We start from the raw sequence: 60,948 nt of genomic DNA, 5'->3' as shown, positions 1-60,948 counted from the left end.
CGTATCGTTATGCGTCTCCTACGGTGACAGGCCGCTCATAAGGCAGGGGGTGGGGGGAAGACGGACTCGCAGTGGGACCTATGTTCCTCTCCAGTGCTGTGCACTCTCCGCACCTCAACCTTCTTATCTGTCAAATGGGAGAGTAATTCCACCCACCTCGGCTGTGGAAAGAATCAATCAAGATCATAACTGTGGCCCAACGCCTGGCCTGGAGGCAGTGCTCCATAATGCTGGTTTAAAAGCCCTCTGGCCCTGGCCTGTGTGGCTCAGTTGGTTGGGCACCATCCCATGCACCAGAAGGTTGCCGGTTCAATTCCCAGTCAGGGCATGTGCCCAGGTTGCAGGCTCGATCCCTGCTCTCATATCGATGTTTCTCTCCGCCCTCCCCCCCCTCCCTTCCTCTCTCTCTAAAAGTCAATAAAAGTATTTTTTTAAAAAAACATTCTGGCAGATAAATGGAAGTGTATCATGGAGCATCCCTACTGTCATCTGCCTGTCCCCCTGCCTCTTGGGTCAGCGACCAAGCATTCATTAGGAAAGTCAAGCTGTTTAAGGAACTGAAAACTGAGCTTCCAAAAAATGATGGTCAGAAGCCTAGTTCTTACCAAGCTGTTTAGGTGTCACTTTGGTTGTTTTTATTGTTCGTTTCAAGGGAACCATTTGGTCCTCTTTCCTTTGTAAGGCAGATTCTGTTTCTTCAGGTCAACCAGCCTCTGTACCCAGATTTCCTTCCTGCAATCTCTTAAAGAAAAAAGTTTCTTTTCCCTTTTGCCCTTTCTAAGAGGTAGGGTGCCTACCCTATACTATCTTAATAGAATCGCATTTGCTCTGAAGTAAAACCGTTCGTTTTACTTGATTCAAGTTGATACCTTTGGGCTTTTTAAAAAGCAAACTTCTAGACGAGGACACAATTCTTATGCAGTGACCCACTGTTTTCTCTTGCCTCCGGCCTTTACAGTGAAAGCGTTCTTTTTTAAAATATTGCTTTGTAGTAGATGGTGAGGGAACCTACACGGCTCACATCCTACCCATCGTCTGGCACCTCTGCAAGATAATCGAGAGGCTGAGAACTAAGAGGAAAGGCAAGTTCGTCCATGGAAGCAAATGGATGGCGTGACAGGAGGCGAAACTTTGTTCTTCGTGAAACGGACTTGGACGTAGCCCAGGGCGATGCAGCCGGCCCCGGACCGGGAGGGCGGGTGTGCGTTGCTGATGCTCGCCACCCACAGGTGCCCGTCCCTCTCGCGAGTCTCTGTCACCTCTGGGCTTTGGGCGCGCCACGAGGGACGTGCCAGACAGTGTCTGCGGCCCGTTTCTGTTCAAACACCCCGTGGTTCTAATTCTTCCTTCGGAACCAGCATGAGGTTCCGAAGGCCCCGCTCTTCCTGGAAACCCTGCGGGCGCCCCCCTCAGATGTGCCGTCCCGTCAGAAAGAAGAGCGGCCGGTCCTCCTTGGCGTTGGCCGTCTGGAACTCGTCGCGCAGGCGGAACTGCCACTCGTCCTCCAGCTCCAGGCGGACCACGGTCTGGCGCAGGGAGTTCCGGTCCTGACAGATCACGCACAAGGTCGCCCCTGCACGGACAACGGCAGAGCGTGTGAAGACAAGGGGGCGAGCGCATCCCGTGGAAACCCACCGCCGGGACCCTGCGGCTTCGCAGAAAGAAAGAGGCTGCGCTTGGAAGGGGAGGGCCAGGTGTCCCCGGGCCTCGCTTCTTTGGGAATGCCTCCCAGTGTTAGCGAGGCAGACACGGCGATGCGATCGGGCGGCGAGATAACATGGAGGCAGAGAAAATGGTGGCCAAGAGAGCAAGAGAGAAGGAGAACCGGAAAGAGACTGGTCGGACGCAAACCAAGCTCTCTCAGCTGCAGCCCGACCAGGCCCAACACCACCTCCTTCTCCCACTCGAGGCGATCCCCTCCCACCTGTCCCCACCTGCCCACCAGGTGAGTTTTCCCTCCTCTCCAATCCCAGCACAATCAAGACATTCATGTCCATTCATTCCGTTGCTCTGGCTGCCTCTCTACCACCTATCTTCCTACCTTCCTACCTTCCTCCTACATGGCCTGCCCTCCCTTAGACAAGCTGCTCCCCCAGGGCAGAGACTGCCAAGGGCAGAGATGGCTGTAAGCCTCTCGCTACTCTGGCCTTCGCCTGTGCGGGGCTCAGCGAACACCTGCTGGACAAGGTCAGCGTGAAGGGCAACTCAGGAAAAGCACATCAGTCAGGGCCCGCTGCTAGGCTGGACGTCGTTTTAAAGTCAGACAGAATGAACGGTTGCCGCTCTGAATACTCTCGCAAGAAACCAACTCCAGCAGGAGGAAGATTTACGTCAAAGTCCAGAAGCATCCGAATCCCAAGACGAGGAGGACCTCGCCTTCCCAGAGGAAGAGACATCTGTGGGGACCTGGGGCGGGTGTTAGGAATCTGCACTGAGCCCGGCCATGTGGCTCAGTGGTTGAGCGTCGCCCTACAAACCAGGAGGTCACAGTTTGATTCCCAATCAGGGCACATGCCTGGGTTGCGGGCTTCATCCCCAGTAGGGGGCGTGCAAGAGGCAGCCGATCAATGATTCTCTCTCATCATTGATGTTTCCATCTCCCTCTCCCTCTCCCTTCCTCTCGAAAATCAATAAAAAAACATTTTTTAAAAAAAGAATATACACTGAAAAGGAACACATTTCTGCCTTTTGCCGAAAAGAAAGGGGATGTGTCTCATCTCCACCCAAACCAGCAGGGGGGGGTGGGATGTGCACCCCGGAACCCCGCCCCCACCTTCCTGGACTTTCCTGGCGGTTTCGGTCCCTCTCTGAGCCTCCGTGCACCCACTGGGGAAGGAGGACTACGACCAGGAGCCACCTCCTCAGCGGCAGCAGGGGGCAAGCATTCACGTCAGGGCCCGGGGTAAGCAGAGGACGGGAACTTACCTTTCAGGAAGTGGAACTTTTTCAGAAAGCTGGCCCCCACGAAGGAGTCGCAGAGGTAGAGCAGGAGCCCGCTGAAGGTGGAGTCGGAGCAGCTGACGTTCAGGGAGTGGGGCCTGGAGCTCACGTAGCACACGGAGATCTGGAAAACCGCGAGGGGACACCGCTCTCGTGACCTGCTCGGCCACGCCACGGCTTCGCCGCTAACATGCCAACCGCTCGGCCACGCTCAAGGTTTTGGGGGACCAGAAACAAGATTTTTTGTATTATTTCCAAATTTACAGCCTAAAACTCAATTCCAAGAGATTTATCCGGATTTATCTATGCCAGTGGTTCCCAAACTAATTTGGCCTACCGCCCCCTTTCCAGAAAAATATTACTCAGCGCCCCCTGGAAATTAATTTTTTTTAAATTTTAATAGCAATTAAACAGAAAGATATATGTATTAATGTTTCTACCTTTTTCGTAAAATATAGTAAAGAAAGGTATAAATTAGAAACATTGAAGTTTGAAATTATGAAACTATTTATTGAACTCAGAATAGAAAGGTAATACAAAAAAAGTTAAAACAAATGCGCCTGTGGCCATCACCGCCCCCCTGGATCGCTGCAGCGCCCACCAGGGGGCGGTAGCGCCCACTTTGGGAATCACTGATCTATGCATTAACTAATCGGAGAATCGGAAATGTTTTGGCACCCAGCCAGTACGGCTTGGTGGCTGAGCATCGACCAGGAGGTCACGGTTCGATTCCCAGTCAGGGCACAGGCCCGGGTTGTGGGTCTGATACCCAGTAGGGGGCGTGCAGGAGGCAGCTGATCAATGATTCTCTCTTATCACTAATGGTTCTATCTCTCCCTCTCCTTTCCTCTCTGAAATCAATTTTAAAAAAACATATATATATATATATACACTTTTTTAAAGAAATGTTTTGGCATCAGTGTTGGGTTTGATTCCTAGCGTATTATATTGGGACAGACCATTCACATGCTCTCCTGTGAACACATGAACACATGTGAATACGTGAACACACGTATACCAGGTCTGAGACTGCCTGACTTGATTTGAAGCGGCGGCACCTGCAGTGTAAAACGCGGGTCAGCACTGCAGGACCTGACACTTTAGTACAAGAGAGACAAGGACTTGGTGGGACCACTTCCTTCAGCTGCAAATCCTGGGTGTCGAGCACCTGGAAGTTGGGGGGGCGGGGGGGCGGGGGGCTGGCAAGACACTCCGCTCCAGAAACTGGTGAAAGGCTCCTGACGCGGGAACCTGGTGCGAGGCCCCTGTGCTGTGCAAACATGTTCTTAGACCAGTGATGGCGAACCTTTGAGCTCGGCATGTCGGCATTTTGAAAAACCCTAACTTAACTCTGGTGCCGTGTCACATATAGAAATTTTTTGATCTTTGCAACCATAGTAAAACAAAGACTTATATTTTTGATATTTATTTTATATGTTTAAATGCCATTTAACAAAGAAAAATCAACCAAAAAAATGAGTTCGTGTGTCACCTCCGACACGCGTGTCACAGGTTCACCATCACTGTCTTAGACGGTCACTGCGATGGGATGTGCAGGCTGCCGAGAGGGACAGGACACACCTGACTCTAATAAGATAACCTCTTACTTGGTTATGAAAAAAGGAAAACCCTCGCAGCCTGTTTCACCAGCTGTGAAGGGGGCGGGGGCACCGAGACACGGGTGCTGAGTGCATCCCGAGCCCTCGGTCCTGGCGCCTCCCTCGCAGGCAGCTCCCGGCTGGACAGGCAGCAGGCGTCGAGTTACCTGGGACCCCAGGTTCAGGTAGCAGTCGACCAGCAGCACGGGGTGGCCGTGGTTCCGCAGGGACAGCGGGAAGAAGCGGTGGCTGTGGTGCTGCAAGAACCGCTCCAGCAGCAGCTGCGCGGGGGCCGCCAGGGACGGGTGCTTGCTGTCGGGCGCACAGATGTACTGGGCGGGCACCACGGCCGCGGGGCTGTCGGACACCTGCGTGGGGAGGAGGGGCGTCAGCACTCCCCAGGCTGCCAGGCTGGGGGGACCCAGGCCGGCGGCCCCGCACGGGGAGGGGGGCCCCACGGCAGGGCTGCGAGCTGAGAACACACCGACTTGGACGATAAAGTTCTCTGTTAAGAAACATCAGGTTTTCCCCAAGCGGGGCAGGTGACAACGACCTTTCCACGTAGGACATTGGCTGTCTGGTCGAGGAAAAAATACAGAGAATCCACGGGACTTGGGGACGTTCTTCCAAATCCAGGGATGCAAACCTCGGGGCACGGCCAGCCTCCCCGGACCCCCAGGTCCCAGACACCCCCACTGCCCTCCTCCCGACTGCCCCGTCGAGCCCACCATCTCTTCCTCCCTCGCCAGCATGTCCTCCCTGCCCGAGAGGCCGGGGACAGGAAGAAAACCATCGGGCCCGCTGCTGGACACCGTCAATGAGCTGTCACTGCCCCTACAGAGGCGTCTAGGGCAGCAGTTCTCAACCTGTGGGTCGAGACCCCTTTGGCGGTCGAACGACCCTTTCACAGGGGTCGCCTAAGACCATCCTGCATATCAGATACTTACATTACAATTCATAACAGTAGCAACATGACAGTTATGAAGTAGCAACGAAAATAATGTTATGGTTGGGTCACAACATGAGGAACTGTATTTAAAGGGCCAGAAGGTTGAGAACCACTGGTCTAGAGGTTCCCATGGCCAGTAAGGCCCTGCCTGTGTCTCTAGCTCATCTCTGCCACCCTCCCCTCTGGCCTTTGCGCTTCCTCCGCGCCGACCTCCTTGCTCCTCCCTCTCGGCCTCGTCACCCGGGCTCTCCCGGAGCCGGGACACACCGCTCTCTCATCCCCCAGGTCCCCGCCTTAACGTCCCGCCCCAGGGACACGCACACAGATGCCACCCCCACCGCCGGCGAGGAGAGGTCTCCCCGTGCGTGACCCAGGCATCGCCCCGGGGCGCTCATCACCTCGGCACTTCATTCCACATTGACTGAACACCCCTCTCGGCTCGAGGCGACCTGCTCCCGAGGGAGGGACTGGGCGCCCCGCCAACACTGAATGAATAAACCAGTGATGGCGAACCTGTGACACGCGTGTCGGAGGTGACATGCGAACTCATCTTTTGGGTTGATTTTTCTTTGTTAAATGGCATTTAAATATATAAAATAAATATCAAAAATATGTCCTTGTTTTACTATGGTTACAAATATCAAAACATTTCTATATGTGACACGGCACCAGAGTTATGTTAGGGTTTTTCAAAATGCTGACACGCCGAGCTCAAAAGGTTCGCCATCACTGGAATAAACCATGAGAACAAGTATTTCATTCCAGTGACATGTTACAAAGCACGACTAGCTGTCCCCTCCATAATCAAGGCCCCATTAAACCTCAAGGGAAAAAGTAAGACTGTGCTCAAAAGAGGAATAAAGATAAAACACCTCATAGTTAAAGAACGCTCCTGAGGGAATGAAAGGAAAAACTGGTTTTCAAAGCACAGGGCCCGCCCGGCCCACGCCCCCGGCCACGGCCACGTCCACGCCCACGCCCACGGCCACGGCCCCGGCCCCAGCACGCACCTTGGCGGTGATGTGGAAGGACCGGTGCCCGCCCACCGCGATCTGCTTCTTCATGACGCTGAAGCGGTTGAAGCGGCACAGCAGGAGGCCGGCGCTGTGCACTCGCAGGTTGAAGTCCACGTCGTCACACAGGAACCTGCTCGGAGCCAGAGGAGGGGACAGGTCGCACTGGGGGGCCCTCGCGTCCCCAGGCTGTGGCATGTGTGCCTGGCACCGGGGCGACAGGGAGGGGCAGGCTCAGCCCTCCCTACGGACCCTCCTCCCGGAGGGCAGAGGGCAGCGAACAGGGAGCCGGCCCGGCTGCGATGAGCCGGCACAGGAACGGCGGGCGTCCCGCGGGCAAACACTACAGAACGACCGCCACCTGCGACGCACAGGCCCGCTGTGAGGACGTGCAAAACCCTTCCATCGGTTTGTTGAAAAGAACCTCCCCCAACAAAAAAAAACAAAACAACAACAACAACAAAATCAGCCACTTTTTCAGCTGAGGAAAACAAGGCTCATGCCAAGTCGGCAAGTGGCAGAACCCAGACCCCTCGCAGGGCGGGCTGGCCCCAAACTCCCTCCTACATGGGCACCTCAGGTGTGTGCCCACTGCCTGGCCCAGGGACACTCCACGCGGTGACTGGGCCAGGGCGTCGGCGACTGGGCTCCGCTGAGCGTCCCTGTGGCTGGACACATGGAAGCCACGTCAGGGAAAGACGTCACCGCTTCCTTTGGTGCTAAGGCTCCTGAGAGCTGTGACCGAGAGGAAGCCAAACAGCCAGAGGAAGGACACACACAGCACACGGCGAGTCACTAAGTAAAGCGCGTGTGAATCCACGGAGGAAGCTGAATGGTCGTATGCAAATCTCCTCGCCACAGAATTATACAACGGAAGGGAGGGAGGGAGGGAGGGAGGGAGGTAGGAAGGGAGGCAGGGAAAGGAAAGAAAAAGAAAAAAAAACAGGAAAGGAAAGAATGAAAGAAAGAAGGAACAAAAGAAAGAAGGAATGAGCATCAACCTAGGAACCAGGTGGTCCCGGTTTGATTCCTGGTCAGGGCACATGCCCGGGTTGCAGGCTGGATCCTCAGTGTGGGGCTCATTGATGTTTCTATCTCTCTCTCCCTCTCCCTTCCTCTCTGAAATCAATAAAAATACATTTAAGAAAAAAAAAGACAATGTTAAAGCTGACAGCAGGGGCCAGGCTGGTGCTATGGGTGGGAGGCCTCTGGCTCCATGGCCTACAGGGCAGCAGAGAAGCGGCTATCGGCCAGGCCTAGGCTGCCCGTCCAGGAGGGAGGACGGAGGAGGGAGAAGGGAGGAGGGAAGGAGGGAAGGAGGAGGACGGAGGAGAGAGGAGGGAAGAAGGAGGAAGGAGGGAGGAGGACGGAGGGCTGAGGGCTGGGGCCTGGGGCCTGTGGGTGGAGCTGGGCGGCAGCGGGGCAGGCGCTCACCGGTTCTGGTTGTACTGCACGTTCTGGGTCAGGTCCACGTTCAGGACGATGAAGTCGTGGACGTGGCAGCGGGAGAAGGGCTCGCGCACCGCGCGGCCGCCGGCCTTGCTGGACCACTTGCGCATGCCGATGAGGGCGTAGTGGGTGATGTTGGGGGCCGCCTCGATGTGCTGCATGATGTGCTTCAGAGAGACGTTCCTCTCCGACCAGGAGAACTCTCTGCTGGGGAGGGAGGGGGCATCCCGGGCTGACGTGCAAACACGGGCAAGGCCCCCTGGACGGGCCAGCCGGGCCGCTGCTCTCTCCCGCTGCGGAACCCGCCACGGCCGCGCCGAGGGCCAGCGCCAGGCTGGGCACCACCTTCCTCATCGCCCATCCTCGCAGCAGCCCTCCGGCCCGGGCACCCCTCCCGCCCATTTCACAGATGAGGGGTGGAGGGGGGTCCCCGCCAGAGAGAGCGCATCTGTCTCCCTTGTAGGCGTGGGAGGCGCTCACCTGCTTCTCTCCCCGCCGCCGTCCACGTCCACCACGTTCCACATGACGCAGGAGTCGTCGGAAATCACGATGAACGGCCAGATGTCCTGCGGCTTGATCCCCAGCTCCTCCTGCCGGTTCCGCTCCAGCTCCAGGTTGTGGTAGGACAGCTCCTTGATCAGGAAGTGGGCGGCGCCTGCAACGGCAAAGCCTCCGCTGACCCCGGTCCCGCCGGACACCCACACGGACACCCACACGGACACCCACACGGACACCCACACGGCACGGGCCCTGGCAGAGGGAGCACTGCTCTCCGCGGCCCCACCCCCGACCAGCCAGTCCCGACGGTCCTCGCCCGCTTCCCTCGTCCACTCACTCTTAGCTGTTGATTTGGGAGAGAAAATTCTAGGGGAGAAAACACACCTCTCCCATTTGCACATACGTCTGCCTGTTTATCCTTGCTTTTCTTTTCTTTTCTTTTTAACTTAATTTTATTTTTTAAACATATTTTTATTTATTTCAGAGAGGAAAGGAAAGAGAGAGATAGAAACATCAATGATGAGAGAGAATCGTTGATGAGCCCAAAACCTGGTCATGTGCCCTTGACCGGAATCGAACCTGGGACCCTTCAGTCCGCAGGGTGACGCTCTATCCACTGAGCCAAACCGGCTAGGGCTCTTTCTCTCTTTTTCTTAATCTTTATTGTTGAAAGTATTAACTATGTCCCTTTTTATCCCCCATGGACCCCATCCAGCCCACCCCACCCCCGCCCCAGGCCCTCAGCACCCCACTGTCGGCATCCATGGGGTATGTATATATACATACAGTATCCTTGCTTCTCTAACATGAATTAAGAACCTAAATTGAACCAATAACCAAACATCAAAGAAGAAAAAGAATATTCAAATAAATCAAAATAGCTTTAAAAGTCAAAAGGCTTGCCCTAGCTGGTTTGGCTCAGTGGATAGAGCGTCGGCCTGTGGACTGAAGGGTCCCAGGTCCGATTCCAGTCAGGGCACATGCCTGGGTTGTGGGCCCCGATCCCAGTGTGGGGTGTGCAGGAGGCACCCAATCAATGACTCTCTCTCAACATTGATGTTTCTCTCTCCCTCTTCCCTCCTCTCTGAAATCAATGTGTGTGTGTGTGTGTGTGTTTATATATATATATATATATATATTTTAAAGCCAACAGGCTTGGTGAAAAATGCTGAACTCCGTCAGTTCTAGAACATTCTCTCGGGTCTCGGTTCCCGGGAGGCCACCGAGGCGGCGCGAGAGGAGCCTACCCACGCCAGCGCTGTTGAAGATGCTCGGCAGCACCAGCATGATGTGGTTGGGCCAGTACTTCTTATAAACGGGCATCTCATACTCCTTGACGACCAGCACGTGCAAGTGGCTGGCGCCGTCCATCGCGTGGTACAGGTTGAAGAGTCCGTGCTCGTGACGGCCGGTCGTCGGGGTGAAGGTCGGGCTTTTTATATACTCGTGACTCTGGGGAGTAGAGGCAGGAGGGACAGCGTTTCTAAATGGGGTCACAGTCACTCCCCTCCCTTCGACATGTCTATCCCCATCCTCCTTGAATCCAGCTCAGCCCTGAGACTTGCTTTTATGGATAAAACGCAGTAAAAATGATGGTGCACCAGCCCGACCGGTGTGGCTCAGTGGCTGAGCGTCGACCTATGAACCAGGAGGTCACGGTTGGATTCCCGTCAGGGCACATGCCTGGGTTGCAGGCTCAATCCCCAGTAGGGGGCGTGCAGGAGGCAGCTGATCAATGGTTCTCTCTCATCATTGATGTTTCTCTCTCCCTCTCCCTTCCTCTCTGAAATCAATAAAAAAATAATTTTTTTCTTAAGTGATGGGGCACCAGTTCTGAGACTGGCTGCAAGAGGCGGGCACATTCCACCCTCTCTCCAAACCCTCCCAGGAACAAGCCAGGGCCAGCCTGCTGGAGGGGCAGTGGCCACGTGGAGCAGAGAGGGCGGCCCACGGAGGCCACCCTAGCCGGCCAGCCCCCAGCCCTCCTGGGAGCCAATGATAGACACATGAGTGAGCCCAGCCCAGCGGAACCTGCCTGGAGCCCAGACTCCCAGCCCATAGGCCCAGCAGCTACTAGTAAGTAAATGCTGTTTGGAAACGGTCTGCTAAGCAACCCAAATTAGCATCTCTCCGCTGCCTCCATTCACTCCCCTTTCCTCGGAGCCTCTAACCTGGTGCTTGGAGCAGAGGCTATTCCTGGGTGACCCAAGTCCCCATCTCCTACCCACACCGCCCGGCTAGTCACACGCTCGGCTGCGCATCTGTGACACCGAGAACCAAAGGTGGCCGCCTCTCCCTCGGCAGGAGCTCTGCTCCCCCGGAAGCCCTCCAAGCACCGGCCACTGCGCTGTGATGCCGCTGTGCTCATGGCTGTGCTGACGGAAGTCGGTGGAAACGGGGGTGTGAATAAATCCCTGCCCACTGCACACCCGACCCCAGCCCGAGGGGCGGGAGAGGAAGGCCTCTGGTGCTTTACAAATGCCTTCAGGGCTTGATAGGAGGGTCTGTCTGAAAGGCTGGGTTCAGCCCCCGGCGTCCCGCCCTCAGCATCCACACCCAGGTCGCGGTGACCGGCTGGCTCAAGGGCAGCAAAGCTGCTGAGATTGACAGCTGGGACTGGCCAGTCACCCCTGGAGGAGTGCCTCCAGGAGGGCGGTCACAGCGATGATGGGTAAGAGCAATCGCATCACAAGAGGCGAAGCAGCCTTCAGCGATACACACTGAAGGATTATGGGTGAAAGGACACAATGTTCGAGATTCACTTCCAGAAAACACAGGAAGGCGGAAGAGGAGAGAAGGACAGACGGTGAGACGGGACCGGCCATGAGTCAGTAACTGTTGGAGCTGGTAATGGGGGGCCATGCTCTCCTACCACCTGGCCTGGCTGGGTGCTCCCGAGCGGAGAGCCCTGAAGGACAGAGTGGGTGCCATGACCAACTGTCTGCTCAGCACCTCTTCCAGCTGGGCCGGCGCCCTATGTCCATGACGCCTGTAACTCTCACCACAAGCTTTTGCGAAATTTACGACCCCCTGGGTGTAGGATGAGGAAGGGGAGGCTCAGAGACCTCGACAAGTTCAAATAGCGCAGCCCGGACACGGCAGAGCAAGTCTCAAACTTGACTCTGGGGGACCCCAAAGCCCTGACGTTCCCAGCCTCCTCTCCAAGGCCAGGGACCACATCGGTCCCTCCACCAGGCCCCACCTGCCCTGGGCTCATCGGGCAACTACGGCCCCGGGGTCTCCTGCTCAGCGGCCCCTGGCAGCCACACCGATCGGACCTCCGGGCCGCTGCCGGTACCTTGTCGGTGACGAGGGGCAGCCGCATGCTCTCCAGCTGGCCTCCGGGCTGGCTGAAGACGAAGTGGTGCTCCTTGGACTTGGGGATGATGAAGTGCAGCTGGATCTCCTCTCCTAGCATGGAGTAAGAGAAGGCAAAGGCGTGCAGGGTGGACTCATAGAGCTGGGGTGCGGGGGAGAGGACAGAGCCCGTCGTCAGCGGCCGGCGGAACCTCCCCGAAGACCCCAGGCCCGCGTGGCCGCCACGACGCGGGTCACGGCCACCTCTGCCCCGCAGCACGAGAAGCCCACGCACGGGTGCCACCCACACAAGGTGTGGACACCAGGTCTGGCCGCCGGAGGCCACGCCCACCTGGCCCAAGCCGGATCCCGTCGCTAATTCTGGTCACACTTCACCCAGGGAGGCGGCACCCAACCCCTCTGGACTCTGGATCTGACCCAGGGTGCTAGGTTATCGGTTAAGCCAGCGGTTCTCAACCTGTGGGTCGAGACCCCTTTGGGGGTCGAACGACCCTTTCACAGGGGTCGCCGAAGACCATCGGAAAACACATATATAATTACATATTGTTTTTGTGATTCATCACTATGCTTTAATTATGTTCAATTTGTAACAATGAAATTGGGGGTCACCACAACATGAGGAACTGTATTAAAGGGTCGCGGCATTAGAAAGGCTGAGAACCACTGTGCTAAGCAATCACCCTGGAGACCCCATGTTCTATGCTAACAAATGTGTTTTTCCACCCTGTGTCACTACACGTGTCATCGAGTATTAATGAAACAGTCAGAACTGTGCACACCTGTACACCCCGGTCTCGCTATGTCCACCCCGAGGCCTCTCTGTACTGTAATTAATGATTGTAGGAAGCAGGCCCACCTCCGGGATGCAAAAACTGGCATCAGAGGTCTGAGGCTCACTCCCGGCCCCAAGTCTAGTCTCACCTCTACTCACTTGGTCCAAAGAGTCCTCCCCTCACGCCACACCTGTGCCCGTGGCTCTCTGGCCTGACCTCCCAGCCCGGCTCTGCACAAGCCATGCCATGCCTCCTTCGAGCCTCAGCTCAGGCACCCACAGGGGGCCTCCCCGACCCCTCGCCCTGCCCGCCACTGTGCACTCCCGAATGACAGGCCGAGAGGGCGGACGCAGGCCGGGCACACCGGCTCCTGTGGCTCCTCGAGAACCACAACGCCGTCTGGGGAGAGGAGCCGAGCCCGTTGTCAGCGTCCGGCAGAACCTCCCCGAAGACCCCAGAGGGACAGAGAGATTTGGGCTGGGAAGGGAGCACAGAGGGAGGCACCTGAGGAAATTTCAGGAAAAGGCCCAGGGAGCCGTGGGAGGCGAGCGAAAGAGCAGAGGGAGCCAGTGTATGCGCCTCCCGCCTGCTGGCCCCCGCAGACCTTCCTCTTCCAAGCCTCTCCGTGCTCCCACCCAGGACAGAAGCTTCATTTATAGCAGCCGTCGGCAACCGGTGGTCCGTGAGGTCCGAAAGGTTGGCAACCGCTGGTTTATAGAACCAGGAAATGGCTTAGCTGGTTAAAGCGCCTGTCTAGTAGAACCGGGAAATGCTACTGCCTCAGGGGTTTCAGTGAGAATTAAATAAGAAGCTGGCCCTGGCCGGTGTGGTTCAATGGATAGAACGTCAGCCTGCAGACTGAAGGGTCCCGGATTCGATTCTGGTCAAAGGCACATGCCGGGGTTGTGGGCTCGGTCCCCGGTAGGGGCCATGCAGGAGGCAGCTGATCAATGATTCTCTCTCATCATTGATGTTTCTATCTCTCTCTCCCTCTCCCTTCCTCTCTGAAATCAATAAAAATATATATATTTTTTTTAAAAGAAGAAGCTAGACAGGACAGTTTCCTAGCCAGCGCACCTTGAATGGACAGGTGTGGCTTGTAATCCATTCAGGTAACCAGGGGCTGGGCCAGTGGCCTTATCCACTTACCCAGTGTCTAGGACAGTGTTTGGCAAACTGCGGCTCGCAAGCCACATGCGGCTCTTTGGCCCCTTGAGTGTGGCTCTTGTGCAAAATACCGACTTCTGTGCATGGGCCACAAAGTTTCAATCGCACTGTATGTGCGCGCCCGCACGTGGTATTTTGTGGAAGAGCCACACTCAAGGGGCCAAAGAGCCACACGTGGCTCGAGAGCAGCGGTTTGCCAATCACGGGTCTAGGACAAAGGACATTTTCTACCACATGGAAAGGTTGGGAAGGCCCTGGCCAGGTGGCTCAGTTGGTTGGAATATCATCCCACACACCAAAAGGTTGCGGGTTCAATTCCTGATCAGGGCACATACCTAGGTTGTGGGCCCCATCACTACTCGGGGTGCCTATGGGAGGCACCAGATCCATGTTTCTCTCCCATCAGTGTTTCTCTATCTCTCTCTGTCCCTCCCTTCCTCTCTCTTTAAAATCAATAAAAACATATCCTCGGCTGAGAATTAAAAAAAAAAAAGTAGGTAAAATAAAAGGTTGGGCAGTACTGAGATATAACAATGCCCTGCAGACTGCCTGGCGCACAGTAGGTGCTTGTGACGTGCACGTTCCTCTCCTTATGTAATTTCCGTGCTTCGGCCGCACTGCTCTCCTTGCCGGCTTCCCGCTGTTAGGTTTTGCTCATGTGCGTCTCTATCCCACACCCCGAGTCTTGCGTACGGAGACAGTTCATTCACGTCAGCATCTGGCACGCAGGACGCACGCAGGGAGTCTGCCGCGCTGAACGGCGGAAACTGCTAGGATGTCAGGCGGATTCGGACCCCGGCAGCCGCCTTGCCTTCTGCTAGAACCCGTGTAACCTGGAGAACGCCTGTTCTGCGGAGTCGGCAGCCACTTCACAGATTACAGATGGGAACTGAGGACGCCAGCAGACCAGGAAGCAAGGCTTCCAGAACGTTCCACCTCCCACTCCGGAATGGAAGCATAACCAGGGAAACAATGGCGCGAGCCCAGGGGAAGCAGGGCATGCCGGCGCCGGCGGCCTACCTGGTAGCGGGGGTGGAAGCCCATGTACTGGTGGCACTGCTCGCAGTGGTGGTAGGTGTTGTGGGCCGCGTACTTGGACAGCCGCGTCCGCGCCGTCTGGCGCCGCACGAACAGGTCCTCGGGCTTCCTGGGCGGCCCCCTGTCTGCAGGGAAGCCCAGCGTCACGGAGCTGCACGGGCAGGTGAGCCCCTCCCGCCACTCACAAGGACACGAGCCGAAACGCTACTGTGTGGTGGGAGACGGCGGGCGAGGGTGGCCCCAGCCCATCTCCGCTCCGTGCTGGGTGCTGCCCTCGCTCAAGGCCCCCAGGGGACGGAGCACATCCCTCACACGCACGGCTTCTCCCTTCCAGAGGCTACTCCCACGCCCTGGGGGACACGCAGAGCCTGACCTTCGCTCTTGGCGCTCTGGTGGTGTGAGCAGATGAGGCTGGCGTCTTCGTACTTGGGGTCGTGGACCGTGTAGTCGAAAGGCAGCTTCCTGAAGAGCTCCAGGTCCGGCCAGGGGTCGCTGAGCTGGAGGTAGCGCCAGTCCGATTCCTCTCGGAGGTCTACGGGGGACACGTGACAAAACGGGAACAGAGAGAGGCTTCAAGTCCCGGCTTCGTCTCGGTCTCTCCGAGAAAGGAGGCGGCAGAAACGCAACAGAAACAACATTCCACACTGTGGGGACCGTGGGAAACCCAGAGGCGGAAGGAGAGACCCAGCTGCACGGGCTCCCACGTTCCGAACTCCCCCCGAAACAGAAGCAGAGTCGAGAGCATCTGCAGGAGCTGCGTGAGGACACGGGGGAGCCCTCTCCTGAGGCTGAGTGATACTCGACTGCACGTGTTAGGACCACGGGCCATCGGATCCCTAACGGCCACTTGTCAGCTTCCCGCCGCAGGAGAACGAAGAGCAGCGGGAAAAAGCCAGCTGGACCCCAGGGGTCAGACCACGCCAGGAGCGGAACCTGTCCTGCAGGCACCTGGCCGCCCGCCTGCATCCCATCCGCATCCCAGGCCACCAGCTCCGCCCCGGGACCCACTGGGGACCCAGCGTCCCGCCCTGACTGCGCGCGAGGATGGAACTCACCGACATTGATCTCTTCCTCGTCGTACACGTCCACCTCCGTCAGCCGGATGAGCATCCGGGACAGGATGCTGAGGAACTGCAGGTAAGCGCCTGTCTTCCCGATCTGCGAGCACGAGCGGGTGGCGCCCCAGTCAATGCACCCGTCTCCGCGCCAGGAGCATCCGCCACGCCTCATGGCACCTCCCTCTTTTATGACAACATTTTTAAAGTCCTCACCCGAGGATATTTTCCCATTGATTTTGAGAGAAAGAGAAAGAGAGAGGGAAAGACAGACAGCAACATCCATGTGAGAGAAACACATCGACGGGCTGCCTCCGGCATGCGCCCTGACCAGGGTCCAGGCTGGGGAGGAGCCTGCAACCAAGGTATGTGCCCTTGACTGGACCCTTCCATCCGTAGGCCGACGCTCTATCCACTGAGCCAAACAGGCCGAGAAGGCACCTCCCCCTTTTAAAGATCTCGCCTAATTAAAACGAGAGCCGGCGGGTGCAGAGACAGTCGAGGGGCAATGGGGCTAACGAGGCGGGGCGGGTGGACTCCCCAGCCAGGGGCCTGCCTGCGTATAAACCATGGCAAAGGTGTCTCCGGTTTTAACGGCGGCATTTTTTAAGCCACTGGAAATAGGACATGGGCATAAGCTGAAGAAAGGCTGCTTTGGAGAAAAGAAACTGCCAACAGAAAACATTTCTTCAGTCTTGCATAACTACAAACACTAGTCTTGTCTTCATCGATACGTCTATGGTAAGAAAACAGAATTCGTCCCGCAAGACCTAGAAAGGCCGCATCTCCCCTAAGCCCCGGAAGAGAGAGCAAGCAATTCTTCTCTCCTTCTCTTTCTTGTCCCGTCACGGAGTCCCTGCCCCTCAGGCGAGCGTCGGGTGAGTGTACGATTGGTCACAGCTGGTTAAACGGGCACCTGTTGGGTCCCCTACAAGGCTGGGATCCTGACAACCTCCTGCCTCCCACATCCTCCGGTGTGAGAGCGAGATCCCAAAGTCGGGCCCCAGGGCCAGGGAAGTGACATGGAAAATGCCGGACCGCAGTCTGAAGGCCCGAGAGGCACCCCGGGAACCCGTCCGCCCCCCGCATCATGTGGAGGAAACGGAGATGAGAGGACGGAAGTCACCAGGCCCTGACCCCTGTCCACCGCCCACGTGGGGCCATCACAGAAGCTTCTGCCGCAAGAATGGCAAGATGCGCATAAGGGGGTGCTGTCAGCCCTACGCTGCCTCTGGGCCTGAGCACGGACCCCCACCCCTGGAGTCCAGGCCGAGGTGGGTGCCCTCACCTGCGGGGGCCCGCTGAGCAGCAGCCGCCGCGGGTGGAAGCCGTCCACGCAGCCCTCGGCGCGGTTCCCATAGTCCATGTGGCTGGGCCGCGGCACCGTCCACTGGCGGTAGTACAGGGACTGCTCCGTGGACGTCATGGTCTTGCTGAGCAGGGGCCGGAAGGAGCTGGCCCACACGACCGAGGGGGAGGGCAGGAGCGAGGCGGCCTTGGGCAGGCCGCTGCTGTCGGTGGACGTGACCATGTCGTACACCAGCTTGGGCAGGAAGACGACAGGCGGCTGCCGGCGGGCCTTGGCCAGGGAGCACGGGGAGGCCTGCCGCACGAGCGTGCCCGCGGCGGGCCCCGTGGGCGAGGAGGACGCGCCCGCGCCTGGGAGCTGGCGCGGCGAGGAGACCGCCACCTGGACGCTCCTCTGGCTGGTCTGACGGCCGGAGTCGGGCTGGGGGGCCGGCCCCTGGCTGGCCCGGAGCCTCTGTGTGTCCTCGGGAGGGCCGCAGGGCTGCGGGGATCTGGTCTGCTCCCCCTGCGGGGGCCCCCCGGGCGGAGCCGAGGTCTCACCACCGAGCGCCGAGCCTGGGGAGAGATGACCCCGTCGGCCACACCGGGAAGGACCCTCCCTGAGACCTGCCGGCTGCCTGTGGTTGAGGCACTAACTCCCTTCACTTGACAATCACCAGGCATTTCTGTCAATGAAACTCCACCTCTGGTTAGACATAACCCCTTCGGTCCTACGACAAACCCAAGATCTGCTGCGGGAGGCAGCTGGGGTCCCCGCGGGGTAGGAGCCGGCCTGCAGCCCCCGGGCCCCTGCCCCATCTCAGGGGCCTCCTTTCCATCCCTGCCTCGCCTGGTCCAGCCACAAAGCCCTCACCCTCAGTGCTCCACCCAGGCTCATGCACCGCACAGGCTGCTTCCAGCTGGAGTGGCAGCAAGCCGCACGCGACTCAGCAGGCTGCATTCTCATTTTCTCTCTCTCTCTCTCTCTCTCTCTCTCTCTCTCTCTCTCTCCCCCACACACACACACACACACCCCCCCTCTAAAAAAAAACACCACAGCAGCCCGGTGGCAACACAACCTGGCCACAGGAACCGGGGATTCCTCGGAAGCACCTACTATAACCTATTTTAAAGCCCGGATTCAGACATCAGCAGGCGCTCGGTAAACACTTGTGCTACTGTGTGTGGGTCCCGCCTGCTCCCAGAGACTCGGACGACCCTGAGGGCAGAGACTTTGGGGGTTTTATCCACACTCCCCTCTCCCCCTGCCCAGGAGCACCTGGCCCCTCGGTCTGAGAAGCCCTGGGCCTGTCGGCTTCTCCGCAGTGAGTCCGCGTCTCCCTCCCTGCACTCCAGTCTCCGAGAACGCTTCACCTTGCTCCTCTCTCCCGATTACCCAAACCTGGAGCCTGAGGGCGTGGCCCTCTGCCACCACCCACAGGCCCTCGCTGGGGACAGGCCCACAGCGTCCAGGAAAGGAGCTGCTGCGCCTCGGGTCCCACCCAACTCCTCCCGCCCCCGGCCCCGGCCCCCGGCCCCCGGCCCCAGCCCAGAAAGCCAGTTCTCCCAAGTGCCCCCTTCCCAGTTCCAGGGAAAACCCAGGCTCTCTCCATCCATGTCCGAAATCTCAGAACAGCCCAGCGTGGGCTCTCCCCTGGGACTTACCGGACGCCTTGGAGGAGCGGCCGGAGGAGGCCGAGTCGCGGGAGCCGGACCGCTCCCTCTTCACGGGGCTCTTCTTCTCCGAGGTGGAGCCTGTGTCCAAACACACACACACTGCAAACGCCTGCGATCACCGTGCCGCACGGTCCCCCAGCGCTTTACCAACTCCATTCACACCTCTCCTCTCCCCCATCCGCGTATCCATCCACCCGTCCACCACCTTCCAGGCGCCCGCCTCTGACTGCACAGAGAGGACAGGAGGCGGGAGGGGCCGGGCGGGCAACTACAGGATGGCGTAGATGGGCAGGGAAAGGGGCTGGAAGCCTGGCCAGGCTCCCACACAGGACAGAGGCAGGAAGGGAGAAGGGAGAGGAGGGGAGAGGTGACCCCGCCCCGAGTCCTAAGGGCCAGCAGGGCTTCCAGGGAAAGCAGAGGAGAGGGAACTCTGAGCAGCCGGAAAAGCATCTGTGTGGCCTGGGGGGGGGGGGGGGGGGGGGGGCGGCGGGGCGGGGGCTGTGTGTGGCACGTGGGCTGCAGGGTAGCGAGGAGGGAGCAGGGAACTGAAGCTGGGCGAGGTGGGATGCCAGGGATGCATCGCAGGGAGGTGAGGCACCGCAGTGGAGGGTCACGCTCACGCGTGTGAGTCTGCCACAGCACAGGGAAGCCGGCCTGCCGGGCAGGTCTCTCAAAGCCCATCTTACAGATGAGCACCCCGAGGCTAGGACAGGCGACAGGCCCTGTCCAAGGTCACGCGGGTCGCAGGTGGAGGAGGAAGAGGAGGCCCAGTCTCCAGCCCCACACCGTCGCTCCCCTACACCACCCCGCACACGCTCTGCATTTCTGTGTGAACAGCCTTGTACTTGTTCCCGCGATCCTGCGGGCTGCAGCCATGCCCTGCTCTGACTGTGTGTCCTCTTAAATGCTGGGTCGGATGTTCACGTCCGCCCAGGACACCGGCCTGTGTTCGTAAACCTCAGTCACGGGCACATGCCGTCCGGTTGGCTCGCAGAGAAAATAACCAGTGAAACTTATCCCAGGCAGCAATTCAGACAGAGCATGAACTTGGACCCTAAGAAACCTCAATGCTTCTTCCTATTCATTAAGAACTTTAGAGCTAGGGCTAGGGCCAAGCCAGGCCAGTGTGGCTCAGGGATTGAGCATCAACCTATGAACCAGGAGGTCACGGTTCAATTCCCAGTCAGGGCACATGCCCGGATTGCAGACTCGATCCCCAGTGGGGGGCGTGCAGGAGGCAGCCGATCCATGATTCTCATCATTGATGTTTCTACCTCTCCCTCTCCCTTTCTCTCTGAAATATATATTTTTTTAAGGAGTAAACTTTTTTAAAAATATATTTTTATTGATTTCAGAGAGGAAGGGAGAGGGAGGGACAGAGATAGAAACATCGATGAGAGAGAATCATGGATCGGCCGCCTCCTGCATGCCCCCTAGTGGGGATCAAGCATGCAACCCAGGCATGTGCCCTTGACCAGAATCAAACCAGGGACTCTTTGGTCCGCAGGCCGATGCTCTATCCACTGAGCCAAACTGGCCAGGGCGTGAACTTCTTAAAAAAAAAAAAAATTCTAGAGCTAGGAAGAACCTATTTGGACTTCTATTTTCTTACAACACCAAAAAAGGGGGGGAAGCAAACTCTGAATTCATTTCCTTCTCTAGGTAGCCCTCCCCCAGGGCTGCTGGCCAGCAGACTGGCCCCAGAGCCACGTGGAAGGGGGGCAGCTGTCTAGACCAGCGCAGGCCGCCCCCAAGGGTAGACGCAGAGGCCGACCTTCCGTCACCAGCTCCTCATCCTCGTTGTCTGTGCTGCTCGGCTTCTCCGCGTCGCTCTCCAAGCCCTCGCTCCGCGGGCCCTTCTCCAGGGGCCCCTCGCTGCTCACGAAGTACGCGGCCAGGCCCAGCTCCTGCTCCAGCGCCGTGCGCACCAAGCAGGAGGAGTTGATCAGGCGCAGGTCACAGTACCTCAGAGACCTGGAGGCGACACAGGGGTCCGTGCAGGGCCTCGAAGGGAATGGGCACACGGGACCAGCGCCCACCTTCCCCGGGGCCAGCACAGGTCCCGTCATGCGGCGGTGCAGCTGCAAGTGTCGGGGGCACCTGCTGTGGACTGGCCCGGGCTGCAGCTCCTATTGTTGTTACGCAAGCAAAGATGTGCAAAGGCCCCGAGCATGACCACCCGCCCTGCCTGTGGGTGTGAAGTTCGTCTTTAAAAGCCAACCTGGCCCTGGCCGGTTTGGCTCAGTGGATAGAGCATTGGCCTGAGGACTGACGGGTCCCGGGTTCGATTCTGATCAAGGGCAAATGCCCGAGTTGTGGGTTCGATCCCCAGTAGGGGGCGTGCAGGAGGCAGCTGATCAATGATTCTCTCTCATCATTGATGTTTCTCTCTCTCTCTTCCTCTCCCTTCCTCTCTGAAATCAATAAACATATATTTGGGGGGGAAAAGCCAGCCAGCCTGTCACCCCCATTCCAGCAACTGCTTCCTGAAGGAGGTGCCCTCTGCCCCGAGCATCTGCCCGTCTGTGTGAGACCCGGGAGATGCCCAGTGGGCTTGGGGCTGCCATCTGCTTGGCTGTGACGGCCGGGCACCACAGCCTGTGAGTCAGCCAGCCCTGGGGGCCGGAAGAACGGCTCCTCCCCTGTCCCAAGACCCCTCCTAAACCAGGAGGAACCCGCTATCCTCCAGCCTAGACACAGTGGGAAAGGTAACCCCGGCCCCCGAGATGAGCCCATACTGCCCTCAATGGGCCGGCCATCCCTAACAGACAGCGGCCGCCCTCCCCCTGCCATGGGGAGAAACCAAGAGGCATTAAACCCGATCTCCAGCGGCATGGCCCCACCCAGCGCCCCCGCCCTGCCCCCACAGGCACAAATGGTGTCTGTCAGGGAACTAGGCAGAGTGTCCCAGGTCCCAGACACATGGCAGGGCTCCCCACTCACCTGGGTAAGGACTCCCCGTGCGGGTCCATCCCGCTGAAGATGAGGATGCAAGGCAGGCCCTCCAACTCCAGGTAAGTCTGAGGCCTCCACTCGGCATCCTCAATGTTCTGCCACATCTGCAGACCATTCAGAAGAAAGGGAACCTGAGACCCTGACCCCCGCTGCCCAGCCCTAAGGGCACCCCAATGGCCTCCTGTGGATGTAAAGCCCTTGCATTGTGTCCTCTGATAGGAAGGAAAGTTCCTTGTCCTGCACAGTAGGTCACCTGCTCCTCCACCGCGTTCCCACCACGGCACGCTGCCTGGCACGCACGCTGGCTGGGAAACACCTGTTCCGAGTCCGTGGGTGGCACAAACCCTGTGTGTCTACTGTCATTACTGTTTCTCAGCTGCGGGGCTGGCCTCTCCCTCATAGGCCCTGCTCGCTACTGTCCCCATGTTCTTCCTAACGCTTGTTCTGCCACTTCCATCACCTGTGGGTTTAGTGAGAAGCTACGATAGGCCCGACACTGTGCTAGGGTTGGGAGACTGCGGCCTTTGGGGGTGGTTCCTGCCCTCCATCGCCTGGGGCAGTGGTCGGCAAACTGCGGCTCGCGAGCCACATGCGGCTCTTTGGCCCCTTGAGTGTGGCTCTTCCTAAGCCTTAGGAATACCCTAATTAAGTTAATAACAATGTACCTACCTAAATAGTTTAAGTTTAAAACATTTGGCTCTCAAAAGAAATTTCAATCGTTGTACTGTTGATATTTGGCTCCGTTGACTAATGAGTTTGCCGACCACTGGCCTGGGGGAAGAGCCAGATGACAGACAGGGAACACCAAACCAGTCCCAGGTATAGAGGGGGGGATGCCCCAGGTATGTGGGGAGGGCCCCAGGTATGGAGGGATGCCCCAGGTATGGAGGGAGGGCGGAAAAGATGCTGAGTCCCACAGGCGACAGACACTAGCTAAGCAAAGGAGAAGTGCTGTCCAGGAAGAAAGAAGAGCCGGCCACGGTTTGGAAGCTTAAAGCAGCAAGACTGTGTTTTGGGGGAGCAGGGAGGGGGTGGCCTCTGGACTGAAGGATGCAGGCAGGGAGGGCGCTGGCGGGGAGGCAGTGCAGAGAGGCCCGATGGGCTCATGTTAAGGGGCTGGTCCCCACCTGGCCTCCCGCCCCTCGGACACCAGGCCCCACCCGCGCTCCCAGCGTCCTCGCCCCTCGTCCCCGACGTAGCGCCACCTTGAGCTGCTTCACGAAGTGCTTCCCGACGGTGAGGCCCGAGCTGGGGCTGCCCAGGATGATCTCGAAGCGCTGCTCCAGCGCCAGCCGCGCCCGCACGTGCGCCAGGCGCTCGTAGGCCACGGCCGCCAGCGGCGAGCAGGGCACGCGCAGCAGCACCATGAGCCCGTGGCCGCAGGGGCACTGCTGGGGCGCGTTGATGAGGTTCTGGGTGATCTCCAGCGTCTCCACCGACGTGTAGTTCTTCATCTGCGAGAGGCCGCGCACGGCCATCATGGCCGCCGCGTAGTGCTGCACCAGGACGAAGGTGCGGATCACAGCGCTGTGCAGGCGCGGGAACCTGCAGAGACCCGCCCGCGTGAGCCGCCCGCAGCCGCCACAGCCACGCAGGGCGGCCAGGTGGCGCCGGGCCGGACGCCTTCCCATGACACACTAGCCCCCGAGCCATCCGCAACGCCAGCGTCCCCATGAGGCCGGCTGCCGGAGCCTGAACCAGCAGCCTTGCTTCGGGGTGAAATCATGAGCTGTTCTGCGTGTCCAGCTGGAAACACGACAGGTTTGCCGCTGCTGGTGTTTCTCTGCTCAGTAAACACCGGTTCAGTGAAGGAATAAAACAAATGCCTACTAGTCTCGCATCAGCGACTTTACAGTCTCCTCAGTTAGCTCATGTGCCCCAGGTTCCCACTGGAAGTGGGAGAACCACCAGCCATCAATCAGTGTGTAAGCACAGCTCCTATGGGCCCCAGATTTGGGGGATCGTCCTGAAAGCACATCATTCCCTTCAAGTACAGCAAGTCCACAGTTCACAGAGATGCAACGACATAGGATCAGTTGGAGAGCGAATTACAAAACGGAACACACGCCCGGCTGGTGTGGCTCAGTGGTGGAGCATCGACCCATGAACCGAGAGGTCCCCGGTTCGATTCCCAGTCAGGGCACCTGCCCAGGTTGCAGGCTCGATCCCCAGTGTGTGTGTGTGGGGGGCGAGGGGCGGGAGGCAGCCAATCAATGTTTCTTTCTCATTGATATTTCCATCTTTCTATCCCTCTCTCTCTCTAAAAAAATAAAGAATAAACCACACACACACACACAAATCAGAACATATCCCGTCAGACCAGGAATCCCAGTTCTGCTTCAGACGCCACGGTTACCACGTGTGTCTCCACACAGAGGAGGTGAGCCCTCCCCCCACAACGAAACACACCCCGGAACCCCTGGTCCCCGGGTCTCAGCAGGAGCAAAGAGACGGACACGCAGTTTACATGGATGCGCGTAGGAGTCCACTTAGCCGACTGAGCCCCTGACGGAGCAAAGATAAACTTCCCGACCCACAAAGTCAGGCTCCTTGCCGTGGCCACGCCACCCCACGCGCCCACAGGGCGGGCAGCTCGCTGATGGCCTCCCTGCCCACCGCTCTCCTCTTCCTCCTCCTTCCTCCTTAGAGAGACAGAGACACCACTGGCCCCAAACGCAGGACAAGACGTAACCCAGGGCCCTTTGCGGGAGGCACTGGGTCACCGGGAGGGCGGGAGGCGGCCCCTCCTGGAATGCCCTGGCTGCTCCCGCCTCCCCCTGCCCTTGCCGGCCGGGCGGCTGAGGAGCGTGGACACGGTACCTTTTCCCCAGGGCGGTGACCATGGCCTCGAAGGAGCTGTCGTATCGGAGCAAGGGCAGGCTGTGCCCCGAAAGGGTCGACTCGATGAACTCGGACAGCCCGAAGTACTTCCTGTCCTCAGGATACAAGTCCACGCCCTGGAACCGAGAGGAGCATCGTCACACAGACATCGCACGTGGAAGACGGAGGGGTCGCGGCTGGGAGCACAGACCGCTGGGCGGGCACCGGGGTCTCCACGGGGCTCGCTCAGCAGCCCCCGGTGAGATTTTATTGATTTCCTTCCCCTGCACACCGAGCCCAGGGCACTCCCACCTGAAGGACGGAGCGGCCCCATCGCTCGGGACTTTCTACTCATTCGACCCCAGCGTGCGTGTCAAGAAGGAACCCAGCCCTACTGTGTAACACACAACTCTTGTGGTTAAAACTGCTTCTTTCCCACAATTTAAACTGGTTTTAGGAACAGTGAAATCAACTCTCTTGCTTTCCACTGCTATTAAAATCAACAGGAAAAATGTACTTATCTAACCAGTTTTACTCACACTGGCATAGAACTCCTCCCAAACTAACATCAGAGCTTCTCGAACTTCAGAGCCTAGCCACGCTGGGAGGTTGTTAAAACGACAAAGTAGCCCAGCCTGGTGGAGCATTGACCCATGAACCAGGAGGTCACAGTTCAATTCCCAGTCAGGGCACAGGCCCGGGGTGTGGGCTCGATCCCCAGCAGGGGGCATGCAGGAGGCAGCTAATAGATGTTTCTCTCTCATTCATGTTTCCCTCTCTCCTCCTCTCTGATATCAATTAAGACATATTTTTTTAAAAAAATTCAAGGAGCTGGGATCCAGGTGACCCCCAGGCAGCCTAGTTAATCGAGATCTTTACTGAAGAGACGTCCTCCCACCCCCAGGTCCCCGCGCCCCGGGCCGCAGCCGCACTCACGGTGCTGTAGGAGGCGGGCCAGTGGATCTCGTTGTAGGGGCTGATGAGGGTGTGCTGCGTCTGCAGCGCGTACGGGAAGGAAGTCACATGCAGGGTCACGATGTTGGGGGCCTCCTTCACCTCCCTGCAGTTGAGCAGTCTGTCCACCAGCCCCACCGACGGGTCGCTCGGGGAGTAGAGGTTATGGACGGCGCTGCTGAGGGAGGCAAGGAGACGGGGCAGTGGGTGGAATGGCTGATGCTGACCCATCATTGGACCAGGATGGAGCAGTTGGGTACATTTATAACTAGCCCCCCAACGCTGCCGACCATCGAAGCGCCTGGCTCCGCTATGACCAGGAAATAAGTACTTTAATTAAATGACTGTAGTGCAAGGGCCTTCGTTCCAGGCCGGCTCTGCCATGAGCACCTCCCGCCGCCCCCAGCCCCTCGACGCCGAGCGGATGCTCCCCTCTCCAGCCTCAGTTTCCAGAACGGCCCCTTTCGGAGGCTGCACTGCATGCCCCTGGGATAGCGTCCAGCTCTCAGGTTCTGCGACATCCATGCCTCTGCCTACGGATGCCAAGCCCCGCAGCGCTCACCTCTGGGAGGCCGTGCCCACCGTCCCAAGTGTCAGCCACACACGTCACCTCAGAGGAGGCACGTGCCCGCCCAGAGCCCCCCTAACCTCACGAGGTCCCAGTGGGCGTGGTCGTGGACGAGGACGAAGAGCGTGTGCGGGTTCTGGAAGGAGTTCTGCAGAAAGACCTGGAACCGTGCCTGCGCCTCGGCATCCAGCTTCAGGACGTGCTGCTCCACCCTCTGCCTGGTCACCTGCTCCTTGTCCAAGCCGAGCTCCAGCAGAACCCCTGCGCATGGTGCACACACGCCAGGAAGCGGGTCACCAACTCCGGCCCAGGCTTCACTCACTCAGCAGACAGCCGTGGGCGCCGCCTGCACGGCTGGCCCTGTGCTCGGCCCCGAGGCCACAGGGGTGCCCGAGACATGGGGGGCAGGGCGCAGGCTCCCCCACGAATGCCTGTGGTGAAACCGCCTGTGCAGGGCGGGGCCCAGAGACAGCGGCGGACAGCCCAGTGTGCCCAGCAGCCCGCCCAGGGCCCGGCAGAGCTGCTTCTTGATGCAGCGGCTCCAGGCACCAGTCACGGTAGCAGGAGGGAGGGGAAGGCCAGGCCCACCCCCAGCAAAACCAGCTCCGGCCCGACTGTCCCGGGCCCTGGGGCCACCACAGTGATTCTCCCTGTTTCATATCCCGTCCCCTCGAAAGCACAGGGAAAGCACATTCAGGCAGGACAGCAGCACGTAGGTCACGGGCCTGCGTGGGACAGAGTGAAACCCTGTCACGCTTCTCCCTTTAACCGAGCATAAACTCTCGGGCGAGTCCTTCTCTCTCAGCCTCAGTTTCATGGCCTACAAAATGGGGCGATACTTCCTGCCCCGTCCGCTTCAGCAGCAAAGACCAGTGTTCAAATCCAACCCGAACTCACGCAGGTCGCAGCGTCCCCACGCAGACACCCCAGCTCGCCCGAGGGGCCCCGTACCCGAGTGCCAGACGTGGAACAGGGTCTGCTGGTAGGTCACTTCCGAGGGCGGGATGCAGATCAGAAAGTCCACCTTCTCGAAGGACCCCAGGTCCAGGTTCTGGGTGCTGGAATCCGCGATGGAGCACACGTGCGAGAGCAGCTTCTGCGCCACGGCCAGCTGGAAGGGCCGGATGCGCTGCGGCTTCCGCCCGGAACCTGGAACCGGAGCCCGGAAAGGTGAGGGGCCCGGGAGCCGACGGCCACGGCCCGGGACCGCTGCCAGGGAACAGTGCGCCCGTCCAGAGGGCAGGTCACAGGGCCGGGCAGCACCCACACCAGCGTGTGCCTGCTCGGGGCTATTCACCGCCAGGGGCGCCTCACACGCCTGCCCCGTTTACTCGTCCGAGCACACAGGCCGGGATCTACTCTCCCCGAGGGGCAGGGACAGCACCTGGGGAAGCTGGCGCGGAGTTTGGACTTGGGAAAAGGCTGCAAGTTTGCAGGAAGAAAGGATGTTGGCTCCTCAGGAACATAGTCAGAATAAATATTTTTTAAATATATTTTTATTGATTTCAGAGAGGAAGGGACAGGGAGAGAGAGATAGAAACATCCATGATGAGAGAGAATCATGGATCAGCTGCCTCCTGCACGCCCCACACTGGGGTTCGAGCCCGCAACCCAGGCGTGTGCCCTGACCGGGAATCAAACCTGGGGCCCTTCAGTCCGCAGGCTGACGCTCTAACCACTGAGCCAAGTCGGCTAGGGCAAGAATAACTATTTTAACAATCACGGATAAGATGAGGCTCAACACAGAAAAATGCGCCGTCTCAGGACAAGCCAGGGGACGCACATTTCAGGGTAACGGCCTCCATCACTAGAGATTGAAATTAAAGGTAGACATTAGGGCTCCTTGGGTGCTAAGGAGAAGCCCAGCCCTCTGGGTGTGTTTCTAACATTGCTTCCTTGTAGCCTGGGGGATGGGGGGGGGAGAAGGGGGGGCCCTGGCCGCCAGCTCCCCCTCCACACTCACTTGTGCACGCCAGAGCCCCGCCGACATCCAGGGACATGGGTTTGGTGATGGAGGCGGCAGTGGGCGAGGAAGAAACGCGGACTTGATTTTCCTGATGAAATTTGTCCAGCAAAATGTCAATGTCGCCCTCTGCACAAAACAGAAGGAACAGACATGGGTTTTCCATCTCGGGACACTTAGCCAACACCCAGGGACACCGGTGGTGCCCAGGCGCCGCCCTGGGCCTAGGGGAGCGGAGAAGGAAGACAGGAGGGTCCCGCCGCGTCCAACCTGGAAGGGAAATTACGCAGGAACACGTAGCTGCCGGGGCAGAAGGCGACGACGGAGGGACAGAGGGAAAGGGCCAAGCCCGTCCTGGAGGAGGGGCCCGTGAAGGATTCTGGGACTCTGGGTGCGTCCTGAGGGGGAGCAGCCGGGCAAAGGACTGAGCAGGGCACGCACGGCACAGACCCCGCGGCGTGTGGCACAGAGGACGCCCAGCTCCCGTGAGAGGCTGCAAGCAATGGGGGGGGGGGGGGGGCAGGGGGGGCGGGTAGGAGCGGTGCAGAGACAGGCAGAGAGCTACAGGCTCAAGGCCCTCCTGTGCCCCAAAAAGACAGAAACAACAATGCCCAGGAGGACCCACAGCTAGCGAGGAAGATGCCGGCCGGGACCACGCCAGGAGCCGTGCCAGCCACCATGCCAGCCGAGGGGACCACGCCAGGAGCCATGCCAGCCGAGGCCAGAAGTGTTGATGCACAAGCCAGAGGCCCTGCCCTCACGTCTGGATCAAGGGACGCCCCGGCAGGTCAGGAGGGGCGGGCTCCCCGAGGACCCCCGTGTCTTTGTTTGATCTGTCTGGTCCGCTCATGCCTTGCACCTGCCTCCCCACAAGCCCACCTGGACAGAGGGTGCTGAAGAAGGCCCCCAGGGAGTCCACCTTCCCCGTGACCAGCTCGTAGCTGACTTCCTCCTGGTACTCCGCGGGGGTGAGGAGGCTCTCGGACAGCACCCGGGCCTGGTATTTCCCTGGAAAACAGCAGCTCTCGTGGCCCCTCTGCTTCGCGTCAGCACGGAGGGCCCCGTGGCGGGTCTGGGCCTGTGTCTCTATCCCTCGTCTCCCAAGCCCCGCACCAAGCCCGCCCGGCTAAGAGCCCGTGTTCCTGCCCAGCCGCTGCGGCCGGAGCGGCACAGAGGGCGGGAGGGCCTCACCGGTGACAGCGATGCAGGAGTCGATGGCGGCGCTCCGGCAGGCGCAGATGATCACCACGTAGTTGGTCTTGGCCAGCTTGCCCTCGACCAGCAGCCGGAACATCTCGGAGAGGCCCTCGGCCAGGGAGTAGGTGCACTCGATGATGTGCACGCTGTCGTTGCAGGAGCTGGCGGCCAGGCCGGCCAGCCAGGGCAGCTGCGCCGAGGTGACGGGCGCCGCGGGGCCGGGGCCGGGTACGGGCGGGCAGGGCTGCGGCGCCGGCTGGTACTGCCGGATCTCCGTCAGGTGCGACTCGCGCCAGGAGCGCAGGAAGATCTGCTCCAGGTCCTCCATCAGGGGCACCTGGTCCGCAGCTGGCAACACGGGGCGGGCAGAAGGGGCGGGCGGAACAGGCTTCAGCCCTCGATCCCACACGCCCCACGTGGAGGCCTCAGCGCCCGCCCCCTCACCCCACGTGGAGGCTTCAGCACCTGGCCCCCGCCACCGCCACGCGCCCCAGGTGGAGGCCTCAGCACCTGCCCCACGTGCCCCACATGGAGGCCTCAGCACCCGCCCCTCGCGCCCCACGTGGAGGTTTCATACAAACACAAGGGGTAATCCTGGGGAAATGTGCCGAAGCCCATTTAAAAAAAAACATAATCTGAATTATTTGTGTTGCATCGTATTGCAGACAGCTGGAAACAGGAAGGAGAGGAAAGCATCCATGACCTCACCATCCTAACAGAACCACAGCTATTTCTGTCTATTTCTCAGTATGTTCCCTCCATGGGCAGGTTTCAATAGCTGCAAGGGCTGTGGGCAGACAACCTCAGAGCCAGTCCCCTTTCCCTCCCATCCCACCTCAGTCACGTCCATGCTGTTCACCATCTTCATAAAGAGCACTGACAGTGGGCAGGTGACAGTGGGCAGGTGACAGTGGGCAGGTGTGGAGAGCGGCTACAGCGTTTGGACAGGTTCAAGCCTCATACTAATGAGAGGGCACGGTCCTCTCGTGGCAAAGCCACGTGCAAGTCCCAGCACAATTATAGCCAAAGGCTATTGTTGTAAGCTTGACCTGATGGTCCGAACCTGTGGTCCCAGGTAGCTGAGTGATACAGGCTGTGGGAGGTGCAGCAAGTAAACAAAGCTTGATCAGGTGCATGTAACTGAGTAGATTTGAAACTCATGAGAACTTTGTAAACATCTTGACGCCCCCCCCCTCCCCCCTCACTTTCCTCGTGGAATCTGGCTATAAAATAAAGACATGGCTTGCAGGCCATGGCGCTGTCGCTAGCTCTCCATCGGAGAGGACAGCTCCCACCCAGACCCAGCTTTCTTCTCTTGTCTGTCCTTTCTCCATCCTTTACCACCTCCTCTCAGGCTCACCGAACCTAGCTGTGCTGGCTCAGCACAGGCAGGTGACAGTGGGCAGGTGACAGTGGGCAGGTGACAGTGGGCAGGTGACAGTGGGCAGATGCTGTTCCATGACAGGGGGCGCCTGCACCTACTTAGCACCTCCTCGACCGTCCATCCTGTCATTGCCCCCAGAGAATCGCCTTCACAGATAAGTCTGCAGCGTGCACCTGTCTGCAGAGAGCAGTGGTTCCCAGCCTTTTTCTGGCCACGCCCACCTGAGCATCTCTAACATCCAGATGCCCCCCTGTGACACCTAATTCTTATTATTCAAAACGTGACTCCTGTTCACGGGGAGGAAGCCTAAAAGGCCATGAACTTGGTCTAAACAAGATTCCAAAGAACATGGCATCCATGAAAGAGAAAAATAGAAGAACGAAAGGACAGTGGAAGTACTGAGGAAAAAATCACTAGAAAATTGTTTAAAAAATAATAATATGGGAAGCGGGGGAGCGGCGGACTGAGGGCAGTGGGGCGGCAGCTAGCTGCGGTGGCGGGCCTGTCCGCGACCCTGATCGGGCGGGAGCCGCTTTCCGTCCCCGCAGCGTCCTGAGCGGTAGGAAGCCCTCGGGGCCGCTGCCCAGGCCGAAGGGTCGCGGTCCCGGGCGGGGAGGCGGGCGGTGTGGGCCGACCCCAGGCCTTGCGGGCTCGGTAGAGGGAATTCGGTGTGGAAGCGTGTTTTCCCTGCGGTGTTTCTGCAGCATTACGTTACAAATAAATGCTTCTCCAAAAAAAAAAAAAAAAAAAAAAAAAAAAAAAAAAAAAAAAAAAAAAAAACAAAAAAAAAAAAAAAAAATAATAATATGAAGTGATATGAAAGAATAGCAAATAAACTTTCAGAACATATAGAGAACTGAAATGCATAAATATGTCACTATATTTATATACTGTATATGAGGCCCCTAGAACCATAAGATATGCAAAAACTTCACTCCTAGTAACTCATTCTCAAATTGCCCCCCTTAAAAAGCAAGTTGCCACCCTACGTGGTTTGTCTCGGTGGACAGAGCATCGGTCTGCAGCCTGAAGGGTCCCGGGTTCGATTCCAGTCAAGGGCACAGGCTCGATCCCCAGTAGGGGGTGTGCAGGAGGCAGCCAATCAAGGATTCTTTCTCATCATTGGTGTTTCCATCTCCCTCTCCTTCTCCCTTCCTCTCTGAAATCAATAAATATATATATATATTTTTAAATCACATTGCCCCCCTGTGGGACGTGGTGTGCCCCGTGTTGGGAACCACTGCTATAGAGCTGACGTCCTCGGCCTAAATTCTCAAACGTGAGCGTAGGGAATTACCGCAGGCCACCAAGCTGTTGGTAGAGGGTCGCACTGCGTCAGCTTACCGCCAGGTCCTGGCGCCGGGCAACACTGGTTTCACCGCCCCCTTAGCGCCAGAGCTGCCATCACTCGAGCTGTTGCCAATCATTTAATGGAGAAAAATCTTACTTGTTTGATTCGTTCACTCGCATCTCTTGGATGCCTAGTGAGATTGACTACATTCGACACTGGTTTCCTGCCGGTATTTTCCGGTTTACACGCCCAAGTTTTATGTCTGGGTGAGTGGAGGAAAGAACACCACGTTTCTGCTGAGAACACCGTCCCCACCCAGCCGCGGCTGCGGAGCCCTGAGCTCCCCTCCAGCAGAGATTCCGGATCTGAAACAATGGGGGTCCCGCCACCCCCTCGCTGGGCTGTGGCAACGTTTCATTGGATTAGCTGTGGGATCTCCCGAGCCCCATCCCTTTCCAGAACCACTCCCCCCACACCCCTCTGCCCAGCAAGATTAGGGCTGGGGTCCACGCTGCCACGCTAGTCCTCTCTAACCCGCTCCAATATGGCGTTTGTCCCCCGGTCAGACTCCGCCCATCAAGGGGGCCCACACCCCACAGTCATCATCAGTCTCCACTCAACTCTGGCTTGGCAGGTAAATCTTTTCTTAATTATCGCCATAGATTCTGACCTACTTTAAGCCCTTCCCAGCCCCTCAGGGCGTGACCGCTGCAGTCCCTGTAGCATCTGCCAGCACCTTCCCTGGATTCCACCTCCACCAGCCAGTGAGGGCGCCAGTGAGGTCAGCGATGCGGGTGCGGGCGCGCCCCCCTGTAGCGATCACTCCTCAGAGGTCCCCGCGGGCGGGCGGGCGGGACTCACCCAGCTGCACCAGGTAGTAGACCGTGAGCAGCAGCTGCATCTCCTCCGAGATGGGCTGCAGGGCGGGGGCCCCGTACTGCTCGTAGGCTCTGGAGATGGACTGGGAGTTCTGGTAGCACGTGTACAGGAGCGGGCTCACCACCACGTCGTTCAGGTTCCCGCAGAGGTAGGGGAAGTTCCCGTGGCCTGTGCAGGGAGAGCAGCATCGGCCGGTCAGCGGGCCTCGGGCACAGCCTGGGCCCCCCGCCCCCCAGCCCTGCCCACCCCACCACGCCCCGCGCCTGCCTTGCTCCATTTCCCTGTCCAGGTGTCCCCAGGGCCACCAGACACACACGGCCATGCAGAGAACACGGCCAGGCGATGCAATGCCGGCCTGCATTTTGGTTGGCCAACGGGGCCCCGTTCCAAACCCACATGTGCCGCTTCTTCCTGAATACCCTGTCCACTTCCGTTTTAAGGAGAAAGAACGGAGTGCCTGCTCTTATTTCCTAGCAGTAAGATACCCCTCCCACTTTCCAGGCACCCCCTCTCCTCTATTCCTGCAAGCATGACACCAAATGCAGTGTTAATGCACTTCAGAAGGACCCGACTGTGCACATGTGCATGTGTGTGTGGGGTATGTGTGGACGTGTGTGTGCATGTGCATGCATGTGTTCACTGATGCCAGCAGTGGGTGCCGTCATCAAGTCCTCACATTCCAGGGTCTCCCACTTCATTAGAAAAAGGGGTTTCTTAAGGTGAACCCCAAACCGACCTCCACGTAGCAGCCACCCATTAGCCCAGAGACACAAAACAGAGATGCAATCTAGTGTTTCATGCTTCCCCGCGGTGACCGTGGCTATCCTTGCCCAACCGAAGTCGGACTTCACGGTCAGAAACACCAGCGGCCTCGGGCAACCACGGACCACGCCCAGACCGGCTCCTGGTCCCTTACATCAGCAGAGGCTGAGGGTCCACCTCCCACCGGACGCTCAGCACCGAGCCCGTCACCGGCAGGAGCTCAGGGAGGTGGCGGGAGTGGAGGAAGGAAAGGACAAGTGAACAAGCAAGTGGACCCCCTGGAGCGGAGCCGGGCGCTGGCCTGTGGTGGACACTGAGGCGCGCCCTCCCGGCTGGCGCCTGGCGGAGTGTCCGCGTGCTCTCGGCAGGACAACCTGGGAGTCAGCCCGCAGCGAGGCCCGGATGTGACCTGTCCCTCGCGCCTCCCTCCAGCCGCCCCACCCCCGCCGCGTGCTGCACGCTGCACCTGCCTTTAAATATCACCGGCTTGGCCTTGCATATTTTCAGCAAGTTGTCGGGGACTGACACCGGTTCCCCGGAGGCCACGACGGGAAAGGTGACGGAGGCTGGTCCCACCAAGCCGACCGGGGGCACGCAGGCCACGCCCGCGCTCTCTGGAAAGACAGCGAGTATTAGGAAGACACAGACAAGGCATCCACCCCTGCAGGCCAAGGTCAGGCCGGCCTCTACCTCTGCTACAACCTGACCCTCACCCCCTGACGCACCCAAGTCTTGGAATCCCAAATTTCTGAGGCCAAAAGCACCTTTAAGGTCACTTGGTCCACCCTTTCCCACCAAGTGACCCCATCTCCTCTCCACTATCCCTGACAGGTGGCAGGCAAGCGCCTTTGCAAATTCCTTTGGGATCAGGGAAGTCACTGCCGGGCAGGGATCCTAGGCTTTGTTAAGCGACTCGAACACCCGGCAGGAGAGCCTTTAGCTGTACCAAAGTCAGCCTCCCTAGAAATCCTGGCCAACACACAAAAACACAGGCACACACACGCCAACAGCCGGTACCCGAGCCTTGATTTGGGCCAAGGCTCCTGTCACTCACCATACTTAGCTCTGTTCCCCCCTCCCTGGGGGTAGCCGCCGTCCGCAGCCGAGGGAGACTCCGGAGACCACCCTTTGTGGCGCTTTTTGGGGGGCCCGGAGTTTGAGAAGATACCTGGAGAACATTCAGAGGGAGGGTTAGGCTGTCACCAGGGGGAGCTTCAATAAAACAGCCCCCTGACTCACAGAACACTCACTCATACTTCTTAAAATCACAGTTTGCAATGGGTTTTGGGGTCTCTTGGCATCACTAGGCCTCAGGACACCTCCTGCCGGTCACTGTGATGCTTCACTCCAAAGCTGTGCAGGTGCCTGACCTTTAACCCGGAGCCTCAGCTCCTTCGCCTCTAAAAGGGGAGATAAAACCTACCCCGCAAGGTGCTTTGATCAGGACTAAAGAGAATCTGTGTGGCCCAGCCGTGGTGGCTCAGTGGTTGAGCGTGGCCCTAGGAACCAGGAGGTCACAGTTCGATTCCCGGTCAGGGCACAGGCCCGGGTTGCGGGCTCCATCCCCAATCAAGCAGGAGGCAACCAATTAATGATTCTCTCTCATCACTGATGTTTCTATCTCTCTCCCTCTCCCTCTCCCTTCCTCTCTGAAATCAATAAAAATATTTTTTTTAAAAAAAGAATATACGTAAAGCACAGAGTCTGGGCCCAATCAATGGTGGCCTCGCAGACCCACTTCACAGCCTCTCACACGAGGAACGGCTGCACTACCACTTGGGGGCAGTACCGATCCACCGGGCTCCTCTCCCCCGCCCAGTCTTGAAAGCTAATTTCAGACTAAAGAAATCAAGGGGAGCAGAGGCTGGTGCCCACTGCTGCCCACACTGGGAGACGGCATGCCCGTGACTCACGCTCCATCCGTGGGTTATTCACAATATCAAGAATTTTCGGATGCAAAATGCCCCCTACATGTAGAGCTGCACATTCAATCCCGACTGCATGTTAAACTCACCTGAGAAGCTTCTAGAATCCTCCACGCCTGTTGCAGCCCCATCCCACGGAAACCAGACCCCAGCACCTGGGTGGGGAGGGGGCCAGGTGCGCGGCTATGCTCCCTGGTGAGTCTAAGGCAGTGGTTCTCATCCTGGGCTGCACATTAGAATCCCCTGGGCATCTTTTTTAAATCCTGATTTCCGGGCCTCATCCTCCGGAAATTCTGTTTCTTTGTTACTAATGTTGTGGCCCCACCCCATCACAAAGAAACAGAATTTCCGGAGGATGAGGCCCAGAAATCAGGATTTTAAAAAGATTCCCAGGTGATTCTAATGTGCAGCCCAGGATGAGAACCACTGGTCTAAGGCATCTCTAGGGGACATGAACCACTGTTCAGAGCACCGTTCCTCTACGCGTGGCCTGAGGAGGAGCGGGCAGAACCAGCGGGGCCTGTGCAATCCGCCCGCGCCTGGGCCCCGCCCATCTCGAAAGATCTCCGAGAGCGAGAAAACGCCTCCTTCACATGCGGCCGCCCAAGCTGATGGCAGCTGGAGACGGATGGCTTTACAGTCTCGGAAAAGGGATCCGAAGCCCCTCTCACGCCTTCTTAGACGGATAGGTAGTCATCTTTAAAAAGTGAGCAAAGAGCCCAGCTGCTGTGGCTCAGCAGCCGAAGGCTGACCCATGAACCAGGAGGTCGTGGTTCCATTCCCGGTCAGGGCATGGGGTGCAGGAGGCAGCCAATCAGTGATTCTCTCTCTCTCTCTTTCTCCCTGCCTCTCTCTCTAAAAATCAAGAAAACATTTTTTAAAAAGTGAATAAAGAGTTGAAAACATAATCTACTCTGTTTACAAGGAGCTTTCAAACAGGGGGTTCCTTCCACGCTGCAGCCTCTGAGGCAGCTACCGGTCTCCCTGTGTTGAGGTCACAGCGCCGACGCCCCAACCTCTGTCCTCAAGTGTCAAGCCGGTTTGGCTCAGTGGCCCAAGGACTGAAGGGTCCCAGGTTCGATTCCGGTCAAGGTCATGTACCTCACTTGCAGGCTCGATCCCCAGCCTGTCAGGGTGCATGTGGGAGGCAACCAACCAATGTGTCTCTCTCGAATCCATGTCTCTCTCTCTGTCTCTCCTCTCCCTCCCACTCTCTCTAAAAATCAATGGGACAATACCCTCCGGTGAGGATTAACCGAACAACGAGAAGGCCTGCATCCAACTACAAAGGGCTGGGCTCGGGCTCCGGGCGGAGGAGCTGCAGACGTTCCGCCCTTTGGGCCTCACACCCAACAGGCTGGAGCCCATGAAGTCTCCCCACTGATGTCCCCAGCAGCTGTCCCTCTGGTACCCAGTGTCTTGGGCGGGGGGGGGGGGGGGGGGGGATAACTTGGCATTCTGGGTGACAGTTCTTCATCCCCCCAAAGCCTTGACCCAGAGAAGGGCAGGCCCCCAGGGGGCACCGCTACCTAGTGCCGAGGGCCGGGGCCCAGCCGGCAGCTTGCCCTTCGCCAGCTGCTGCTGCTGCGGGGAGTCCTTGCCGTTGATAACCGCGGGGCTCGGGCTCGCCGCTGCGGGCAGGGAGGTGGGGTCGGAGCCTGGGCCTGAGAGAGAGAGAGAGAGAGAGAGAGAGAGAGAGAGAGAGAGCAGTCTGTGTTGAAAACAATTCCAAGTTCAAGGTGAACGGCACAGGCGTGGCAGAGAAAGGGAACACGGCAGCCCCGATGCACCCTGAAGGGCTGGCCGCATCACCAGGCAGCCCCGCCGGGGGCTCCTTGGGGGCCGCTCCGTCGCCTCACCTGCCGGCTGTGCCCCCACGGGGGCGCTGGGGTTCGTCCCAGGACTGGGCTCGCTGGAGCAGGCAGCCGGGGGCCCGGAGCTGTCCGGCGGCGGGAAGAGGGAGCTGGAGCCAGGGCCGGCGGGGGTCTGCCGGCCTCGGAGCTCTACGGGACAAGACGGGGCCGTGACCGCCAGCCGAGGGACACTGACCATCAGGGGAGGACGAGGGTGGGCGTTTGGGGGAGACAGAGAAACGTGACACAAGTTCTCTCTGGTCAACATAAACCTATTTTTTAAATTTACTGTGAACGGCCCACACATTTAGGCTGGCGCTGTACACTGGCTGCGCGCCATGCCAAGTGGCGTTTTAATGCCACACACCGACCTCTCGCCCGCGACCGTGCCCGCTACAGAGCTGCCTCTCTGCCAAGCCCTGCTGACAGGCACGGTGGCCCGCCCAGAGGGCACCCCGCCCCAGCCCCGCCCCGCCCCTCGCTCACCGGAGCCTTTCCAGCAGATGAGGGGGCCGGGGGTCAGCGCCCCCTGTGCGTTGCGGACCAGGTAACACTTCAAGTGCTTCTGCTTCTTGGGCTGCGTGGTCAGCTTCAGGTTGATGTGGTTGGAGAATTCCGTGAAGTAACAGAAGCCTTTCTTGCCACAGCCAACACAGTTCCCAGAGAATCCTGGAGGGAGACTCACGGTGAACCTCCCCAACTGCCCTGCAGAGTCCTCCTCACATCGCACACCGTTCCCGGAAACTGACCAGCCACCAGAGCGTCCCACGGGGCGAAGGTCCCCGTCATCTTGGGCTGGTCCCACTCCCACGGCCTCCCCCTGCCCACTCCCCCACGCGCCTGCCTCCGGGCACATGCTCTCCCTCCGTTAAGCCCCACCTGCGTGCCCTCTGCCCAGCACTCAACACTCCACTCAAACGCCCACTCCTCCAGGCATCTCCCGTCCCACAGGGCCGCCTCCCTGCTCTCCAGACCCGACAGCCTCTTTATATTGCTCAGAGGGCCTTGCGACGCCTTCCTTAGTGTTGTAGTTACTGCGATCCCTGCCTTTTCCCCCATAACTACCCCCGGGGTCACAGTGTGACCGCGTGGGGGTGTGAGTTGCGTCTGTGTATGTCAGTGTAGGTGCACAGATGAGTGCTCGGCCTGTGTCAGAACTGTCAGATCACTGGTAAACACAGGAGGAAGGAAGGATTCTGGAAGCAAGGTAACTACAAGTGATCGCAGGATGATTTCTCTGCGTACACTCTGACGTAATCGTCGAACACGTGTATTGAGCCCTGTATCTCCAAGGGGGGAACCCTGAGACACACAGCTCAGCTGCCATCGAGGACGAAGGCCCTGAGAAACCTCCCACGCTCCCTGGAAGGGACTCTGACCCGAGTGTTGAAATGATGGACAAACGAGAAACGGAGCCGCAAGACAGAGGATGTGAAGGGCCATGTGCCGAGGCCAGCACTGCCTTCCTGTCCAGACACAGCCTGGAGGCCTTGGTCCCAGGGGAAATGTGGGCTGTGGGCCGTTTCGGAAGCAGGGGTGGAACCACAGGCCACCGCGCGCCTCTCTGTGGTTCCGAAATGACAGTGGAAGCCTCGGTCTCCCTGGTACAGGAAGCGTCTAGGGAGGTGGCCCCCTGCTCTGGCAGGCGCTTTCTGGTCGGGAGAAGCTGCTGCTCTTCTGAGAGAGGACCCTGGGCCGGGGAGGGCCAACCCAGAGGACCGCAGGCCGGCTTACCGACCGGGCCCAGGAGACGGGACATGGTTTAAACCACCAGCTGAACACGTGCCCTCATTCTAATCTTTCAAAGGAATTATCTGAAAGGCAGTAAACGTCTTCATGAGGAAGAATACAGCACGCCCTCTCTTTGGAAATCGCCCTTCGGACCTGGGAGTCTACGATAACCTTTAGAAGACAGGCCCAGAAAGCATGCGCAGAACCCGAATCCCCAAATTCCTGCCCGGCACAGATCCCCAGGCCGAGAGAAACCGGCCCTGCAGTGCACTGCCCACGGGACAGAGCCCAGCACAACGCATCGCTCTTGACCACACAGGGCAGCACTCCAAGATCACCCCACGGGTCCGGTGTCGCTGTGTTGAGCAGCTGTGGCGGCATCTGCTTAACCGGCAGTTCCTGAACGGGCACCTGTGTGTGCAGCCACCAAGTCAGGCTCTCCCTTCTGCTGGAGAGAACGCGTCTGCCCTCTCCCCCTTCACTGCTGTGGAGCATGAGTCAGAGGGACCCGGGTGCAAATCCTAACTCCCTACTCCTGTGACTTTGGGCAGGTTAACGTCTCTGAGAGTTGGGTTTCTCGTCTGTAAACAAGATGATAACAGCAAACATTTACTGCACACTGACCAGGTGCCACGCACGGAGCCAAGCACTTGACATGATAAATGTTCTCACTTAAACCTCCAGAAGCACTATAAAACGATTCTCGGGTTCCCCGGTTTACAAATGAGGAAGTCCAGCACAGAGAGAAAGTAACTCACCCATGGCGGGAAGGGGGAGGGCAGTATGAGAGTTAGGATTGAACCATTCTGCTATGGCTGTCCACACAAAAATCCATCCTGAAGAGCATGAGGAGGGCAGTGCCCACTATGTGTTCAGCACATAGTAGGTGCTCAGCAAGTGTCATTTCTTCTTCCTCTGCCTTGGACAGGCACCGCTGTATTAGAGAGCAGAGCTCAGCTGGATCGGGTCAGGAGACTCACGTCTGACCCACCTGAGGCCCTCACAGTGCTGAGAGAGATGGGGGCAGTGGCTCGCTCTCTCCGGGCCCCAGTTTCCCAGCCATAAAGGGAAGGTGAGGACTCAACGAACCCTATGCTTCTTTCCAGAGCCACAGTTATAGGATTCTTCTTTGAAGCATCCACAGTGGCTTCCTTCTGACGCAGAGGGTGGTCTCTGAGCACACGGCTAACGGCAGGAGGCCCACCTGGGACACACCCCGGGGGCGTGATGGTACCACACTCGGAGGTGCCAATCATCAGGAATGATCTGGAATCCTGCAACAGGCTCACAACTAGTACCCCTGCCTCAGTTTCTCTTTTAACGAAAATCAACTATTCGTGTGACTCCCAAGAGATCTTCCTAAAATGCAAACTTAAACATGGTAATGGCCTGATTCGAGTCCTCCCGATGTTTCTTTACAATATAAACTGAGGGGAAAGCCAGGAGGGAAGGGTGTGTAAACGAAGAGAGGAGACGAACCAGAAGGACCTGAGGGACATAACCAGCACTTGCTTTGGGAGACTCTCATGTGGGTCTTCATCTTAAAAACCAACTGTGAAAACAAATTATAAAATGAAATTCGAGCACACTGGTGATTTGAGATTATTAAGGAATCAATGTCAAATTTGGGGGGGGGGATCCGATGATGTTATTGAATTTCCAACAAAAAAGCCCTCATCTGTTAGAGGTCCACATTGAACCGTTTACAGGTGGAAGGGCACGGTGTCTGGGATTTGCCTCCTAATAATTTGGAAAGTTGAGAGGAAGGAAGAGTTGTACGTGAAACAGGGCTGGCCACACGTGAGCAGCTGCTGACGATGAAAGACAGACACACTGGACTGTTCCCCCTCCATCCAACCCTACGGTTTGAAAACGGCTGCCTGGGTACCTCTCCAAGCAGGACCCCCCTGGCCCCACGCTGCAGCCCCTGCTGGGGCCACCGGAAGTCCTCCCCACCCCTCCAGCAGCCAAGCTCCCTCATGCACCGCGTCCCTCTGCCTGACATGCCCTTTGCCCTCTAGGACAGTGATGGCCAACCTATGACACGCGTGTCAGAGGTGACACTCGAACTCATTCTTTTGGTTGATTTTTCTTTGTTAAATGGCATTTAAATATATAAAATAAATATCAAAAATATAAGTCTTTGTTTTACTATGGTTGCAAATATCAAAAAAATTCTCTATGTGACACGGCACCAGAGTTAAGTTAGGGTTTTTCAAAATGCTGACATGCCGAGCTCAAAAGGTTCGCCATCGCTGGTCTAGGACTTGCTTAAACCTCCAGAAGCAAGGTCATCTGGGTTCAAATTCGGGGCCAGCCATTTAAAGGGTGTCCCAAAATTCACGCAAGAAGTAATTTTGATAGAAAACACAGGTTTATAATTAAAAATTGTAAATTTTGTATTGATTCATAAAGTATACAGTATAGGGTTATGTATGGAATAGCATATCGGGTAAACGGCCTCCACAGCTTTGCTGGCACATACGCACTATTTTGTTGAAATTTTCCATGACCGTTTTGCATAAACGTGGCTGAATTTCGATGAGGCTCATTTTCATCTTGATGGCTTGGTTAATCGACAAAATTGTCACATTTGGGGTTCAGAAAATCCACGGGTGATGTTGAGAAACAAATGCATCTACAACGCGTCACTGTTTGGTGCAGATTTGGGGCTGGAGGCATCATCGGACCATTCTTCTTCGAAAATGCGGCTGCTCAGGCAATAACAAAAGAGTTCGTATGTGCCAGCAAAGCCGTGGAGGCCGTTTACCCGATATGCTATTCCATACATAACCCTATACTGCATACTTTATGAATCAATAAAAAATTTACAATTTTTAATTACAAACCTGTGTTATCTATCAAAATTACTTCTTGCGTGAATTTTGGGACACCCTTTACTAGCAGGGTGACCCTGAGCAAATCGGTTAACCTCTCTGTGCCTTTGTTTCTTCACGCATACAGGCCAGATGAGAACGCACCCACCTCCTGGGTTCCTGGCACAGGGTAAGTCTCCATAAAGTAGCTGCTGCTAGTATTCTTCTCCGATTGGCAAAATCTGATTCTCTTTTTTTTAAAATACATTTTTATTGTGTTTTTAGAGAAAGGAAGGGAGAGAGAGAGAGAGAGAGAGAGAGAGATAGAAACATCAATGATGAGAGAGAATCATCTACTGGCTGCCTTCTGCACGCCCCCTAATGGGGATCAAGCCCACAACCCGGGCATGTGCTGTGACCGGGAACCGAACCCAAGACCTCTTGGTCCCTGGGTTGATGCTCAACTGCTGAGCCACACCAATCGGGCAAAATGTGACTCATGTCTCAGGGCCCAACGGAAACACCACATCCCCGAGGCGGCTTTCCCATCCCTGGAGCTGTGTGCCCTCAGTGGTCCCCGCCACGCTGCCACTCTGGCTAAAATCCCGCCGAGACCTGTGTGAGCTGTGCCTCCGTGGTGGGTGCGGGCCTCCGAGCCCGGCTGCCTGGGGTCCCCCAGCAGACGCCGAGCCCCCGGAGAAGGACCCCGGAGAAGGACCGGGTCTGACGGCTCTGCTGACGGCTCTGCGGCCCAGGCTGAACTTCAGGCCCACCTTCAGTTTGGGGTGACACATTCCCAAATGCTTCATTATCTGCCTGCTGGGTAAACAGAACACTCGCTTACCCGCATCTGAAAAACGAACATTCTGCTTACAGTTTTCTTCTCTCTACACGGCCTCAGCCATCAGCCAATCTAGATGCATTACCGTCAAAACAAAAAACTGAAATGCACACCTGGATTGTAATCTCTCCACTTTCTCAGACAAAATCCCTGTGGATTCGGTCACTAAAACAAGACTCTCCATGATCAGTGATGGCGGGGGAGGGGTGCCTAGCCATCGCTTCCCCCAAGATGACCTGCAGTTCGTTTTATAGCCGCTACAAAGCCCCGAAGCCCCCGCCCCGGAGGGCTGGGCGGTCCTGCCCTGTGCAGACATCAGGAAATTGCAGGAAACCTGAACAGTGTGGAGTGTGCAAGCCGAGAGCATAAAGTTCCTTTAAAAGAAGAAAGGCTCGGTTACGGCTCTGGGACCCACCTCCCAGGGCTTTTTGGCGAGCAGTTAACAAAGACACCACTTCCTCTCGCTCGCAGGAGCGGTTCCGGGGCTGGTGGGGAACGGAATGAAAGGTCCTGCCTCCACCTGGCAGACCCTCCGGGCTTTACTGCCCTCGAAATTCCTTTCCGGTCGCAGAGCGGTGGGGTCCAGGCGAGCCACCACCACTGGATCAAACGCGGGCCCCCCACGCCGGGCGGCCCCCCCACACCTTCCATCCCCAGTGGCCTCGGAAGCCATTAAATCTGAGGCGCCATCAAGTACCCAGAAGCGGCTTTGGAAGAGTGGATTTCCTGGGATTTTTCTTGTTTCCCGAGAACGAGTTACAACAAGCCCATGAACCTGCCCAAGAAGAGAGCTGGCTTCAACATTCTCTCTCCCTGGCGTCCGTTGTCCCAGGGCCGTCTGTCCCTCCAGTCAGCATTCATCGCCTGGCTTCAGAGTTCACAGGGGGCCGGGTCCCCACCCCCACCCTCAGAGCAGGAGCTGTTCCGTTTCCTTCTCTGGGTCGGTCCTGCCCTGGGTCGATCCTCCCGCCCTTCCATCGGCAGCACAGGCCTCAGACAGAAAACCTGCCCAGCAGATGTCCCCTGAAGTGCGCTGAGCCACCCAGCACACACGGGACGTCTAAATACTTGTACACACGGAAGGTGCAGAAGGAACTGGAAAGGGATCCAGTTTTTCCCATAAACTCCCACCATCCAACTGGCTCCCACAGTGAAGCTGTCCCCGAGGCTACGTCTGGAATAGACAGATCATCACCAAGCTTCTCCTCCCAGGAACCCCAGGGCCGGGTGAAGGGGAGACGCTGCGGAGGAGTCAGGAGAGGCCTGGGCATCCCCTCCCCATCTTGTGAGGGAGGACACTGAGGCCGCTGTGAGCAAGCTGTGGTCACACGCAGGACTGGAACCCAGCTCCCTGGGCTCTCGGCCTCCCCTGATGGGGGGAGTGAGCTGAGCCCAGAGCCTGGCACACAGTAAGAGCTCGATAAATGTGGAAACCTAGAGCACCAGGCTGGGTAAGCTTGGCCTCAACTCTGCCCGGGCGTCGGGGTCTCCGTGAGCCAGTGGTTGGTTGAAAGATCAAAGCCCCAGTGTCCCCCCACCCACCCCTGCTGACCTTGACCTGGAGACGGGACCGGGAGGTGTGGTCATTCATGAAAGGGTAGAATTTGGAGCCAGGAAGAGCCGAGTTCGAATCCTGCCCCTGTTCCTTCTCTCAGGTGCCCTGGGGCAAGTTCATTAACAGGGCCAAGCCTACCTCTAAAACCAGGATAAGAGGGACACCTCTTGAGAGGTGCGAGGTCAGAGGAAGGAGAGATGGGAGGAGGGTGCCCAGCAGTTACTCGGGATATGCAGGTTCTGGAGGCAGGAACACACACTCAGCCTTGTTCTCCTGCCTCAGGCCCGATCGCTTCTGGGAGGGGCTAGGACAGAGTTTTGGTCCCTTCCTGACATAGGTAAGCACGTAGGGGAGGTTTCATGAATACAGGTTTTTTTTTTTAAAAAAAGGAATACTAAATGATGGAGTTTCTACAGGAAGGTAGTCACATTTCAAAACAAACCTCGCCCGCCACTGTGGCTCAGTGGTTGAGCATCACCCTATGAACCAGGAGGCCGTGGTTCAACTCCCAGTCAGGGCACAGGCCCGGGATCTGGGCTCAATCCTTGGTGGGGGGCGTGCAGGAGGCAGCCGATCCATGATTCTCTCTCATCATTGATGTTTCTATGTCTCTCTCTCACTCTCCCCCTTCCACTCTCTCTGAAACCAATAAAAATAAATAATACATAAATAAGACAAATCTCATTTCCATTCCATTCCACAAAGAGATCGTAGACATAAGTGGTGTGTGACACGCTGACGCGTCCCCAAAGGTGGCCCACCCGCCACCACCAAGGCCTCCTGTGCCCGCCGCCATGCGGACAGAGCCACAGCGTGGAGAGGGGCCGGGGGGGAGCTTACCGAGGAGCGCGTTGTGGCCGTTGTCGTCCGGCAGGAACCTCCTGTCCACGGCGCACACCAGGAGGTGGCCGGGCAGGCTGGGGGCCTTGGCGCCCACGAGGAGGAAGCCGGCAGGGACGTCGATGGGCTCGCTGCAGATGGAGACGAGACGCAGGTCCTTCCCCGCCTGGCAGAACCCTAGGGGGGAGGGACAGGTGTGCCAAGGGCTCCGGGGCCAGGACCGCCGGACAGAGGGAGGAGGGCATCCTGGGTCTTGTCGGGACCAACCTCTACCGCTGGGGGTGGTCGGCTTTGAGATCAACCCTGAGAGATGCAATTGCCCCCGTGGTTACGGGTGACACTTGGCCCCATGCTGTGGTGACTGTCGGTGTCACCGTATAATTACTGCACGCGTGGAGCTCAACAGGAAAAACTGTAGACAGATGATGGTCAATTGAAATGTATACAAGAGCAGGTGTGGCTCCGTGGATAGAGTGTCGGCCTGCAGGCTGAAGGGCCTCAGGTTCTAGTCCAGTCAAGGGCATGTACCTGGGCTGCAGGCTCCATCCCCGGCCCCGGTCAGGGAGGCGTGCACGAGGCAACCAATCAATGTGTCTCTCTCACATCGATGTTTCTTTCTCTCTCTCTCTCTCCCCATCCCTTCCACTTTCTCTGAAAATTAATGGGAAAAAAATGTCCTCGGGTGAAGATTAACAACAACAAAAAATAAACCAGTGTCAGATGCACCCAGATGGGATATTATTTTTTAAATGTATCCAAGATAAATCTGCAAGAAATGGCGAGTGACCTGGTATTTTCACACCCTGCATTTTACGTGTATGAGGACCGGCGAGAGGCAGGAATAAGGGGTGAGGTCCTGGGGACACTGGCGGCCTCGGGGGACAGATCCGGGGGCCCAGGGCCCAGGGGACACTCAGCAGAGACTCTTACTCTATACCCTTGGAACACCTTGTACTTAAGAGCTTCTAAATACAGGGGCAGGCAGAAGTAGGTTTACAGTGGTAAGGCAAGAATTAATAGATAACACAAAAATCAACTGTTTCGCATACTCACAACTGGAAACCTACTATGCCCAGCCCTGCGTTGCTCCTATTTAATAAGTGCTAGTAAGTGTCCAAAGGTGTCTGGGAAAAAGGAAAGAGAAGGGACCAGCTGAGGTTTCTGGACGGGCCCTTCCGGGGTTGTCCTCGCTTAGCCTGCTCACCGATCCCAGATGCTTCTCCTATCGCTGGTTTCCGAGGGAGACGATGTGAACCCCGACAACGCCAAGGCCGTCGCTGCGAAACCGCAGCGCTCTGGGGAGTCTCTCCCCGGGCGCACCTGCCTCACCGTTCACAACGCATGGTCTCCGAGGGCTCCCTCTGCCCCTGGCGGGAGGCAGCGTCAGGACATCTGCGGGCCTACTGTGTGCGGCAAAGCTGCCGTGGGCCCCCGTGGGGCAGTGCTTCTGCCCCAGGGTGACGAGATGGACATCAAGGCTCAGGGAGCTTACATGGTTGGCTCAAGGCTGCTGAGAGGTGGATGATGGGGCCGGGTCAGCCCTCAGGCTGGGTGGTTCCCCTTCATCCTCACGGGGAAGCCCTGAGACTGAGGTCAAGCACCCAGTGGGTCTTCACCCCCAGGCCCTGGGCCCCTCCTGCTGTGTGGAGGGGCCCCTGCCTCCTGGAGAGCTGGGGGACCGGCTGTGGGCAGTCGGTGTGTTCACTGCACTTTCTTGGAAATTCTCTGAAAACCACTCTCATGGCCACCAATGGAGAGTCCACCATTTTCTTCCTTAATCGGTGGCTTGTGAGCGCCTGGACGCCGGACATGATACTTCTCAAAGAGCCAAGGGATTGGCCTCCCTTCGCCCGGAGGAGCTGCCCCTGCGAGGGCCGATTCCCTCCCCTGTGGGCCATCCTGCACCCACAGGCCCACAGGCAGACTGCGCGGGAATCACTCCTCCAGCCCTGCCTGCCCCTCAGGCTCCTATGCAAATGCACTGCTAGCAGTTCCCCAAGCTAGCGAGCTATCCATTCACCCTGCTAGGCCTTTGCACATGCTGTTCCTCTGTCTGGAAGGTCCAGGCTGCCCCCAAACCTATTACAGCTTCCCGGCTAACTCCTGCGAATTCTCCAAAACTCAGATGGAGGGCCACCTCCTCCAGGAAGCCCTCCCTGCCTGCGTCAGGAACCTCTCCTCTGCTCACACGCACCCCACCCCTGCTCGCCCAGCCCACCCTACCAGCACCTTCCACATCACGTGTGAAGTGGCTGCTTCCTAGGACGCTCCATCAATGAGGGAGCTCTCGTACCTTCATTTCTGTATTTCCAGAGCAGGGCGCAGTGATTCTAACTAATTAACTGACTAATCACTAACTAGTGCCACCTCTTGACTGTCTGGGGATAGGACAGATGAGTTCACAGGTGGTCTGGCCAGCGGCAGAGTCGGGAGCTTATCCGGGTGTCCCTGAGCGCCAAGCGGTCCCCCACCGGCATCCCCGAGCCTCCATGCCTCACAGCAGCGGGGATTCAGTCACTGAGTTTACAGGGCTCCTCCGATAACGCATGTCTGCTTTTTCAACAGTAAAATACCGGTAGATGTAAAAGATTATTCCTACCAATCAGTTTCGAGCTGAGCACTCAGCGGTGCAACCGCACCTGAGTGGGGGAAATACATGTTCATTTTTAAATAACTAATGTAGAAAAACGAACTCTGGGATCTGAATCCACTCGTAACGTCCAGACAGCGGCTGAGGGGCTGTGAGCTTGGCCGAGCCCACAGGGCCTGGGTTAGCCAATGCTGCAGGCACAGGAGGGAGGGCACCCAGCCACTGCCCGCTGGGGGCCGTGGGCACAGGGACAGCCGCGGACGCGGGGCAGCGGGCACCGCCGGGCAGGGCTGGCAGCTCACCGTCCGTGGTGCAGCATCCTTCGGGAGGGGGCTGCATCTGGTAGGGGGTTGGGGGACAGCTCGGCTCCAGGCCCCCGTCCCCCTCTTCTTCTTCTTCCTCATTGTCAGCTCGGCTACCACCTGGAAGGGGAGAGAGGAGGGGACAGGCAGAGGTGAGTACCAGCAGGTGTCTGCTCCTGAGTGACCAGTCCTCGCACCCGCACCGTGGGTCGGGCACGGCCGCCGTCTTCAGAGGGAAAGCGGAGGCTCGCTCAGGCCCATGACTGTCCCAAGGGCACAGACTCAGGCCGGGGCCTGGTCTCGTGACCTCCAATTCGGGGTCAGTCTCTTCCCACCCACGAGGGTTGCACGCGTCTGCACACGCACCGGGGTTCAGTCCATATATAAAGGGTTGAAAAGGACAGAGCGTGAAACCTGTGCATAGCAGGCACCCCAAGAATATCCGAGTGGGAGGCACGGTGGTGATAAAACAGACCCTTTTAGTCCGGCCGGCGTGGCTCTGTGGCTGAGCATCAACCTATGAACCAGGAGGTTATGGTTTGATTCCCGGTCAGGGCACATGCCCAGGTTGAGGGCTTGATCCCCAGTGGAGGGTGTGCAAGGCAGCCGGTCAATGATTCTCTCTCTCTCTCTCTCTCTCTCTCTCTCTCCTCCTCCCCCCTCTCCCTTCTTCTCTGAAATCAATAAAAATATATATATTTTTTAAAACCACACAAACAGACCATTTTACAGACAAGGCCACTGAGGCTCAGAGACCCGCCCTGGCCCACAGCTGCTCAGTGAAGCCTAAGGAGCAGGTGCCGGACGCCCACGCGGAGGTTCTCGGCAGCTGCAGCTCTGGCAGAACGCAGGCCAGGGTGACCCGCCCGCACACAGCAGGAGGGCGCGATGACAGGTGCTAGTATTTACCCGGGGAGGGCGCAGGCACCAGCACCAGAAATACAAACACACCAGCTGGCCACACCCACCCACGCGCAGCCATTCCGACTCAGGACGCCGGCCGGGAGCTCAGGGGCTCTGTGTACGGGAGCTGGTACGTTGGGAGGGATGTCAGGTGAGGAACCGCCCGGAGAGCCAGGAATTCGCCACGGAAATGCCACGGCTCACGGCTCCCTGCACGTGAGCTGTCACACAGCCTCTTGTCGCTCCCTACAGACTCTCAGCTCCTGGAGGGCGGGGCGGGGGGGGGACCCTTCCTCAGGCGACACCTCCCACCTGCCCTGAGCGCGCACTCCGACGCCTCATTTACCAAAGCGTCGCTAAAGAAAGGGGCGCGTTCAAATCAATGAAGGACCGTTGAAATACAGTCCTTCTCACTCCTTTTAACAGACATTTTGGGTAAAACAAATATCTCCCGACTTGTCTTTAAACATCATCCAATAAAGAGCACACAGATTTTCCCTGAAGCGGGGTCCCTCCGAGCGCCCTGAAGTGCCCTACCCCGGGAGACGGTGGTTTCTCCTTCACGTCTTCATGTCCTCTCTGCCTGCCGGCTTCTCGGTGGCCATTTCTCCTGCTTTTCTCGGACTTGGCCCTCACACCCTCCAGCCAGCCAGGGGGTCAAGTGGATTTAGGTCGGTGATGAAATCGTGTGCAGTGCGAAGAGATGGGACTGGGAATCGGGAAACTCAAGCTGTAGGACTTGGGTTTGCCACCGTCTGTGTGGCCGCAGGAAAGTTACTTAACCTCTCTGTGCGTCGGAGCCTGCAACCTTAAGTGAGGTCCCTCGGAGCTGGGAGCGGCCACGTGGGGAAACAAGGCCCTCGGAATACTCGAGGTGTGACTTAATCACACAGGTATCGGCCACAAGCCTCCCGTGGCCACTCGTTTAAAGGTGCCTGAGGGACAAGAGGCAAGCCAGCTCCGACCATGGCCTTGGGGCGGTCGCCACAGGAGTGAAGCAAGACCCCTGGTGCCACCCTGGCAGGTTTGGCTCAGCGGATAGAGCGCCGGCCTGCGGACTGAAGGGACCTGGGTTCGATTCCGGTCAAGGGCATGTACCTTGGTTGCGGGCACATCCCCAGTAGGAGGTGTGCAGGAGGCAGCTGATCCATGTTTCTCTCTCATGGATGTTTCTAGCTCTCTATCTCTCTCCCTCACTCTCTGTAAAAAATCAATAAAATATATTTTTTAAAAAATAGACCCCTGGTGCCCCTGAGAGGACACGGGTGGCGGGAAGAGTGTGGAAAGCTGACCAGGGGGGGAACGCAGGAGACAGGACCTAACGGATGTTTCCTTCCTGCCATTAAATGCAGGCAGGGGAGGGGGAGGGGGAGGAAGTGGAGGGATGTCTGAGCAGAAGGTATAGAGCCACACCCACACCCCAGGCGCCAGCCACGCAGCACAGCCCACCGTGGGCACACAAACTGTCCTTCGCCACCTACGGCGCGGGTGGCATAGAACGCACGCTCTTGTGCAAAATCTAGACCACGCTGAGCCGGTGACCCAGAGGCGGGGGGGGGGGGGGGGGGATGGAGGGGGGGGAGGGGGGGCTGGCAGGGAGCCAAGGATCGGAGTGTAAAGGGGGAGAATGTCTTGGGAGCGCGAGGGCACGCCCAGGAGTCTGCACATGATTCTGCTCAGCCAGAAAGCACAGGAGTTCAGGCCCTCGAAAGGCATGGAGGAGGGTCCTAAGCCGCTCCAAACCCAGTCTCCAAGGAAGCGGGATTAAGGGTCAAAGGTCCACACAAGGCATCCAGGGCCTTTGATGGGATGAGTCAGCCAGGGACCAGCCAAGGAGACCTCCTAGGCAGGAGGGAGAACCCAGACTGTTTACCCAGGTCTCAGGGAGGTGGCGGGCGGCTAGAAAGGCGCCAGACGCAGCCAATGGGAGGGGACCTTCGCACAGGAACTGGGGACTGCAACAGGAGCTGAGGTCCCCAGGCCGCCCTGGGTTCCTGGGCTCCTGGAGCCGCTGCTGTTCCAGTGAGCACCCCAATGCTGTTCTCTTCCCACGAGAAAACCTGCATGGCATTCGGGGTGGGGGGGGGGCTATAGAAATGCACCTGCATTTTCTTTAACAAACACTTTCCTCAACATGCTGGGGTGGGGTGTCTTTAGTTCAGTTGGTCTTTCTTTTTAAAAAATAAATAACGCCCTAGCTGGTTTGGCTCAGAGGATGGGGCATTGGCCTGTGGACTGAAGGGTCCTGAGTTCGATTCCGGTCAGAGGCACTTGCCCAGGCTGTGGGCTCAATGCCCAGTAGGGGCGTGCAGGAGGCAGCTGATCAATGATTCTCATCATTGATACGGTATTTCTCTCTCTCCCTCTCTCTCTCTCTCCCCCCCGCTTCCACTCTGAAATCAATAAAAAAAATTAAAATAAAATACAAATAAATAACACATCAAGGGGTTTCCCCTAGAATAAGGCGGTGAGACCCCCTCATCAGAGAACAAAGTACGCATTCCCCTCCCCCCCCCGCCCCCCCACCCCACCTCCCCCCGAATCACCAGCACAAACACAGGAGACGCTGCCTGCGCGAGGGGGTCATAATGCTGTCGCCTGGGAAAAGCCGCGACAAGATAAGGGCCCTGACCGGGAAACAGGCAGACAAAACAAGACTCGGCCTGCAGCCGGTTTACGAGGCAGAAGCCGGGGCTGGAGAGGTGGCGACAGTCAGCCAACCGGAAAGAGGACCCCTGCCCACCTCTCCCTCCCCGACTAGGAAAACAGAATCCCCGATGGGAAAAGCAGGAGGCCCCTCTGGTCTTCATGCCAACAGGAGGGCAGAACCGGGGGCCAACAGCTGGTGGGAGCCTTCAGCACTCAACAAGGGGCACTGGGGGGGAGGCGGGGGGTTTGAAACCGTCCCTGGACAGTGTCACCTGCCCAGCGCCCGGTGGGCAGAGGGAGCACCCGAGCAGTTAGAACGTCCGGGAGGCAGCCTCCCGTTAGAGGCCGCGAGGGTCAGCGGAGATTTTAGACATAAGGAAGCTGAGGGGACCCCCCTCTCTCTCCCCACGTGAGCATCCTCCAGAACATCCAGCAAACCATCCTGCCATCTTCCCAAACCCCGGGGTTCAGCTCCTTCAGTGGTGGCGGTGGAGGTGCCCTTCCAAGGAACTACATTATTGATCATTATTGCTCTCGTTAATTCATCATTAGCAGCAAGCCTTCCGCGGCTGCGAGAAGCTAAGGGCCACCCTTTCCTGCGTATGTCCCAAGCCTTTCCGCCAGCCAAACGGTCTGTAGGACATTCTCCCGTGATGTCTCGTCTCCCACGTGTCTCAGGAAGGCGTCACCTGCCAGACACTGGCCGTACTTCCCATGCGAATACGAGGGAACGCGTGCTTCTCCTACTCCATGCTTCTGACCACAACCTAGTTCCTCTCAGGCCCAGGTCCAGTCCGCTCAGGTGCTTAGCTGCTCCCCACAAGGTGAATCCAGTGAGGACGCGATAAAGAGGGACACGGGGACCCCTCCCGCCGGACTAAGGGGGCCTCAGGGATCACACAGCAGATCGTGCCCCACTGTTCCCGATATGCAGCCCTCCACCTGCCTGCCCCCGCCCCCCACACACGTCCATGTGCACACACACGCACACATTCGCACACAGGTCCACATGCACACTGACACACGCACACATCATGACCAGCCCCACACGGGACCTGGCACAGCAGGCGTTCTTATCTAATTAGTTAACCGGTGGTGGTTTTAAACCACAGCCCCATGTCCCCTCAGTCGCTCAGTGTGGTCTCCAGGTAACTCAGGTGAAGGCCATACACGGCAGAAAGAGCGTTCATCACAGGAACCGTCTCGTGCCATGGGTTGCCGTGGTCTCCCTTTTGCCAGGACAACACCCGGCTGTAAAAATGCAAACTCAAGACCGGAAAATGCCGCCCCTTTAGTCTCTGGGTAATTCAGGCCCTCGCGCTGTCGGCGGGCCTGGAGGTAATGCAGTCATTCCTGGCACACGTGACGTCCATGAAGGTTTGTTCTGGGTTTTTACGTTTCCAGGGGACTCATTCCCACCTGCTATCGCCGGAGAAACTGCCTGCACTGCTTTGCAAAGATATGGCCAGGAATCAGAAGGACAAAGACGGGGAAAGTAGCTGAGGGTCCAAAGCCGTTAAAATTCCTGCTCCAAACCTTTTCATGAGTCACACCCATTCAAACGCACCCTCTTCCTCTCTCCTCCCAGCCCCAATCCCACTCTTCCATTCGCTGCTACCTTAGGCTGCAACCTCCTTCAGCGTGAGCCAAGTGAGAACGTCTGCACCACGTTCCTCTCCCAACAATTCTTTTCTGCCTGATTCCACATCCCCCACAGAGCGAAGGGGAGAGGGCGTGGGGTTCGCCGGCCAACGTGGGCCGCACAGCCCACAGCCCGGGGACAGACGCGGCCGTACCTTCCAGGGCCGAGAGCTGCTGCTCGGCCTCCAGGTAGAGCTGTGAGAAGACGGGCCGGGGCACCAGGCTGCTGGAGCGCAGCGAGGCCTCGATGGAGTTGTGCAGCACCTCCTCGAACCGCGTGCTCTTCAGCTGCCCCGCGTACGAGTTCCCCATCTTCCCGGGAGACGCTGGTGGCTTCTGTTCAAAACGGCATTGCAGGTTCAGTTAGAAACACTGACCGGGCCCACCGAGCCCAAAAGCACAAGGCAACCTCCCCCCACACCCCACACCCCACCCCACCCCCTGCTCAGCAAAGAGGAGGAGCAGGTGGGTCTGGGGCCTCAGCCACAGCCAGCCCCGGGGCAATTACAGGAAGTTATATAAGTCACAGCTCTGGCTAATTTAGCTGGGGGGGGGGGGGGGGGGGGGCAGGCAGCCTCTGACACCTCTTAGAGGATTTGCCTGGAAATGGGCGCCCAGTCCTCCCGGGGTTCCCAGACCCCAGCTTTTCCCTGAGCTGTGACCCTGCCCCTGAGAGACCCCAGACCACAGAGGCTTTATGTTCCTGGCCTCGAAGAGGAAAGGCCCGTGCCACTCCGTGTGACGGCGGTGACCAACGGTGACCACCGGCCCCCAGGAGGGGGATGACTCAGCCCCCCCTGGCTGCCCAGGAGGCGGCCACAGACTTCCTAGCATTGTCCTGGCCGCTAACAGGCCGATTATTCACGTTCCTCCTTTAAAATGGTTTTGGGTGTTTGGCTTATGGTTTATTACACAAGTGACGCAGGATTCTATCTGGAAATCTGGAAATCACAGAGGAGGGTGGACAGCAAGGAAAGTCCCAGATATTTTCATTTCCCGAGATAAGCACTGTGATTTGTGGGTTGTTTTTATATTGGGTAGCAGCTTAGTTCAGATATAATTCACATACCATACCATTCACCCTCTGCATGGGCACAAGTCATAGGTACATGGTGTGTTCTCAGTGCAACCATCGCATCATCAATTCTATTTATTTGTTTATTTATTCATTCATTCATTCATTCCTCACCCGAGGGTATTTTTCCATTGATTTTTAGGGAGAGGGGAAGAGAGAAGGAAAGACAGAGAGAAACCTCGATGTGAGAGACACACAGCGATTGGTTGCCTCCTGCTGCATGAGCCCCGACCAGGGCCCGGGCCGGGGAGGAGCCTGCAACCAAGGTACGTGCCCTTGATCGGAATCGAACTGGGACCCTTTGGTCCGCAGACTCAGTGCTCTATCCGCTGAGCTGAACCAGCCAGGGCTGCATCATCAATTTTAGAACATTTCATCGCTCCAAAAAGAAACCTCGCACCCTTTACCTGTCACTCCCAAACTCCCAGGCCCCCAGCCCTAGGCGACGACTAGTTTACTCTCTGTCTCTGTAGATTTGCCTGCTCCGGAAAGTTCATATTAATGGGATCACACAGTGCGCGGCCTTCTGGGACAGGCTTCTCTCGGTCGGCGCGATGTATTCGAGGTCCCCCTGCCTTGTAGCAAGCGCTAAAAAATATATTTCAAAAAATAAATATATACAAAAATAGAAAAGAGATGTATAAACCCTCTTCAGGGGATGAAAGGAGCTAAATTATTCAAATCTCCTATGGGAAATAGACAGCCTTGTCTATTTCTTGTCTACCTGACTGCTGGCTTTCAAAGTAGCATCTGACTTGAACAGCAGCCCAGGAGGCCAGCTCTGCTGCGACCACAAGAGAGAAGCTTCCGGTTCGTTGACAGCGACCCAGACACCGCAGCGCAGGTTTCGAGCTCGCTCGTGAGCCAGGCGCTCCCATGCACATCACTTAGACTCAAGGCGGGGAAGGATTCCCGGTCCTGTCCTGGTTCGGCCGGGGACAGAGCAATTTCAGGAAGGGGCGGCTGGTGCCCTCCCGGAGCGCTGCGTCCCTCCCGGAGCGGGGAGGGCTGGCCTCCCTCCCGGGATTCTCTGCCTCTATTGGACCCGAGGCCTTTCCTCTTCCAACTGAAGCCAATGGAAACCATGAGACACTTCCCGCCAGCGCAGTAATTCCTGAGCTCGGCCCCCAGTCGGCCCCCGTGCGCAGCCTGGGGGACCACGCTGTGCGGGGATCGCTCCAGGAATGAGCCCCAAACAGAAAGGAGGTGCTCCGGAGAGAGGCCAGCTGCCCAGCACCTCACAGCCAGCAGAGGGGCTGTTGCTTTTCATCTTAAATCATAGAATAGCATAGAATAGAATAGAATAGAATAGAATAGAATAGAATAGAATAGAATAGAATAGAATAGAATGAAATAGAATAGAATAGAATAGAATAGAATGGAATGGAATGGAATAGAACAGAATAGAATAGAATAGAATAGAATAGAATAGAATAGAATATAGAATAGAATAGAATGTCTTTTTAGAAGTGCATATTTACATTTATTAAAAACTAAAGATTTCAGTTTAAAATCAATGAAATGCAGCCCTAACCGGTTTGGCTCAGTAGATAGAGCATCGGCCTGCGGACTGAAAGGTCCCAGGTTTGATTCAGGTCAAGGGCATGGACCTTAGTTGTGGGCACATCCTCAGTAGGAGGTGTGCAGGAGGCAGCTGATTGATGTTTCTCTCTCATCGATGTTTCTAACTCTCTATCCCTCTCTGCAAAAAAATCAATAAAATATATTTGAAAAAAATAAAATCAATGAGATGCAGGATAAAAGCGACGATGGACAGACAGAATATCTCAGGAGCATGGCGACTGGAGATCGTGGAGAAGCTCAGACTGAGAGCAAAGGCAGGCCCCTGGGGAGCATCCCCACACCTTCCCTCCTGTAACCCTGGCAGCAGTCCTGTCTGCACGATTCCTATCCCCGCTGTTACCCCTGTTTTATGGATGAAGAAACTAAAGCTCAGAGAGGCTGTGGGCCCACCTAAAGACACACAGCGAGTGCCTGGTCTGCAACCGAAAGCCCACCCCGAAGACTCCCGCGAAAAGTGGCGTTAGGAAGCTTACACAAGCAGATATGAATGCCCAGACGCCCTCCGCGAAGGGTTATAAATTGGTATCACCATTCCCTTCTCCTGGACGAGGCACTGTTGTGGGCTCCATCCCCAGATGGGGGCATCCCATCATTGATGTTTCTATCTCTCTCCCTCTCCCTTCCTCTCTGAAATTAATATATTTTTAAAATAAATAAAAATTAAATAAATATAGATAGAGAGACCTGAGCTTAAACGAAAACCTAAGAAACCCGGTAATTGTTTGGTCCTCGCTACGCGCCCACTCCCCGGGGTGACTGCAGGTGAAGAGCCCGAGCCTGGGACTGAAAAGCACTTGTCTCCCATCTTCACTACGTCCTGTAGCAGCCGGAGCCGGAGCATGTCAGTGCCATCCAGATAACAGCCACCACCCACCAGGCCACTGCGAGCTGCCGCCTCTCTGGGATGGCGGTTGTTTGTCATTTTATTTCGTTTTCATCATCACAGCGCTGATACAGCTAACACGCAACGGGCATGGTTCTCATTTCACTCGTTGGGGACCGAGGGGCCGGGGGCCTGCCTGAGGTCGCACGTTGGGGTGCAGCTTTAGAACGTTCAGCGATGACCCTGAGGCAGGGGGACCCGGCTTCGGGAAGGGAGCATGCGTTAAGGTGGTGGTTGTCTGCGTGCTGTCCGCTCGTCTGGCCAAGCTAAAACATCTGCTTAGAAAAAGGGCTGCCTTCGGCTCTTTCCGCACGGAGCTTTACCCAACGGGGGGCTGCGGGGATGAGAAAATGAAGCCTCGGTAAATAAACGAAGAGCCATTTAAAAGGACATTTCCAGACAACAAAGAAAGCCAAGAGCATTCTGAGAATGTGGCCTGAAGAGCCGTCTGCCAGAAGAGGGGAGGGGCGGGAGCCGGCACTTAGACAAGCAGGGGCTGGGCTGGGCAGGGGCCTGGACAGTGTCGCCCCCACCGCCCCGCGGCCCGCCCCCTTCCCCGAGATTAAAGCGGAGCCTCCGACTCCAGCCCTTTCACTGAGACAGCCTCGCTCCCGCCGCTCCCTCAAGTGACTCCCCCGCCTTTTCTGTCTTTCTTTTCTTAGGACGAGAATATCAAAAGGGCTGCCGAGAAGCCGACATCCCACTTATCTTAAAAGGCTCGCAGACACACAGCAGTGATGTGTCCAGGTCGGCTCTGAGCCTGCGACTCTTTTCCTGTCCTTTTATCGGCCAGGCAGTGAGGCACCTCTGTCTAAACCAAAGCCGGGGTCTGACAACAGCAGCTATTGAGTTCCCGAAATGGGCCGGAACACACTTCCTGAGATAACGCCCCCCTCTGTGGACCCCACCGTATTTTGCTCATAAAAATAAAGCCGTCACCTCCCCCTTCCCCAGTGCCCACCGGGATCTCAGTCACTTCCCAGACAGTCACCAACACCCCGTTTCCTCCATAGTCCCCCTGCCAGGTGCTAAACAGCACAGACTGTGAAGAAGGCCAACGGGGGCTTAATTCAGGGCTATCCTTCTCTCAAGCTGTGTGGCCTTAGGCAGGTTACCTAACCTCTCTGTGCTTCCATTTCCTCATCTGTAAAACCAGACTAATAAGAACCGCCTTCCGGAGCTGCAGTGAGGGGTAGAGGAAGGAGCACATGGAGGGCAGCTGGCCCGCTAGCCTCCTCTCTAAACGTGGGACTACCTGCTCACCATGCCAGCTTCTACACGCGAGCCAGAGGTCGTGACGGAATTCCACCCATTGCACTCCAGGGGAAATAACTGAATGCCCAGCTACCTTAAGGAGGGCGCTGCCTCATTCACCTGCCTTCCTACCTGCCTGCGAGTTACTTCAGCTCAGGGACCCTGTCTGTCTCACTTTCACCCTTAGCTCCAAGCAGGAACGATGCCAGCTTGGCCAGACTTGAGGAAAGCGTCTTAGCTGATGCCACCCTGCCCCGGCACCCCCTGAACTCACCATGGTTTCCGGTCCAAACAGGTCTGGGGGGAGCCCTTCCTACGAGCATTGGGGTCCAAGACGTGCCCTGTGCTCTTTCCCCACCACACCTGCTCCGCCATGGCCCACGGGTGCCTGTCCCTCTCCTGCCTGACCTTAAGGAAAATTCATGGCCCCCTCTTCACCCCGAACCCCAGCACCATGCTGGCACCTCACTGGGCTCTGCGCTGTCCACCCTAAGGCTCCAGACCGTGTCTGTGTCTCCCACCTCCTGGCAGGGGGGTGAAGAGGGGGACGCACCATCAAGCCCACTTGGGTCTCCATTCCCCACAGAGCCCAGGACGGTTTCTCATGGACAGCGGATCTGCAGGGACGACCAATGACCCCGCCAACTACCTCCCACTGACCACCCCTGGGCCACCCCAGGCTGGAAGAGAAGGCGCAGCGGGGCCTTCGGGGTCTCGGGGCCAAGTTCACACAGCGGGTCTGCCCTGACCACTTCGGGCCTGTACCATGCCGCTCTGTGAAAAACAGAGAACTCCCTCCTCCAGGTTCCTGGTTCCGCCTTAAACCAAGTTAAGGAATCCAGTTTGGACACAGGGCAGAGATTTCGTTCCTGCTTGGAGCTAAGGGTGAAAGTGAGACAGACAGGGTCCCTGAGCTGAAGTAACTCGCAGGCAGGTAGGAAGGCAGGTGAATGAGGCAGCGCCAGGTAAAGTGTGGTCACTGTCTGAGCCAGCAAGAGGCAGCTACCAGGAGAGACAGGAGTTGGGGCAATCTCGGAGGGCCTCCGGGAGGAGGTGAACCTGGGAGCATGCCTTTGCAGCTGGAAAGAAGAAAGGGTCTTCGGGGCAGAAGGGGGACGGAGCACCCTGCCTTGCCCCAGAGTGATACCCGTTGTGTGACGGGATCACAGGGCCCTGCAAGGCCGGAGCACAGGTGGATGTGGGGGAGCAGGGACAGCACAGTGACAGGGGCCAGTTCAGACTCCCCATGGAGCCAGGAGGATTGGACAGGCCTGCAGCAATGGTACCGGGCAGGGCAGGCCACCTAACTTCCAAAGGAGGGCCTGTCAGAGAATCCTGCAAGGCATGCGACCAAAGGGGACCCCAGGCCACAGCAGCCCAGGATGGAGGTACGACACAGCAGCCCACTGAGGAGCTCAGGGCACAGCGATGGGCTCCTCCAGCCACCCCCCTGGCTGAGCCCTCCTGGGTGCGACGCCTCGCCTTGCCCGCCCGGTCGGGTCCCCACTTGTCTTATCCTCTGTCCTCTCACCCTCGCCTGGAGGAGTGACCGTGCAGAGAAGAAGCGGGTGGGGGACACTCCGGAGTCAGAGGCTGGAGTTCAAGTCCATGAGAGAGAAAACCCTCCCCTCCCGTTTGCCCTCTGCCTCCTGAATCGCGTCCAAACACCCCTGTCCTCCCAGCCCTGGGAGCAGAGGCTCCCTCTCTCTCTGGAAGACGGCCCTTCCCGGGTCACCCTCACCTTCCAGGGCCTCACAGGCAGGTAACTGACCTTCTGGCCACGGCAACACAGCCCACCCAGAACACCCCAAACGCCCTCCGATCGGAGCCGCCACTGACCCCGTTCCTTCCTCCTCAACGTCCCTCCAGCGCAACCCAAGGACCCTCCAGCCAGCACCAAAGTACGGAGAGGGAGACGTATTTCTGAGGAGGAGTCCAGAGTTTTGGAAAACAAAAGCCACGCCCACTGAAGGCGCAGGTGGGCCCTCTGGTCCCGCGGGCGCTCGGCCTGAATATGTGATGTGGCCATAAACGCATTCAGCGGCGGGAGGGTCTCCTATAAACCCTGTGATGGTCCCTGGGCAGGAAGCAGCTTTCTCATGTAGATTCCTCCCAGGTTCCCCCAGGAACTCATAAACTCACAGGAGAAAAAGAGGGAGGGAGGGAGGGGGGAAGGAAGGAAGGAAGGAAGGAAGGAAGGAAGGAAGGGCAGGCCAGGGCAACAGCTAGACTTCTGTCTAACCCGCTTGTCTCTCCAACAGAGCCGGCCCTGCTGTGGTCACCCCCAGACAGCGGTTCCCAGAACGTGAGCTGCACTTCCTCCGAGGGCCCTCAGGTCTCTGGACAGAACCACAAAGCCGTGTCTTGGCCACCTCTCCCCAGGCCGCCTCACAGCCGTGAGACAGTGAGCGAAGGGGCAAAGCCAGGGGGCAGCCAGGGAAGACATCGGGGAGGAAAACCTACTGAGACACTTCCCTCTGGCACCAACCGGGCAGGCCCCCCTCGGGCCGCCTTCTCCTCCGCACATCATATGACGGTGCCACGGCTGCTGTGTTCGCCGTGTGCAAAACATACCCTCCCCAACCCCCTCGGATACACTGCAACCCCGAGAAGTAAGGAAACTAACTCACTACGTGGATCCCCTCGGCTTGCTGCCCCCGGCACCTTCCTAAAAGCGGAGGCTTTGCGGTTATTTCACTTAACGCAGGCGAGCGCCATTCTTATAATGAAGCAAAAAGCCAACACACAAACCTCTCCACCCCCAACACGGGGCCCCGCTGCCCAGTCCGGTGCACGGTACCTGGTCGTTTCAGGCAGCCATGCCCCGGCCAGCCACGAGCAGGCGGCGTGGGAGCGTGGGCAGAGGTTGCCTTCCATCACACGGGAGCCTCATGCCCCCGAGAAAGGTGCCGAGTGCTCGGCTGGCCTGGCGCCCGGCTGCCCAGCCCGTGCCCGGGGAGGCAGGGGCAGC

The 60,948-nt window shown here is 57.7% G+C and overlaps 1 protein-coding gene across 1 annotated transcript; it reads right to left on the bottom strand.

Annotated features, from left to right (window-relative positions):
- Positions 1-402: 402 nt before the first annotated feature.
- Positions 403-53,493, bottom strand: GREB1 (growth regulating estrogen receptor binding 1). The gene is made up of 32 exons (XM_070428374.1): positions 53,337-53,493; positions 47,989-48,108; positions 45,097-45,273; positions 37,800-37,982; positions 37,320-37,463; positions 36,990-37,124; positions 34,590-34,703; positions 34,006-34,149; positions 32,756-32,941; positions 29,214-29,567; positions 28,902-29,030; positions 28,023-28,151; positions 27,011-27,208; positions 26,140-26,320; positions 25,474-25,669; positions 24,538-24,674; positions 22,923-23,262; positions 21,706-21,821; positions 20,537-20,736; positions 18,751-18,840; positions 17,087-17,661; positions 15,799-15,901; positions 15,117-15,275; positions 14,726-14,868; positions 11,746-11,907; positions 9,695-9,899; positions 8,430-8,604; positions 7,935-8,153; positions 6,498-6,633; positions 4,706-4,906; positions 2,926-3,064; positions 403-1,573 (listed from the first exon to the last, which is right to left on the bottom strand). The coding sequence occupies exons 1-32, from the start codon at positions 53,491-53,493 to the stop codon at positions 1,410-1,412; spliced, it is 5,811 nt and encodes a 1,936-aa protein (XP_070284475.1). The 3' UTR covers positions 403-1,409.
- Between the last annotated feature and the right edge of the window lie 7,455 nt (positions 53,494-60,948).

The sequence above is a fragment of the Myotis yumanensis genome, unplaced genomic scaffold (assembly GCF_028538775.1).
Source record: "Myotis yumanensis isolate MYYU_CA2020_CCGP unplaced genomic scaffold, mMyoYum1.0.hap1 SCAF_11, whole genome shotgun sequence".
Classification (NCBI taxonomy): Eukaryota; Metazoa; Chordata; class Mammalia; order Chiroptera; family Vespertilionidae; genus Myotis; species Myotis yumanensis.
This window is presented reverse-complemented; position numbering and strand designations above follow the sequence as displayed.

Excerpts from the sequence above, each read along its gene's own strand:
- GREB1 (XM_070428374.1), bottom strand. The coding sequence starts at position 53,493 with ATGGGGAACTCGTACGCGGGGCAGCTGAAGAGCACGCGGTTCGAGGAG. Across the intron at positions 34,150-34,589 it reads GGGGAACAGAGCTAAGTATG|AGAGCGCGGGCGTGGCCTGC; the intron begins GTGAGTGACAGG and ends CTGTCTTTCCAG. Across the intron at positions 27,209-28,022 it reads CGGGGCTCTGGCGTGCACAA|GTTCCGGGCGGAAGCCGCAG; the intron begins GTGAGTGTGGAG and ends CTCCGGTTCCAG.